Raw genomic sequence first — 72,089 nt, 5'->3', positions numbered from 1 at the left:
TAAAGCTTCAAAAGTTGGTTAAAGAGTGGTTATACATGGGGATTATGGCATGACTAGATTCCAAATGTTCAAACCAACTAGTTACAAGTCCTAAGTAATACTTACACTTTGAAAGAGTGGGCTAAAGGTCCATTAATAAATGTAGGGTGGGCTTGTGAGTCTTATTCAAGAGTCCATTACACTAATTAAAGCCCAAGTTGCAAATAATCCAAATAAGTTCAACTTAAGCCCAAGTAATTAACTAACCATCTTAGTTAATTAAAATGATTAATAAAATTAATCATGAATGTAAATAATACCTTAAAATATTATTCGTGCAAGTTCCGGGTGTCACAAAGACGTTTCGGGCATTTAAAGTTCAAGTATGGGCAATTAAAGCAACATGTAAATGTAATAACATACATTCGTTTAATCAAGCGTATTAATAATAATAATTATTAATAAATAACGTTGGTAAAACCAGGGTCGTTACATTACCCACCTGTTAAAGAAAATTTCGTCCCGAAATTTTAAGCTGAAGTAGATGGAGGAGTCGGGAAAAGATGAGGATATTTCCGCATCATTTGATCTTCTCGTTCCCAAGTAAACTCAGGTCCTCGTTTGGCATTCCATCGTACTCGTACAATCGGAATCTTGTTGCGTTTCAAAGTTTTGATCTCACGATCCATAATCTCAACAGGTTCCTCCACAAAGTGGAGTTTGTCATCGATAGTAAGTTCTTCCAAAGGTATGATGAGTTCGGGTGCAGCAAGACACTTCTTCAAGTTTGACACATGGAAGGTAGGATGAACTGAGCTCAATTGTGCTGGTAGATCCAAACGGTATGCAACTGGTCCAACACGTTCCAAGATCTCGAAAGGACCAATGTATCGTGGGTTCAACTTTCCGCGTTTTCCAAAACGGATCACACCTTTCCAAGGTGCAACCTTCAACATTACACGATCACCAACATTAAATTCAAAGTCTTTCCGTTTAAGATCGGCATAGCTCTTTTGGCGATCACGGGCAGTCTTAAGTCTAGCTTGGATCTGAGCAATCTTCTCTGTGGTTTCGTGAACTACCTCGGGTCCGGTGATTTGCTTTTCGCCTACTTCGGCCCAACAAATAGGAGATCGGCACTTACGACCATACAATGCTTCAAAAGGTGCAGCATTAATGCTTGAGTGATAACTGTTATTGTACGAGAATTCGGCGAGTGGCAAGTGCCTTTCCCAGGCCTTTCCAAAATCAATGACACATGCACGCAGCATGTCCTCCAAGGTCTGAATCGTTCGTTCACTTTGCCCGTCAGTCTGAGGATGATAAGCAGTACTCATGTCAAGACGAGTTCCCATGGCTTCTTGCAAAGAACGCCAAAATCTGGAAGCAAAACGGGGATCGCGATCGGAGATGATTGATAAAGGTACACCATGACGAGATACAACCTCTTTGATGTACAGCTGAGCAAGTCTTTCCATTGTATCAGTTTCCTTCATCGCTAGGAAGTGTGCAGATTTGGTGAGGCGGTCAACAATAACCCAAATAGTATCGCATCCGCCCACCGTCTTCGGCAGCTTAGTAATGAAATCCATTGTGATCCTTTCCCACTTCCATTGTGGGATTTCTGGCTGTTGAAGTAACCCAGAAGGTCTCTGATGCTCGGCTTTAACCTTCGAGCAAGTCAAACACTTACCAACATAAGTCGCAACGTCCTTCTTAAGATTCGGCCACCAATACTGTTCTTTAAGGTCGTGGTACATCTTACCTGCACCGGGGTGAATCGAATATCTCGATTTGTGTGCTTCATCAAGTATCAGGCTTCGTAGATCTCCATAGTAAGGTACCCAAATTCTTCTGGCATAACATCGGAGTCCAGACTCTCTAACCTCGAATCGAGAGACAAGTATGTTCAAATGCTCGTGAGATATGTTCTCCTCCTTGAGAGCCTCAACTTGGGCTACTCTGATCTGGTTGTTGAGGTTCGAATGGATGGTGATGTTCAGAGCCCTAACACGGAGAGGTGCCGTCCTCTCCTTTCGGCTTAAAGCGTCAGCTACAACATTGGCCTTGCCAGGGTGATAACGGAGTTCACAATCGTAGTCGTTGAGCGTCTCGATCCATCGACGCTGTCTCATATTCAATTGCTTCTGATCGAAGATGTGCTGGAGACTCTTGTGATCGGTGAAGATAGTGCTCTTAGTTCCATACAAATAATGTCTCCACAATTTGAGTGCAAAGACAACGGCTCCAAGTTCAAGATCATGTGTAGTGTAGTTCCGCTCGTGAATCTTCAATTGGCGGGAGGCATAGGCAATAACCTTTGATCGTTGCATCAGTACACAACCAAAACCACTCTTCGATGCATCGCAATAAACAACAAAGTCGTCACTGCCTTCAGGAAGTGATAGGATAGGTGCGGAGGTTAACTTCTTCTTCAAAGTTTGAAATGCTGATTCGTGTGTGGGTTCCCAAATGAACTTCTTGCCCTTGTGAGTCAGTGCGGTCAAAGGACGCGCAATCAGAGAAAATCCTTCGATAAACCTTCGATAATAACCGGCGAGACCTAGAAATTGGCGAATATGCGTTGGAGTAGTGGGGGTCTCCCACTTGCTGATGGCTTCAATCTTGGCGGGATCAACTTTGATACCCTGGTCGCTCACAACATGACCCAAAAACTGTACTTCCTTCAACCAAAATTCGCACTTGGAGAATTTGGCGTAAAGTTGCTCTTGTCTTAAGAGTTCAAGCACTAATCGGAGGTGTTGCTCATGTTCTTCTTCGCTCTTAGAGTAGATGAGGATATCATCTATGAAGACGATAACAAACTTATCCAAGTAAGGCTTGCAGACACGATTCATGAGATCCATGAACACGGCGGGGGCATTTGTCAAACCGAATGGCATCACGAGGAACTCATAATGACCATAACGGGTCCTGAATGCAGTTTTCATCACGTCACTTTCCTTCACCCTCAGCTGGTGATATCCGGATCGCAAATCGATCTTTGAATAAACGCTCGATCCTTGTAGTTGATCAAAAAGATCATCAATTCGTGGAAGAGGATATCGATTCTTGATAGTCAATTTGTTGAGTTCACGGTAGTCGATACACATACGGAAGGATCCATCCTTCTTCTTTACAAACAACACAGGTGCGCCCCAAGGCGAGAAGCTTGGTTGGATAAACCCTCGATCTAATAGCTCTTGTAGTTGACTCTGTAATTCTTGCATCTCGGAGGGTGCGAGTCTATAAGGTGCGCGAGCTACAGGTGCAGCTCCTGGCACTAAGTCAATCTGAAACTCTACTGCCCTCGGTGGCGGTAATCCAGGCAGTTCTTCGGGAAAGACATCGGAAAACTCGTTCACAATACGCACATCGTTCACGTTCTTCACCTCAGTTTCTACCGCTTTCACATGTGCTAGGACAGCAAAGCGTCCCTTCTTCATAATCTTTTGTGCTTTCACGCAACTAATGAGGTTCAACTTCGAGGTACATCTCTCTCCATAGATAACCAGTGGTTCGCCATCTCCTTGTGGTATGCGAAGTGCTTTATCTCCACAGATAACATCGGCCTTTATCTTGCTCAACCAATCCATACCGACGATCGCGTCAAAACTTCCCAGTTTGATAGGTATCAAATCAATTTCGAAATCTGCACCAGCTATGTTGATAATAGCTCCACGACTAATATGGTCAACCTTTTCAAGTTTTCCATTGGCGACCTCGACAAGCATACTTTCCTTCAAAGGAACTAACGACCAATCTAACTTATCACAAAAATGTCTACACACATAGCTCCTATCGGCACCAGTATCAAATAGGACAGAAGCTAAAAGATTGTTGATCTTGAATATACCTGTCACCAAGTCGGGGTTGTCGCGAGCGTCCCTTGCATTAACATTGAAGGCTCTAGCACGTGGTGGTCCGCCATCCTTACGCTTGTTAGGACACTCGTTTCTGAAATGGCCCGTCTTTCCACATTCATAACACTTCTTAGGCCCATTGTTGTTGTGGTTTGGCTTCACGTTCAAAGTGGTAACCTTGCAATCCTTGCCAACATGTCCAGATCGTTGGCACTTCTCACAGATAACATTGCAATACCCAGTGTGGTGCTTGTAGCACCTATTGCATTGTGGTAAGGTTCCTTTGTAGTTCGGATTGGTGCGGTTGTTGTTGTTGGGGTTGGTGTTGTTGTTGTGCATGTTGTTGTTTTGCCTGAACCCTTCATGTCGTTTTGCCGGGTTTTGATCATGGTTCCTACCCCTGTTGTTGTTGTGGTTGTTGTCCCATTTCCTCTTTTCACCGCTAACAGTTTCAAATTTAGCCTTCTCCGGCTCGTCAAGGATGATTTGATTCAAGAGAGTATGCGCCATGCGCATTGCTTCGGGAACACTTGGTGGCTTGGATGAGGTAACATTACCCTTGATGGACTTAGGAAGTCCCGAGAAGTATTTCTCTAAACGCTTAAATTCGGGGGTGACCATGGTTGGACACATAAGAGCCAATTCCAAAAACCTACGGTTGTAGCTGTTAAGGTCGTTCCCTACGGTTTTCAATTGCATAAATTCGATCTCCATCTTTTGAATCTCGGTTCTCGGACAGTATTCCTCGATCATAGCACATTTAAATTCTTCCCAAGGCGTAGCATACGCCTCATCAATTCCTTTCGCTTGGGCCATGGTATTCCACCATGTGAGCGCGCCATCAGACAGCGTGCAAGATGCAAATTTCGTTTTGTTAGCCTCAGAACAATTGCTAACCCTGAATACCGATTCCAACTTTTCGAACCATCTGGTGAGACCGACGGGTCCCTCAGTGCCACTGAAGTAGTGTGGCTTGCAGTTTTGGAATTCCTTGTAAGTACACCCATCTCGGACGACAGGTGGATTGACAGGCGGTGGTGGTGGAACTTGGGGTTGTCTTTCAGCTAGTGCAGCAGCGACACGCTCGTTAATCATGTCCTCAATCTGGGCGGCGGTAGGTGTGGTTCTTCCGTTGGCCATGATGTTCTATACAAACATTTTGACTCAAGTCAAAATCCATTATGCAAATAATAATAATATAGTATATAACAACCAACATGAAAACAGCACAACACATGTTGATTAAGTAATGCAAGCATATATAAGTACCACAAAACCATGATATGATAACGTAAATAGAACACTTGCGCACAAAGAAACAACACAAATTCCATTCATTAATGATAATAAGTTCATACATTACAATAAGTCCGTACATTACATAAGTGAAATATGAAATTACAAAAAGAGATTACAATACAGAATCTAGTACAAAGTCCTACGGCGATGGTGGGTACAAGATGTCCAAAACATGAGCCAACTGCTCCTCGAGCTCAGTAACTCGAGTCTGGAGAATCTCAATCTCCCGCCTCATTTCCTCATTAGAGGAAGACGATGGGGCAGGTGGTGCTGGCGGTGCAGGTGGAGCCGGTGGTGCTGAAGTGGATGGTCCGGCTCTAGGTGGAGACGGTAATATCAGTGGGTCGGCGGGGTACGGCACCAGCCGTTTACGAGCAGTGATCCTACGACGCCGACCATAAGCGTCAGTGACAGTACGACCAGGAATTATGCCAGCGAAGCGATACCGCTTCTTCGGCGGGGTAGAAGGTGCCTGAATCGGTCGGTCAGCGGGATCCTCCTCATCACTGGAGTCGTCAGATGAGGTGTCGTCTGAAGAAGCATCGGCGGAAGAACCGTCGTCTGAATCATGCGGTGGTGGCGCGGGTGGTTCAACGTATCCGAAAGCGGCCAACATCTGTCGGTGTCGGCCTGGCGTAATAACGGCTAAGCGGCCGTCGGCAGTGCGTCGGCAAGGTGTGCGAAAGTGATTACGGAAGGGTCCTTCCCCGAACTCCGCGGGGATCTCCATGCCACCAATGCGAGCCAGTTGCCTCAGGGGTCTGGAAGAAGACGCCGGGATAGGCACACTAGAGCTAGCTCCAGAACTAGAGGCGCCGGGGTCGCCAGTGGGTGTCAGGGCCGGAATGTCAGCAGCAGCAGCAGCAGCAACAGGTGCAGCAGTGGGTGGAACAACGGGGCCTGAGCCGCCCGGGATGTCAGTAGGTGGAACGTCCGACATCTGAACAAGGAAAAATAAATTTTCCATGTCAGTATGTCATAAAGCAAGCAAATAATAGGCCAACAGTTTATATCATGTATAACAATAAGTAGCATGGCAATATCAGTAATCGTATGAAACTAGCATGCAATTGAAAGCAAGTAATAGCATGCAGTAGTGAAATCACGTAGTAGCATACGGCATATAGCAGTAACAGTAAGCAGCAGCATGCAGTAAGTTCAGCGGAAACAAGTAAACTAACAAGTTGTAGATTAGCCCTATTAGTGAATCCTACACGGGTCGGTCTTAGACTCACTAATGCATCCTAATTCCCTACAACCAATGCTCTGATACCAAATGTGACGCCCCGTACTAAATCATCATGTACGGACCATCAACAACAGGATCATTACAAGGTTAAGTACTATATGCGTTTTCAAAACAGAGTTTACATTTATAAATAAAAGTGACGTCATAACATACGTCAATTGTTTTACAAATCAAAAGTATGCTTCGCTAAGTAGAAGCATTAAATAAGTATACGTGACCATAATGGTCGTTACATAACATAAGTTCATAAGTAAAAAGTTTGAATGCAACATAAGTAGTCATGCGATAACAACTCTAGGCAGCGGGTTCTACAGCACGACTAGTAAGATAGCGGAAGCGACTTCAAACACCTGAGAAAATACATGCTTAAAAAGGTCAACACAAAGGTTGGTGAGCTATAGTTTAAGTATAACAGTAATGTAAGTAGGCCACGAGATTTCGGTGCTACAACGAGCGATTCAAAAGTATGTAAAAGTATATGCTTAACCGTGGGCACCCGGTAACTAACTTAACGTTTAATGTACCCCCTTAAAGTGCACTTGGCAAGTGCGTATAACCTCGAAGTATTAAACACTCGTTAAATGCTAGCGCTACTAGCCCGAGTGGGGATGTCAAACCCTATGGATCCATATCTAAGATTCGCGTTCACGGTTCAAAAACCAATGATTAAACGTTACCGAGCTAAAGGGAATGTTTCTGCCGTTATATAACCCACACATATATAAAGTTTAAGTACTCGTGCCTAGTATGTAAAACATAAAATCCGCATGCATTCTCAGTTCCCAAAATAAGTTAAAGTAAAAAGGGAATGCTATAACTCACAATGATTAGTAGTAATGGTAAGGTAGTAGTCGGAAAGTGGTGTGCAAGTAACGGTCCAAACGTCCTCAACCTAAGTCAAATAGCACTAAGTCAATAAGTCGTCTCAAAAGGTTTACAAGTACGTAATTAAGGTCATAAGGGTCATCATCAATCATCATTAAACAAAAGGTAACAAGTAAGACTCGTTTATGAAAGTCGTTTAAAACAAAGGCTGACTTCGGTCAGTCACCACGGCCTCTACCCTTACTGAATTAAGGTGAGACCAGTGGTCATGGCTCCGTCTATGAGTCCCTTAAGTGTGGTAAAATTTACAGAAGCAAACTCGTCTTGGTTTGACCGTGGCGACGGTCTAAGTGCGAGTAGGTCAGAAATTTCTGCACAACGTTAAAGGACATGGTAACGATCGGAGGGCCATAAATCCTAAACCGTAACTCGGATTAAGACGAGTCCTATATGAAAAGTTATCTACTCGAAAAGTTCTATCTAAAAATCAAGGTTAGAACAGCCCAGGTCTGATGGTCTGTTCCAGAAGCAGTAGGTCAGAAACTTTTGGACAGAAACAGTGGGTTTTAGGTGAGTTCCGGTGTCTTGGTGCTTGATGCTCATCATGGTTCTCATCCTTGATGCGTATAGCTTCAAGTGTACAACTCGTTGATGTGTTAACATCATTTTGACCAAGGTTTGTCCATCATAACTCAAGTGCAAGTGTTGTAAGTGTTTGATGAACCAAGGTTACATGTAAGTTTATGAACAAGTTCATGAACACTAAGAAAGATCACAACCAAGTGTTGGATCCATGATACTTGCACCAAAGTGTAAGCTCTTGTTGGTTTCATGTCCTTGTTCAAATGTGTAGTAAGCAACTAACAATAAGAAATAAATAAAAAAATGAATGATAAACCTAAACCAACCATGAAGGTGGTATTCTAGTAACATACAACAAACAAGAACACAAGTAACAATTATAAAGATTATAGACTTTAAATCTTTTGAAACAAAATATGTAGAACATAACTAGATAGATTATGTTCTTGAATGTTCTTGTTATAACAAGATAAAGATGAAGAAATCAAACTAGTAAGTTTGTTCTTGAAAGTTAGAAAGTAAGTAACATATAACTAGTAACTACATGTATTCAAACATTAAGTAAGAACAAGTAAACAAACAACAATTGATGATGATGTTTAAGGGTTGTATAAATTCAGTTTTAAGAAGAAAAGAAGAAAAGAAAAAGTCTTCAAGATTACTTACAAGAACAAAGAACTTGAGAGGAAAAGAGAGAAGAAAATTGCAAGTAAAGTGTATGTGTGTTTGAATGAGAGATACAAGGAATGAAGTAATGAATAAATGAAAGCATAAGACCTCTCTAAAGGCCTCCAATTTTCGGCCAGCTGCAGCAAAATAGGGGGAAGAGGTTTGTTTTGTGGTTACTAAGGTGTTAAAGCTTCAAAAGTTGGTTAAAGAGTGGTTATACATGGGGATTATGGCATGACTAGATTCCAAATGTTCAAACCAACTAGTTACAAGTCCTAAGTAATACTTACACTTTGAAAGAGTGGGCTAAAGGTCCATTAATAAATGTAGGGTGGGCTTGTGAGTCTTATTCAAGAGTCCATTACACTAATTAAAGCCCAAGTTGCAAATAATCCAAATAAGTTCAACTTAAGCCCAAGTAATTAACTAACCATCTTAGTTAATTAAAATGATTAATAAAATTAATCATGAATGTAAATAATACCTTAAAATATTATTCGTGCAAGTTCCGGGTGTCACAAAGACGTTTCGGGCATTTAAAGTTCAAGTATGGGCAATTAAAGCAACATGTAAATGTAATAACATACATTCGTTTAATCAAGCGTATTAATAATAATAATTATTAATAAATAACGTTGGTAAAACCAGGGTCGTTACAACTCAATACCTAAAACATAACATTAAACTGTTTCGTTTAAACAAACCCGTGGTTCCACGGGTCATTTCACTAGTATTGGAACAATAAAAAAGTATACTTTTTTTAAAGCTCAATCTACAAAATCGATCAAGGATGATTCTCTTAACAATTTTACTTCAGATTAGTGAATCATAACATCAAACGAAGTTTCGCACATCATCAGAACTGATAATTAACAACAAATCCATAGAGTTTGATTTCGAGTTCATCCTTTACCGAAAATCGTGCCCGATTTGAGCACCGGATCAATCTGAAAGGTTATAGCGAAATGTAAAAATACAGATGTTATCGAAATCTCTTCGTGAAACTATATGTAGATTTACAGCTCTTAAATTGAAGAAATAGATCCGAATTTCGAAGTCAAAGTTTCGGAAAAAAGTCAAACGAACAACCTTATTTATCAGGTCAACAAGTTAAGTTGATTTACATTAACACATTTTTTTTAGAGTTTATGGACTATAATAGTATTTTTTTGGGTATATGGCCTACATCCGGACAAAAAAAGGCATATGACCCTTGAGTAGCCTTAACCCTTTAATATTTTACGATTAGTGATATGTTTTGTATGGCAAAGTTGACGCATCTATTGTTTTATTTAGATGTTCTTAAAAATCTTGCAATAACCTTTGTCTATTGAATTTGAAATTAGCTGAATGATGTCTCTTTTTTTGTCGATGGTGTCTGAAGAAACGATAGAGAGGAATTCAAAATGTCTGAAAAAACGATGGATTTAAAAATGTCGTTCAAATCTTGAACATTTGATGTCATAAGTTACTTTAAAACGTCAAAAAAAAAATTTATATTATTATAGATTTATAACATTAAATGTATAAATGTTACGAATTTTAATAACGATAACTTTTTTACACCTTGTAATTAGTTCTTCATTTTTAGCCGCTTTTCTCCGTGAATAAATTTGTTAACCTAATAACATGTTAAAAAACAAGTTAAATCAATCACGCTATGAAATCTAAACAAACATAAAATAAACTAGTGAAATGACCCGTGAAATCACGGGTTTGTTTTAATAAAATAATTTAATGATATGTTTTAGGTATTAAGTGAACGTAAATGTTAAAGTCATTTAGTTTAATGACTCGTGGAACCACAGATTCCGACTAAGAAACTTGTCATTGTTTTTACAAACATATTGATATACTTAACTTGGTCAGAATAAATGAACTACATTTATTCTCCCACGACCTTCTTCTAATTTTCATCACAATTGCTATTTTCGTTGTCATAAAAGTCTACATTACAACATTTTATTGAGACGTGTATTTTGTATACATGTGTAACGTAATTAATCTGGTAAAAAAACCCATAGTTAAATAATAATAATAAAAAATTTTGCTCTAAAATTGAGTATTTATATTTTTAATAATAATTATTAGTAATAACAAATGTCTCCTTATTTTTATTAAAAAAAATTAAAATTACAATTATTATATGAAGGTGGTATAATATGTTTCAAAGTTTGTACATGTGTTAATGGGGTCTTTTGTAAAAGATTGTATAATTTTTTTAAAGTTTGTACATATGGTCACGTGGATGTTATATCATAATTTTAAAAAGTGATCCGATATTTTGTGTTTAAAAAGTTGACTAATGAATGATATTTTGTCGTGTTTAAGAAATTTTATTTTAAGTATGTTTTAAGAGATTTGATATTTCCACACAAATATATCATACAATATCAGTCACAATCTGACTTGGCATTTTAGCAACATAAATTATTTAGTTGTTATGATTGAAGAAAAGAATAAGATATGATGCAGAAGATAATAACGTTCGTTAAAAGTAATACGGAATAATTATTTAGTTGTTATTATGAAAAGGAAAAACTAATTTATTAATAAAGTAGAAGATAAATAATTACTTCTTTTTAATTAATTTATTTTAATTAGTGTTTATGACATCATCTACATGTCTTCTAATTTTTTCTTTTTTCGTTTGATTTATTTTTATAAAGAATAATTGCTTATTTATGACATCACAAGGATAGAGATTTAATATTAACTATAGATACTATTATTGTTTTTGTTGATTTTTTTAAACTTATATATCAATCATCAACATCTATATTATTATATCATTTAAAAATAATTTTTTTAAATGACTCGTAGTTTCATGAGTCCTTTAACTAGTATACTTTTATATTTGTTCCAATGTAGATTATATATTCATAAAGTGTTTTAATCAAAAGATAAACACTTTTCGGGGGATGTAATTTTTTTCGTTATTTTTTTTTATTTTTTTTTTCAAACATTAAGATCAGATGAAAATATGAACATTAAAAAACACTTTGTGATAAATGTTATATTTTTGGCGGAAAAATGCTCGAAGAAATAAATGATAACATGCATAATGAGTAATGTTTAGAGTTTTTTTAAGGGTTTAGAAATTAGGGTTTAGGGTTTAGATTGAATTTTTAATATGAACGATTTAGAGTTTTGGATTTTGGGTTTAGGGACTAAATTCAAAACAGTAAACCTTAAACCATAAACTCTAAATCGGGCTAAAATTTTAAAAAAAAATTCACATAAGATGAAAAAAAAACGGTGAAAAAAACTCTAATTAAAACATTGCTCATGATGCATGTTATCATTTATTTCTTCGAGCGTTTTTCCACCAAAATAATAACATTCATTGTCTTTTTTAAATATTCATATTTTCATGTGATCTTAATGTTTGAAAAAAATAAAAAATAAAAAATTTACTTCTCATTTTTTCCAAAAAAGTGTTTCCCTCTTGATTAGTCCCCTACTAAAAAACACACTATTGTAGGTCATGTATTTTAAAAAAGTGTGTTAATATAAACCAACTTAACTTGTTAACCTGATAAAAAAAGTATTTGTTAAAAAATAATTCATGATTGGTCCCCAAACTTTTTAATTCATACATGTTTCAGATCTTCATCTTCATCATCATCATTTTAGGAAGAAAAAAAAACCCCAAATTCCATCTTCATCTTCAACTTTTCCTTCGTTATTAATCAATTCATGATTAGTAACAAATATTGCTGAAAATCGAAAACTCATTCGGTTTAACTGTTGCGAACTGGTGAGGTCTACGTCACAACTCAGTTGTGTTTTGAAAAAAGTAAAAATGGTGATGTGTGAACAATGATCTTGTGATACTACTTGCAGAGTTTCATATTCAAACTTCATGATTTGGACTCTAATTTCGAGTCAAAGTTCAAAGCCAAAAAGTCAAACTGTTGTTCTTCGATCGAATTCATGAGCTATATGGTGTTTCAAGCAATGATGATGATCGAAGAGCATTGAGTGATGAGTTTACAACATTTGTTATGAAGGAATCATGACTTAGAAACATCTAAAATTCGAAGTTTGATTTTTAGATCTCAAACCTTCAACCGTCGCTATTCTTCATCGGAGCTCAACTTTAGATGCAATTTTTTTATGAATTGATTACAGTTTCATATTCGTTAATGCTTTATGATTGATTGCTAATGGATTCATTGTCAGAATATCTTCGAATCAAAATCATCGAATATGATTGTTTTGAAGAACAGTTGGTGGTCATCTGATTATCAGACGACGTAAGCATAAGCAGATGCAGATTCATATTTTTATTCTCGGACATGAAATTTGATTGTTACTGGATCAACATCCTTTAACTTTAAGGAGTGCACATGCAAAGTATACAAACCACATGGACTGTAAGTATAATATTTCAATTTAAAAAATGATCATAATCAGTTTAACCGGTCTAACAGGTAACCGGCCACCTTTTAGTTACATTAGTACACTTTTTCAAATAACATAGCCTATAATAGTATTTTTCTGGGTATATATCCAACATTAGAACAAAAATAAAAGTATATATCTACTGAGTAGCTTAAACCCTAATTTTAACTATCGGACCTCGTATATATTTTTAGAATTTATGATTTTTTCAAGTAAACAACCACAAGTAACATTCAGATACAATCAGTACTAGAATTTTTTTTTGAGAGACCATATTGAATTTTGATATGACTAAAACTGACAGTTTTGATTATGCGGTGTCGTTAGGTCGCAAGACGTCGGAATTAGCTATCAGAAGAGGGGCAGTGGTTTTTAATTTATATTTAGCGGGGCTAAATCGTACTACTCCTTATTATGGTGAGTAAGGAAAGTATGACCTAGGGTCGAAGTTTTAAGAAGTCGACAGAATCGAACCTATCAGCTTAGGATATTTCTAAAGTAGAGGAGTAGTTGTAAATTACCTAATTTTGAGTTTTCTAGTTTATAAGATAAAATAAAGTAAATGCGCTAAAATTCGTAATTCGGATAAGGTTAAAGCAAGTGCATACTATGATTTTGTTAGTTATTTTGTCGAGATTATGAGATGTTGGCTCATGAATAGGTATTGACTCTGTAATTATTACACTGGTCCAACTGCCCGTGTCATAAGATATGTCACTGAGTAATGCATTAGGCTTGAAGATTATGAATAGACAGCAAAGTCCCATACCCCCGACGCCCGTGCATCTTGACTACATGCATACACGTTCAAACGGCTCATCCAATTGAGCGACTCGGTTAGGTGATGTATTAACGTTACAAAAAGGTCTAACCTTTCTTAAGCATAATAAAGACAAGGTATTCCATATCCGAGAGACACGATGTGTGTCGATGCTTTCGTTAATGATTGGTTTTAAAAGATAGTTAGGCCTTAAAAAGAGTTTAACCATAAAGAACACCATGGCCAAGTCGGTGTGACTTCCATGAACACGTTCTGTTATCCTAACGGTCCAATCCTATATGAGTTTAAACAAATAGTTCTTTAATTAACTATGAATCCCTCAAGCGGGATGCAATGCTTGACACCGCGTTATGGTAAACTGTACTAATCAGCACTGCCCGGATTGCATGGCCTTACTTAGCAGAGGTACTACTTACAACAACCGTTTTGCTTCAGCGCCACATGCGAAGTTTATACGCTTGGTGACTACACTAGCATGGTCTAGGACTGACAATATATTGTGGGCCTAGTTAGATGTTTCACTACGAAAGAGTCCTCAGTCGGAATCCAAAACTCGGTGGGCTTACTACAACCAGTGTGCCTCAGTCAAGCTTGCGTTGTATCCGGCATAATTCTATTACCAAGGGGTGACACATATAGTGTACTTTGAATCAGGGTTCGCGACTTTCCAATAACAGAGCCAATAACTACGTTCTATTAGTTGGAAAAGTGATTGAGTTTAAAGCATAATCGGAAAAGCAGCTTAACAACATACACAAACCATAATATTATTTCGGCATTATAACTAACTACATCATAGCATACACTAAAGATAACTACTCGCTAATCATGGTAACATTATCATAGATCATAATAATGGAAGACATTATATAAAGATAAATGATAGAAGTATCAGTAGATTAAACGAGTTCTGAAAGTACAAAAGTGACAACTTCAAACTCCAGACCGATCCTAATACAATCTTCGGCGTTCTTCTCCGGGTACTAAATTTCCCGCTCGGAGTCGAAGATCTTTGAAACGACCCAACCCATCGTATTCCGGCCCATATTGTTTTTAACGTAATAATATTTACAGCATTTAGGTCCCAATTATGTTTCCAAAAACATTTTCATTACAATAGTAAGTTTAATCGACTTTAAAACATTGATAAGGCTAAAAAGGAACATATATTTCATAGCATTATCCCCCAAGAAAGACAGGATTTTAGTTGTAATTGTTCCATATTCAAGTAATATTCGTTTATATTTAATAAGTGCGAAGACAAAAGGCGAAAACGAAGAATTGAAGACGGAAAGGTCCAAAATGCTCAAATGTACAAGATACAATTAAAGTGGTTCAAATTATTGATGAAGAACGTCTAAAAATGACAAGAGTACAAGTTGCGGAACGCAAAGTACACGATATAAAATAATACGCGAAGACGTCCGAAAATCCGGAACCGGGACCCGAGCCAAGAAGAAACGCGCGACGCAACGGACCAAAAATATCTAGTCTACTATGCATATAAATATAATATAATATATAAATAATTATTAAAATTATTTATATTTTATTTATATTTAATATTATGTCGACAAGCTATGAGACAAATCAATGTGAGCTGTCCAGGGTGGCCATGCGACTCGCATGGCCAGAAGGCTATTTCCCATGCGAGTCGCATGAGGATCAGAATCAGGCCTGGTTTATAAATTTGCCAGTTTTCGTTCGTTTTTACACACACCCATAAAATAAAATAATAATAATACTCCATAGTATAATATATATATAATATAGATTAGTGTTATATTAGATTAGTTCGGGTTATGTAAAGGTTATTTTACGGGTTTTAAAGTCGAAGCTCTGTCCGTGTAACACTACGCGATAAATAATCAATGTAAGCTATGTTCTCCTTTTTAAATTAATGTCTCGTACTTAAGTTATTATTATGCTTATTTGAGCCGAAGTAATCATGATGTTGAGCTAAATATTAAAGATGGGGTAATTGGGTTTTGTACCATAATTGGGGTTTGGACAAAAGAACGACACTTGTGGAAATTAGACTATGGGCTATTAATGGGCTTTATATTAAATTAACAATACCTCGTTAATTTAATATAAAGGTTATAATTTGACGTATCTATATATAACCACATACGCTTAATCGGACACGATGGGCGGGATATTTATAAGTACGAATTATTGTTCATTTGACCGGACACGGGGATGGATTAATAGTCAATGGACTCATTAAAACAGGGGTGGATTACATTCAAGGGTAATTGGTGTAATTGTTAACAAAGTATTTAAACCTTGGTTTACACACAGTCGATAACCTGGTGTATTCATTAAGCAAAGTATTAAGACCTTGTTACAGTTCGAATCCCTAGTTAGTTGGAATATTTGACTTCGGGTATAAGGTTAAATTTGCCGAGCAGTTTATAATTATGACCGATGAACTATTATGGACAAAAACCAGATAGGTTTCAAATACATCCAGGACAAAGGACAATTAGCTCAGGACAATAAATTAAAATCAAAACGTCAAACATCATGGTTACGGAAGTTTAAATAAGCATAATATATTTTATTTCATTTTTTCTCGTACTTTTATTTATTGTCATTTCAATTATTGTTATTTATTTTATATTGTTATTTAAATATCGTCATTTACTATACGCTTCGCTTAAAATATAAATCGACAAACCGGTCATTAAACGGTAAAACCCCCACTTTTATATATTATTATATATATATTTATATATTTTTGTACAAATATAATTATATAAAAATAAGTGTTTCATAAGCCCGTCTCCCTGTGGAACGAACCGGACTTACTAAAAACTATACTACTCCGCGACTAGGTACACTGCCTATTGTGTTGTAGCAAGGTTTTGGTATATCCATTTTGTAAATATTTAATTAAAACTTGTTAAATTTTGTAGTATTCCGTATTAAAAATATAGTATATTTCGTAACCCCACGCTACGACATCAAGTTTTTGGCGCCGCTGCCGGGGATCGAACCCGGGTCACCCGCGTGACAGGCGGGAATACTTACCACTATAAATAAATAAATAAGTATATCCATTCTATAAATAAATAAATATCTTGTGTAAAATTGTATCGTATTTAATAGTTTTTCCTAGTAAAATATAAAGCTATTTTATATACACCTCGCATAACATCAAGTTTTTGGCGCCGCTGCCGGGGAGTCGGCGAAATATTTATTTACATTTTTAGAAAAACAATATAAAATCTATAAAAAAAAAAATTTAAAAATTTAAAAACCGAAAAAAAAATAATTGCTTTTATATATTTTTAAGATTTTTATTTATGAAAATATAAAATATTTCTATTTTTAGTTTTATAAAAATATAAGTTTTTATTTATTTTATATATATTTTGCTTTAAATATAAAACAAAATAAAAATAAATAATAAATAATAAATAATACGAACTGACCTGTCATTTTTTTTGAACCCTTCTTGAACTGAACCAGCAGGTCATGCGAGTCGCATGACCTTTTCTCTTAGACCCATGCGAGTCGCATGAGGGGTTCTGACAGGCCCACTCACTTGACCTAAAAACGCATTTATTACGTTTTATTTTATTATTATTATTATAACCCTAGTTTTTATTATTATTATTATTATTTTTAGATAATTTAATTTATATTTACTTTTAATTAGTTTTAAATTTATAAACTTAATACTTTTATAATATAAAATATAAAAATAATATTTTTATAAAACTAATAATTTTTATAAACTTTTTATTAACTTTTATATTTTGTATCTTTTATTTATTTTTAGCGTAATTTTTGTATTTTTATCATTCGTGCTTAGTTTTAAGTCTAGTTTTTGCCGTAGTTTCATTTTTATTTCTAGAATTTTTAGGCATTGCCGTAAAATCCCTTAAGTGCTTATTCCTTAGACTAAGATTTAGGTGCTTTAGAATTTTGCGACGCTGTTTTTCACTTTAGTTTTACCTGTAGACCTTTAGGTGCAACTTTTTAGATATAATTTTTAGACTTTTAAGTTCCGACGTTTTTCTTTCTTATTTTTATTTTTCGACACTTTTCGACGCGCAATCTTTTTCTTTCTTATTTCTCGACATTCTAGTTTTTAGGACTTAGAATTTTCTCTACTTCTTATCTAATTCTCCAAACGGAAAGAAAAATTATTTAAGTGGTTAAATTAATGGACGTTGACATTTTTCTGGTTCGTAGTAATAGTTGGATTTGTTAGTGGCTAGTTGTGGGCTTCCGATTTAAAGGGTCCTGACTACCTGCTGCATCTTTTGGCTATTCGAAACGTGGGCAAAATCAGAAAAGTCTATTAATTGGATAACTTATATAAGTTTTTCTAAATTTTATAACTAATAGGATAATTCGTGATTGTACCACATTGTAGCTAAAATTTGGCCATCGCAATAAAATGGAAAATTTTGAAAGCAAGGCCTTGGAAACTCTTTTTGAACTCCAAAATCAATTAAATCAATACTCTCAACCGAGTGTTGATGACAATTCATTCAGTCAATCTTGGATCGCGAACGATGAAACAATAACTGGTTGTGAAATCTGTGGAGATTATCACTCAACATGGGAATGTTACTATTACGTTCCTATGGAAAATTACGCACCCACAGAACCTGCATGGAACGATTATGAAGAACGCAATTCAAACTGGGATTATTCCCAAGAATATATCCAAACTCAACAACCAGAAGACGAGGAAAATTACGTGTCCGAAAATTCTTTAGATCATATGAAAATCAAACTCGAAGAACTCGATGCTCAAAATGAACAAATGAGCGAGTTTGTAAACCGGCAAGCTGAAACTCTATCAGACTACACACCTGTTGATCTGAGGAGTATTGTTCAAGAAAATCTCAAATCATCGAATTTTGATGAATTCGAGAGCTCCGAAATCACCAACTATCCCGATGATACTTTTTATTCAGTTTTACCAATTTCACAACATATCGACACATTAGCCTCTACCGACGAAATCATCGATCCACCAATGGATGAAGAAGAAGTAAGGGTGACAAATTGGTACTCTTGGGAAAACGATAACGTTGAAAATTTTACCCCCGAGACCAAAGTGGTGGGACCGATAAGTACCATTAATGAAGAAGAATCTACTTCGATCCCGAAATTCACCATTCCACAACCTTCCAACCCAATATTCTCAATAGACAAATCATCTACCGAAGATGAACTAAGAACTGTAATAGATAATGACACCTCAAATTTTACCCAAATGGGTAATAGAGGTGAAAACTTTGATCCCGAGAATGAACGGAAGGAAATGTTAGGAATTGACCACCCTATAGGAATATGTATGTCAGTATATAACGATCTATTTGACCAAGAACCAGAAAAGAGACATATCCATTTACTAAAAGCTACACTTAAAAAAGAATTAAGTAGGGACGATCAACGGGTGAGTCTAAACTTTAAACCCATTGATATATTATACACCACCCGAGATATAAATAACTGGCTCACTATTTTAATTCGAGGAACTTATTCCACCGACTTCACATATCGTCAGCTAAAGTGTAGGGAAGTCTAACCCCACTTAACGTTAAATTAGGGGTTCGGGTTAGTGCATAACTCGTTAATAAACATGCATGATAAGTTAGGGTAAAAGACGCATTTTCAAAGATTAGCAAACTGTTCAAAAAAGCAACCATTTTTGAAGAAAAACATGTGTGATAAAATAAGAAGGAATGAACGATGAGGCGCGCCATCTATCATTCGACGAGCTTTGTAAGTACAAACTAGGTATTCTTAATCACTTTTCTACACTAATCACCCTCATGAATTTATAATTATAGTCTGATTTCATGCAAATGAGGGCATTGCATGATCTCAAGTGTGGGGAAGGGTTATAAATTCTCTCGGGTTTACACTTAGTTTATTTGCCAAATTTTGTGAAAATTTGAAAAATTTTCAATTAAATGAAGTCAAAATCATGTTTATATATATTTATGAACGATGAAAACTAGGTGTTAATACCGAAATTATCGTTACCTCGAAAAGGACATAAATTGAGAAACAACCCAAAATGCTTGAATTCATTTAAGAATGGAATAAAGGAGAATAAAAAGGCAAAGAAAGAAACTAAGTGTGGGGAGAATATACCAAGTCATTCAATTAAGAACTATCTATCACATGTTTCTGTAAAGTTATTGCAGGTGTTTTGTTTTGGACTAAATTAACTGTTTTACCTGATTTACTGTAATGAGAGATGGATCTACACGATGAATCAATTCCATCATTAAAAGGAAGTAAAGTCTTCCGAAAAAGACACGCGCTTCTTGATTTAGGTCAAGAAGTTGTCGTCCAGACCAGCTGTAGGTTGACGAAAAATCTAGAAAAGTCATTTCTAAAATCAGCAGGAAATCCACGGACCTCCGCATCAAACAGGGTCGCCAAGTGGTCAGATTTATCCTAACCATGAGAAGGATTTATCTCGTACAATGGGGAGGCACCGTGCAAATTAGCTTGATAAGACTAATGAATCAGATCCCCAGAAAGGATAATCTCCTTAAAAGATTAAAAATCAGCTTTTAAGCCTGATATTACTCAATCCTTGAGATTGACCTTAAAGATTGAGAATTACAAACTCATGGAATTCGATGATATCTAAACTCGAGCTTGAACGAGAAAATATTTTGATCAAAAATACAAACCGATTTGTTTTCTGAAAAACCATTTTCAATGCGTTCATTACCATTGAACGTAAAATCCTAAGAAATTCACCTTGAATTCATTAGGTCACCTGAACCAAAACGGGTGTCAACCGTAAGAACGGTGGTTGCATAGCATGGTCAGAGACAGGACCTTGTGCCAGACCGAAAAATCATAGGATGATCTTTACTATTGCTCCTACCAAGGATAGTTCTAGCATCCGACACGTTTTTAGACCATGAACAAATGCATGTCATTAGACATTGCCTTAACAGTTTCTTGTTCATCGCTTTCCTTTACAACCGGACGGTAGTTTACCGAAAGGTAATATACGGAACAAGTAAACTGGATGTGTGCTTTCCGATACCAGGATAGCAGTGGATTACACGAACCTAAAAGTTTTAAGCCAAAATATTGATCCACAAATATATTTTGCAACACCAAAGAATGGATTAAATCAGAAAACTTGTCTAGGGTAAAATCTAGCTTGAATTTTCAAAAGATCAAATGTTTTCATAAAGATCCAATTTCCTTAAGGATCTACATTTTTATAGTCATGTGGGACTGTAAACCGCCTTTCAAATGTGCACTTTGCTTTGGAAACCGAAAGTAAATCGGCTATTTGATTGTAAGTGTCGTTGACCTAAACCCAAGGCAACTGTGGATGACACACCCACCTTTAACCATGGTTCTATCATTACTATCATTGTTTATACCGATCTATCTAAATCACTGATGTACAAAGTGTGAAGAATAAAGAAGTGATTCGTGTGATGTATTATATTATTTCAAGACTGTATTGCTTGAGGACAAGCAACGTTCAAGTGTGGGGATATTGATAAGGCTAAAAAGGAACGTATATTTCATAGCATTATCCCCCAAGAAAGACAGGATTTTAGTTGTAATTGTTCCATATTCAAGTAATATTCGTTTATATTTAATAAGTGCGAAGACAAAAGGCGAAAACGAAGAATTGAAGACGGAAAGGTCCAAAATGCTCAAATGTACAAGATACAATTAAAGTGGTTCAAATTATTGATGAAGAACGTCTAAAAATGACAAGAGTACAAGTTGCGGAACGCAAAGTACACGATATAAAATAATACGCGAAGACGTCCGAAAATCCGGAACCGGGACCCGAGCCAAGAAGAAACGCGCGACGCAACGGACCAAAAATATCTAGTCTACTATGCATATAAATATAATATAATATATAAATAATTATTAAAATTATTTATATTTTATTTATATTTAATATTATGTCGGCAAGCTATGAGACAAATCAATGTGAGCTGTCCAGGGTGGCCATGCGACTCGCATGGCCAGAAGGCTATTTCCCATGCGAGTCGCATGAGGATCAGAATCAGGCCTGGTCTATAAATTTGCCAGTTTTCGTTCGTTTTTACACACACCCATAAAATAAAATAATAATAATACTCCATAGTATAATATATATATATATATATAATATAGATTAGTGTTATATTAGATTAGTTCGGGTTATGTAAAGGTTATTTTACGGGTTTTAAAGTCGGAGCTCTGTCCGTGTAACACTACGCGATAAATAATCAATGTAAGCTATGTTCTCCTTTTTAAATTAATGTCTCGTACTTAAGTTATTATTATGCTTATTTGAGCCGAAGTAATCATGATGTTGAGCTAAATATTAAAGATGGGGTAATTGGGTTTTGTACCATAATTGGGGTTTGGACAAAAGAACGACACTTGTGGAAATTAGACTATGGGCTATTAATGGGCTTTATATTAAATTAACAATACCTCGTTAATTTAATATAAAGGTTATAATTTGACGTATCTATATATAACCACATACGCTTAATCGGACACGATGGGCGGGATATTTATAAGTACGAATTATTGTTCATTTGACCGGACACGGGGATGGATTAATAGTCAATGGACTCATTAAAACAGGGGTGGATTACATTCAAGGGTAATTGGTGTAATTGTTAACAAAGTATTTAAACCTTGGTTTACACACAGTCGATAACCTGGTGTATTCATTAAGCAAAGTATTAAGACCTTGTTACAGTTCGAATCCCTAGTTAGTTGGAATATTTGACTTCGGGTATAAGGTTAAATTTGCCGAGCAGTTTATAATTATGACCGATGAACTATTATGGACAAAAACCAGATAGGTTTCAAATACATCCAGGACAAAGGACAATTAGCCCAGGACAATAAATTAAAATCAAAACGTCAAACATCATGGTTACGGAAGTTTAAATAAGCATAATATATTTTATTTCATTTTTTCTCGTACTTTTATTTATTGTCATTTCAATTATTGTTATTTATTTTATATTGTTATTTAAATATCGTCATTTACTATACGCTTCGCTTAAAATATAAATCGACAAACCGGTCATTAAACGGTAAAACCCCCACTTTTATATATTATTATATATATATTTATATATTTTTGTACAAATATAATTATATAAAAATAAGTGTTTCATAAGCCCGTCTCCCTGTGGAACGAACCGGACTTACTAAAAACTATACTACTCCGCGACTAGGTACACTGCCTATTGTGTTGTAGCAAGGTTTTGGTATATCCATTTTGTAAATATTTAATTAAAACTTGTTAAATTTTGTAGTATTCTGTATTAAAAATATAGTATATTTCGTAACCCCACGCTACGACATCAAACATACATTACATAAGTTGAAATACAAAACGGGCATACAACCCAAGACCCATTTGACATAACCAAAAAGGTAAACCTTGACCCGACTATTTTACTTTTCAACAAAACCGAGCATGGTGATTGAGAACGCTAGCCAATCCTAATCAAAAGTCTAAAGCACAAACTTCTAAAGCAACCCGCAAAGCACTAGTCCCCATGCTTACCCAAGCCGCCACCTTGCGAACCTATAAAAATTTAAACAACGAGAGGGTAAGCTAATGCTTAGTGAGTGAGAATATACTACACACATACATATGCATAAAATGGACACACCACACAATAATAATCGAATAGCACATACCGGAGTCCGAGCATAAATACAAGCTAATCTAAACACACCGTTCGAACGTAATGCGACAAGCTAACAAATCAACCATGTATGTGCACCACAACCTATATGAACAAAGCCATCAAGCTATACCCGAAGGGTTAGCCACATCACAACAATACGGCAATATATATATATATATATATATATATATATATATATATATATATATATATATATATATATATATATATATATATATATATATATATATATATATATATATATATATATATATAATGCGTAAACCGCCCAAGGTTAACCCCTTATCCCAATACCAAATGAAGATTGGCCGAAACTACACGAGCCTTAGTAAGTCCACACCACACGCGACTACTATCTTCAATACCATTACAACATCGAGGTTGGCTAAACATGCACGAGCGCCAGTGAATCCGTACCACACGTGACCACTACCTCAATAAGATGACCGAATCTACACGCGTCATCGTGAATCCGCACCACATGTAACTCACCTCCCAAATCAAAACCCACGGTCCCGGGATTATAAAAATCCACATCATCGGGGTTAATCAACCGCAAACCAAAAACCAAACCCACGCCGTCGGGATTATATAAATCCACATCATCGGGGTTATCCAAATCACAAGCCCATGTGATAACGTACACACAAAGTGTGCACCTCGCCAAAGGTGGTCAACCAAAATGCACAACTGTGCCAATTGGGCCTATTACACAAGCCCATAAAATCAACCTATTTGTGAAGTGAGCTCTATAGTCGAGGATCACTTCACCCGACCCGCACCCATCCTATTCATACATATACACATAGTATATCGACAATCACCTTGAAATCTTGATGAATGCAATATCACAATCCGTAATCGCCAATGGAAAGTACCTATTCCATTTAACACATAACAAGCAACACGATTAGTGTGACGACCCAGAAATTTCCGACCAAATTTAAACTTTAATCTTTATATTATTCAGACACGATAAGCAAAGTTTGTTAAGTTAAATCTCTAGAATTTTAAACTGTGTTCATACATTCATTATAATCTCGACCAAATTCCGACGATTCACGAACCGTTATATATAAATAGATATGTATATGTATATATATATTATAACTTGAGAATATTAATAAAGTATTAAACGTATAATACTTTACACGAACGTATTTGTTTCAATATGATTTTCGACGAAAAAAATATATTAAATGATTGAATTATCAGAAACATTGAATTATGATTACAAGTCTCTGTTGAGAGGTCCACTATGATTTGAGAAAATCTATTCCTCTTAACGATATTCAGAATAATTTGTAAAGCTATTTATAAATAAAAACAAAAAGTGTCATTTACGAAAGTTAGACAAAAGTTAGTGGAGAATTGGTTTCCATAATATTCTATTAATCTATTTTCAAACATACAAAGACGTTTTCAGTTTAAAAAGAACTTTATTATTAAAACGTATATAACTTTTATAAATATCTAGAATCACTTTTGAAAACTCATTACATAACCAGTATAATAAATATAACGATATTCATATTTTATTTCATTAAATATATATAACGATTTAAATTAATATTATGTCATTTAATTGTTGATCAGCTAGTCGATTTAAAAAAAAAAAAAAAACAACGAGGCCCATGATTTTATTTGGACAGATGGAATACTTGTTGGTTGGGCTTATTAATTGGGTCGTGGTATTTTGTTGTTGAACTTTCAAATTAGGCCAAGTTATAGAGATACGGTTATATAGATATAAGCTGTGGGTTAAAACAGAAATGAAAGGGTAGCAGACTGGTTAGGCGTGATTTGGTTTAAGCGGAAGTTCTTGGGTTCGAGTCCGGTTTATGGCATTTTTTTTTGAAAGCTTGTTCTTCAAAGGTTGTACTCTATTATTATTATTATTATTATTATTATTATTATTATTATTATTATTATTATTATTATTATTATTATTATTATTATTATTATTATTATTATTATTATTATTATTATTATTATTATTATTATTACCACAAATATTAGTATTATTATTGGAAAATCATTATTTTTATAATTATTATTATCAACATTCATTATTATTAAAAATTGACATATTTATTAAAAGTATCATTTTAACTCTATCATCATTATTATTTTTAACATCACTAATATTATTTTAGTATTATTATAATTTTAACAAACAAACAAATGATATATATATACAAAAATATATTTAATACATATAACATAACAAAATCTATATTTTTATTTATATTAAGTATATAAAATGAATATATGAAACATATAGGTTATTAATATAAGAATATTATAATTAATAAATTTATATATATATAAATTTGTTCGATTATGTGACGACCCGGAAATTTCCGACCAAATTTAAACTTTAATCTTTATATTATTCCGACACGATAAGCAAAGTTTGTTAAGTTAAATCTCAAGAATTTTAAACTGTGTTCATACATTCATTATAACCTCGACCAAATTCCAACGATTCACGAACCGTTATATATAAATAGATATGTATATGTATATGTATATATATATATATATATATATATATATATATATTATAACTTGAGAATATTAATAAAGTATTAAACGTATAATACTTTACACGAACGTATTTGTTTCAATATGATTTTCGACGAAATTAAAAAAAATATATTAAATGATTGAATTATCAGAAACATTGAATTATGATTACAAGTCTCTGTTGAGAGGTCCACTATGATTTGAGAAAATCTATTCCTCTTAACTATATTCAGAATAATTTGTAAAACTATTTATAAATAAAAACAAAAAGTGTCATTTACGAAAGTTAGACAAAAGTTAGTGGAGAATTGGTTTCCATAATATTCTATTAATCTATTTTCAAACGTACAAAGACGTTTTCAGTTTAAAAAGAACTTTATTATTAAAACGTATATAACTTTTATAAATATCTAGAATCACTTTTGATAACTCATTACTTAACCAGTATAATAAATATAACGATATTTATATTTTATTTCATTAAATATATATAACGATTTAAATTAATATTATATATATTTATACGCGTATTATACATACATAGTTTTTATACTTTTACTATACTTTAACTTTACCTTTACTTTACTTTTACTTTACTTTAACTTTAATAATTTACTATAATAATTCATACTTTAATAATTCATACTTTAATAATTCACTTTAATAATTCATACTTTAATAATTCACTTTAATAATTCATACTTTAATAATTCACTTTAATAATTCACTTTAATAATTCAAAAATCTATTATAAATAGAATTCAATAGGTTTCATTATTTCATAGAAACTTGAAAATATATTTCTCTAAACTCTCTCAATCGATTTATATATATATATATATATATATATATATATATATATATATATATATATATATATATATATATATATATATATATATATATATATATTTGCTCTGTATTATTTCAAGATATTATTAGTATACATAAAATATTACGACGAAGTGCTGTCCGAGTGATTTCAAAATAGTTTTTTTTGAATGAGTCGAAGCTAAGGAAATTATGGGTTATAGCTATGGAGGTGATGGGTATGGTTCATGGGTATGCTCGTGAGGTCAATCTAGTGTTTATCATCTCCATTGCGTCTACGTACTTTCCTGCAATATTGAATCTCAATATTGATACGTTCGTGAATCCGAGGCCAACCTTGCACTTATTAAATGACGTTATATGTATTTTTACTACGAAATACAGTATTGTGAGTTTCATTTGCTCCCTTTTATATATATTTTTGGGACTGAGAATACATGCGTTGTTTTTATAAATATTTTACGAAAAAGGCACAAGTACTAAAACTAATTCTACGTGGGTTTAAACCAGAAATATACCCTTAGCTTGGTAACATTAAACTACTTGTCTATGTACGGTAGGCCCGAATCCTAAAGATAGATCTATTGGGCCTGACAAACCCCATCCTGACTATGGGATGCTTTAGTACTTCGAGGTTATTTTAAACACACCTGATCTGGTGTACTTCAGAGGGTAAAACATGAACGTTAAGGCTTGTTACCGGGTGCCTACAACTTATAGAATACTTTTATACACTTGCGAGTGTACATATATTTATAAACGGAAATCTTGTGGTCTATTAATATATTGAAATGATTTTTATGATAAACCTGTGAACTCACCAACCTTTTGGTTGACACTTTAAAGCATGTTTATTCTCAGGTATTAAAGAAATCTTCCGCTGTGCATTAGCTCATTTTAAGGATATTACTTGGAGTCATTCATGGCATATTTTGAAAGACGTTGCATTCGAGTCATTGAGTTCATCAAGATTATTATTAAGCCAATTATAGTTGGATGTATTATGAAATGGTGTGCATGCCGTCAACTTTCGTTGTAAAGAAAGTTTGTCTTTTAAAAACGAATGCAATGTTTGTAAAATGTATCATATAGAGGTCAAATACCTCGCGATGTAATCAACTATTGTGAATCGTTTATAATGTATATGAACGGGTCCTTTCAGTTAGTTTCAGAGCGGTGGTCTTAGCGAACCAGGTCTACATTAGTGTGTCTAACTGATAGTCGTTAGGATGCATTAGTGAGTCTGGACTTCGACCGTGTCTGCATTTCAAAAGTTTTGCTCATCATTCTTGTCGGAAATTACCTGCTTATCATTCTTAGTCTAGACACATCTTATTGCATTGATTGCATGAATAGTGTATAGACAAAATTCATATCTTAGCGTATCTGCTAATTCATATCTTAGCGTATCTGTTACTGTAAACTTTGCCTGACATATTCCGTAAATTCCTCCGTAATCTACGAAACCTTTTGCTCTATATAATTAGAATACCACCCGATAGCCGGAAAATCATTTCATATCGAAAAATTCTTTATTCAATCGTACGAAATGGAATTCGTCATTAGTTCAAGTCCCTCGGATTCCGAAATGGAATCCCACTCAAGTTTCGAAAGCAGTGTGACCGGAATGGATCAACCAATTAGTCATCATCTATTTTGGATGAATTGGGGATGGGTTCGTAGCCTCCTTAATCATTGGAGACAAGAAGAAGGTGATCCCTTCCATCCACCACATTGCCCTCTTGGCGAAGAACCTGAAGCACTTACCGGCGAACCTATCCGAAACACCATTTTCTCTCTTATTTCTAGAGTATCTCGTCACGATTACATACTACACCAAATTCTAGATTTTATTTATCCGCTCGTCCGAACCGACAATCACCCCGGTGTAATAGAAGAAGTCAACGAGCTTCACGCTCGGGTAGTGGCTTTGGAGAATATGGTGCAAAGGTTACAAACACCAGCAGCACCAGCAGCATAAATAGTACCACCATCAGCAACACCAACAGTACCATCACCACCACCAACAACAACATCCACATCCCACACCGCAACATCACAATATGTATCTCAAACATGAACGTCATACGCCCTGTAAATATCCAGGAATATCAACAACAACAAACTATGAAGTATTAATTCATAAACTTCATTGAAGAGATATCTCTGCGGCAGCTATATAATCTCCAAAATCTTAGAGATTATTTAATTCTGACCGTAAATCGGATGAGTGAATGGAGATGGTAGAGTAGAAACTTTGATCGAAAATGGTGTACGATTTACAAGCTAGAATTGTTTTACCAACAGCATCAACAGGACCGTAGCATCATCAACACAGTCAGTGCCGTCAGTATCGTCAGAATCAACAGCACCTGTAACATCACAAACTCTGTCAGTTCAAGAATCATTGTGGACATCATTACGAATCAACAACAAATATATTGTATCAACGAGTTATGAAGTATTAACTCATTTCCAATCGAAAGATTTATATGTATATTTTATATGTATAAATTTTTAAACCATAATAAATCTTCCCGTACTAAGCTATTATGTGTGAATCTTAACTACTCAGTTAATTCATATTACAAATATGCAATGATGTACGTCCTTCGTCCGCAACTTAACCATCGTTAATTACAATCTCTGTCTCAATTCAATAAAAAATCCAATTTATAATAAATCAAGTGTATTATTCGAATATATGTTTGATTTTACGCTTTCATCATCGATGTACTCGAAACTTTTCAAATAACATCATTCGTACCTTGCGAAGTTCACAAGAATTTCACGAAAACCAACAAATAACAAAGTAATGATTCATAATTTCAATATTATTGAAGAAATACTTATGCAATTTATAAAGTTTTAGGGATTACTCAATTCTAGTTCCAACCATAAAACAAATGAGTTTAATTTAATATTAACTCATTAAATCTATATTACATCTAAAGAAAATATACACATATATTTTCATAAAGACGGTAATAAAATTCTTTTGTACAAAATATTAATTGTGAAATTTTTTTAACGGGTAGGTAATACCCGAGAGATATATAAATTCACAATTAATATATTACATTTTTCGAAACTGATTCAGCAATCATCAACTATACTCCCTACTTTCACAACAATATCCATTCTTTCATATAAATCAAAACAATCATACTCATTCAAATTCAATTACATATTCTGATTTTGAAATCGCATAATTCAATTCGAAATATAACCAGTATCATCACTCTTAGATTCCTATATCTTTCAAAGCTATACTTTGACTTCAAAACTGTGTTAGAACATCATATGTATTAACGATTACAATATGTGCTCAAACCCTTCGAAATTCCTGAAGACACTTCAACTAAGGAACAATCGAGATGATGATCCAACCACATGTTACCCACAGTTATACACCTGAAAAACTCTCAAAACCCAAGTCATAGTTCGACACGTATCCGTGTTAGACCCTTTGGCATTTACTAGCTAAAATAACTTTTCAATTCCGTTTCAAAATAGACAGTTTTGTCACAGCTCCAGCAAGTCATCTTCGACTTCTCAATCAAAACAGTCTTATTATAACCTCGATAGATACGTTGCCCTTTCGCCAACGTTACCGGGGAATCGTTTATATTCACCACATTAGCAATAAACTTACCAACAACTTCATTGATCTTTGACTTTCCAAAAAAAAAAATCATTATAATTATCGAAACCCTATCATATACTCATTCGTACCTTATAACAAGAATTGCCATACCAATTATTGGTGTATACACCGATCTGTCTGGTGGAAATAGCAAACATCTTTGCCTGTCTAGAAAGATCGATTGGTCGGTCAAATTTGAAGGTAACGCTCTCCCCATATGATCGTAAGATCAAGGTTTGATTGTACACATCAATGACAGTCCTAGCCGTGTTCATGAAAGGTCTTCCTAATACTATTGGTGTATGTAGGTTTTCCTTAATATCAATCACTACGAAATCTGTAGGATACAAGAATTTGTTGACTTTTACCAAGACGTTCTCAACTATGCCTTTAGGATATCCGATTGTGTGCTCAGCAAGTTGGATTGTCATTTTGGTTGGTGTTAAGTCTCCTAGCTCTAATCTCTTGTAAAGAGAAGAGGGTATGAAGTTGATACTTGCTCCTAAATGTGCTAGTGCATGAATGGTTCTAGTTTGGTAGATTGAACATGGGAAAATGAATAGACCCATATCTCCTAGATTTTTGGGTAGAGAGTTTCTGAGCAATTTTGATTATTCTTCACTCAGTGGAATTTTGTTGGAGTATGGTATCCTTTCCTTTGTAGAGAGAAACCTTCGTATATATCTCTTTTGGTAAGGTACCTTAGACATGTTGTGTATGAATCTACTGTCAAGCTTGTAGGTATTAAACTTTGATCGTTCTTCCATTACTCTTCCAGGATAAGATACACGAACTGAATTCTGAGTGGGCAGCTTCTGAGTATTTGTCGATTTGTTCTTAAGCCGGGCTAACCTTCCCCTTGGTTCTTCCTTTAGGATTATGGAATCCATTTGCTTAGCTTCTTCTATGTGGGGATTTTGGATAGTGTTACTAGGTAATCTCCTTTGCGGTCGGGTTTCAAGGTGTTGTGATGACTGTCCGAGATGCGTTTCTAGACTTTTGAGCAGAGCCAATTGGTTTTGCATGAGTATCTCTGTCTGGTCTTGTCTAGACGCGGTTCTATGAATTAGCTATTGTTGTTCTTGAATGAACCGAGTTAAATGATCATCAGTCCCGAGAGCAGGTTGGCTACTTTCGTAATTTGGGTGGTTGGAGAGTTTTCCTCCGCTGGTGGTCCAGTGAGTGGAAGTGGTTGATTGTAGGTCAATTGAGGTTGTTGTGGTGGATAAGGTAGGTAACGATAGCGAAAAGGTTGGTTATTTCTCTGAAATTGATTATCTCTGGATTGTTGATTAAATCCGGGATTTGTTTGACGAGCAGGGTATTGAACATAACAGACTGAACCGTCAGGATTCTCGTACTCAACTTGATATTCTTCTATAGGTTGCGGGTTGGTACAGTTAGTGCAGTACCAAGCCTAGTTAACCTGTTTTGGTTGCGTCTTCAAGTCTCCGAGTTGTTTGGCAAGATACTCCATCTTGTCCGTGAGGGATTTTGTAACAACCCGACTTTTTCCGTTACTATCGTTACTTGTCCGTTAAGTATTTAACGGTGATTACTTACACTTTGTGTGTTTAATGGATTTAAATACATAATTGATCCTAGTGGATTACTTGAGTTAATATGTTTATATTAATTGATGAACTTGTTTCGACTGACGGAATATCTAGAAAACGACACGATTAAGATAATCGCCTAGAAAGCTTTTCAGTTTACGGAACTCAGAAAAACGATAAAATAATTATTTCTAATAATTATTGACTTTATGAAAAACTTATTTAAATTATTATTTATTTAGTAAATTAAACCCGGTGAATTCGTTTCAACGACTAGTTAACGTTCCGGAGACCCGGTACGGTTAACGGCACTCGAAACGGACCACGCGCATACAAGAAAATAACGAAACGAATGGTATTTCACTTTTAATAATTATTTTATGTAATTATTATGTTTTAAGAATACTTTTAATTTATTAGAAGTTTTAAGAATTTAAAACGAGTAGAATTCGCTAGAACGCTCGTTTAACGATCCGATTTGCGTTTTCAGCCAACGACACCTAACGGGCTACGCTATAAATGTGCCAACTAGTTAATATTAGCCTAAATATCTTATTATATGTTCCTAGGGCCGAAATTATCCTTTGCATATCCATTTATTTTAAGTTTTGGGCCTTTTGAGTATTTAATCCAAACATAAACCTAGTTAAGTCCACATTTATCAAATTAGACAAAAACCCTTCTTCCTCCCTCCCATAACCACGACTATGATCAGCCCCCAACACCCTCTACATGTCGACATCTCAATCATCCTTAATCATCCTGAATTTTTGCTTGTTTGATTAAACTTTCTATACGAAAGTGCTTCCTTTGATCGTCTTCTACACGTATCTACTTGCAATTTTTGATTTTAAGGTATAATTGAAAACCCTAATCTTATTAGATCTGATTTTTGTTCAATCACATAGTATAATCAAGGCTAGTGCTCAATTAATGGTGTCTTGTGTTGTTAATTATCGTTTGATTGCTTGATTAACGTTGTTTGCATGAAAAACGAATTTGTTTCTTGTAGATCTGATAAAATTGACATTAGAACTGATCTTGTAATATGTTTAGATGAATATATCTCAAAAATTTATTAATTTTGAACTTTGATTTTGCATGATTTCATTATCGTATGCTCAAGATATGCTTAATCGAAGTTTTCGTTAGGGTTTACATGATATCCGAATTTTCTAACTTGAATGCTTTATGATTTTGTTAAAGAAAAGTGTACTACTGTACTCTTTGTGAAAAATCATGCATGTAGGACTCAAGATTTGCGTCAAACGCTTTTGTAATGCTTCCGTTATGTCAAAACGAAGATTTGGTTTTTAAAGAGAGCTGAATCAGTTTTCAAACTTACATAAAAATTTCTAGAGTGAACTAAGAATTGTTTGAGGCATTAATATTCTGTAATATGTTATTTTACATGTTTCTTGAGATATTTCATTTGTATGTTAACCTCTAAATACGTGAATTGCTATGTGATAAAGGCTCGACCAAATGACGTGTCTGATTAACGTGTAAAACTGGAAGGTCAGTAAAGATTGGGTAAACTGTACAAATTGGCTAAAGAAATGTTTCTGATTATTTTATCATAAAAACTTTGAGATGTTTGGAGATGACTCCAATTGGACGTTCGATAAAATCTATTTTCTATATTTTTTGAGAAATGTTTAAAAAACTGACGCGCGGGCAGAAATTGCTGTAATGAACTATGATTAGACCCTTTCTGATATTGGACTTTTATATATCGTATGAGGCTTTGTCTGGACTTTTTGGAATCTATTTTAAGTATAGTTATGATCTGGAGTTAGTCGTAATTTTATGAGTGATGTGCTATGAGCTATGGTTGTTCCTTTCTACGACGTACATATTTCTAAAGCATGCTTTAAAATGAAAAAGTGCAATTTGCTTTACTATGAGTTGTAAAACGATATTTGACCTAGGTTTGACTGGTTGACCATGATTGCATGACCTACTGTGATGTTGACTGTCATTGAACACTTTGACTGAGTTGACTTTTGAGTTGCCTTTGGTTGACTTGCTTGGATTAGTTGACTTTTACTTGTTCGTTGAGTCAGTCTGAGCACTAGGACTTTGCGTACACTATGGGTTGACATTGTATGACCTATATGTGTATACTTAAGATGACCTATTTGACTAGGTTGCATTATTGGTAGAGATTATTCGACTACAGTACGTTTTGCTAAGATATTTCAGGTGCTTTTGCTAAGGTGAGTCTACAGTCCCTTTTTCAGTAACATTTTTGGGATGAGATACATGCTGCTTTTGAAACTATTTCTTAAACTGTTTTTACAACTATTTTACATATTAGGCATGAGTAACTTACCAAGAATATACATATGAGTTCAGATCAAAAATCCCTTAGCTTAATTATATTAGTTACTTTGTAAGCTCGACTTGTAGGGACGGTACCGTTAGGTTTGACAAACCTCACCGCAACATAAACTGGTGCTTATTTTGTTGTTACTCATACACTTGATCGGTGTATTGCCATGATAGGGTAAACTAAGACGTGTGGTTCGGCTCACGCAAAGGTTAAAGCTTTATAATCAAGTGCTCATGATAAGTGTATATTATTACGAAGCTTTTCAAAAATCTCGTGGCCTAACTTACGAAGAACGTTACTTAAAATTGATGTTTACGAACTTGAAACTAGACATGATAATGTCTACAAACAAATGAAACAAAAAGAACTTTTTGATGTCACTCACAGTTGAAACTTGACATCTTACAAACAGTTTATTACTTAGCATTTGCTATATGCAAACTTTTGAGATTAAACCTTAGCGGTTTATTCAAATAAACAATTTTGAGAAATGATTTTCGACAAACGATTTATGGAAACTTTTTTATGAAACATACGAGAACTATTTACTCAAACCTGTAGATTCACTCAACTTTATGTTGATTCGTTTTGCATGTTTTATCTCAGGTATTAGTTGCTTCCGCTATAGATCATTGCTATTACGTAGAAGTCAAGCCGAGCACTGGACCAGAGTTAATATTCCGTTAATGGATTTTGATGGGGAGTTACAGTTGGTATCAGAGCTTTGGCTATAGGGAACTAGGAAACATTAGTGTGTCTAACCGTAGCGCGCATTAGTGGGTCTAGTCTATAGCCGTGTACTTAGAATAACTGTTATACGCCATGCTTGCACTGTTTGCTCTACTATGCTACACGTAGGGCTACATATTATATATCACATGCATATACGCATCTCTACCCATAATGATATGAACTTGGACTAGATATATGATATCACGAATAATGTACGTACACACGACACGACACTTAAGAGAATTATGTTGACTATGCTATCTTGAACTTATGGAGTAATGTTGAATGGATATGTGAGATAGCTTAATGTAATGACCGGGATTACATTACGGTAACTCATATAGAAGTTCCAACATCACAAAATAAGGAATTGGTAGCGAGTCAAGTAGATTACTAGGATAAACACCGTTTAGAACATGAACCGTATAATCTCAAATATGAGTAGAAATTTACACTGTGCGCATTCATTGTTATTATAACCTATAAGAAACGTATAATCACATCACAACTCGTCACTACTCGACACTGTCCTCCACCACCGATCACTACTTGGAGCTACGAAGACACTGCTAGGACATATTCATCATCTCCTACCACTACTTATCGTTGCTTACTACTACATAACGCCGCCTCTCACTGCTAGTCTCGACCGATCACCTACCTCTCACTACTTGTCATCACTAGTTACTACTTGATGACACCCATTGCTACTTACCATTACTAAATACTACTCATACTACTAGCACCTCCACGATTTACTACTAGATACTATGCATCACGACTCATTTCTGATGTATCTTTAGAGAATGAATTCCTTGTAACAGCCTGCGAAATCCATTGTAGATATTGTCTACTTGACTTCCGACTTTCCTATCATTCAGCCACCCGTGGCTTCACGATTTTGCTTTCCAATACTAGTCTACCGGAAGAGGTATTCACGCCTTCCCTCATAAAGGGTATTCCGTTCTTCTTCCCCACCGATGTGGACAAGTCTGATAACTCACCCTGCTTTCAACATAAACTTCAATAAAGTTCATCAAGAATAAGTTCTTACACAACAATCATAATGCTTATGTCCTACTGACATCAGTGCCGATAGAAACTTTATCGCTAGAGAATTCTGTCACAACATTTGGAATCCAATATCTATCTTAGGCAACGTGAACCCTATCATTGCTTTAAAAATTTGATCGTACCATCCCATCGTAAATGTCTCTCACCCGAAACTCACGTCAAGCTTTAATCGACGATTGCTCCTAAACCTTTGCAAATTAGAAGCTAAGACCCATACCGTTAAGCTCATGACAACTTTCTGAACCGAACAGTACTTTTTTTGACGATTGGCGAGCCATTACAATAGAAATCTACTTGAGTGATGTTTGGAGTTAAATTATTTTACTTGGACTACCATATTTCTTTTATTTGACCTTGTGGTTGGAATGGACCGGTTACCTAATGACACAACCGAGGCTGTTGCGACCAGAAGGCCATTCGAATTCCTTTTACCGAAGATGAATCAATGATGGTGTACGTGGAGAATATCAGTACACCGTTGCGTTACGTTAATTGCTCGAAGGCCCAGAAGTACATGAGATAAGGATGTCTCGCAATTCTGGCACACGTGAGCAAAGTTGAATCAGCAGTTAAGAGACCTGAATATTTCCCAACCGTTAGAAATTTTCCTTAAGGTCCTTTAGAGAGAATTTCCTGTCCTCCACCGTATAGAGACGTAAGAATTGCAGATTGACTTAATGCCGGGAGTGGCGCCTGTAGCACGTGCACTGAATAGGCTTGCACCTTCAGGATTGAAAGAGCTATCTAGTCAGTTATGAGAGCTTTTAGACAAGGATTCATTCGATCGGGTTCTTCGCCATGGGGAGCTCCAGTTCTTTTTGTAAAGAAGAAAGAAGGATCTATGAGACTCTGTATCGATTAAAGAGAATCGAATAAGCTGACTATCAAGAATAGATATCTGTTACCGAGGATTGATGATTTGTTTGATCAATTGCAAGGATCAACATGTTACTCTAAGATCGATCTATGGTCAGGTTATCATCAGATGAGAATAAAGGAGACATATATACCGAAGACAGCGTTCAGGACACGCTATGGACATCATGAGTTCACAATAATGCTGTTTGTTTTGTCGAACACACCGGCTGTGTTCATGGATCTCATGAACCGTGTGTGTAAGTAATATCTAGACAAGTTTGTTATTTTGTTTTTCGATGATATTCTTGTATACTCTAAGGATGAGGAAGAACATGAACAACATCTCCGTTTGTTACTAGAGATGCTCAGGAAGGAGCAGATGTATGCAAAATATTCAAAGTGTGACTTTTGGTTACAAGAAGTTTAATTTTTGGGTCATATCGTAGGTGTCAATTGTATTCAAGTTGATACTGCGAAGATAGAAACGGTCAAGAAGTGGGAGACTCCTAAGACGCCAACGAAGATACGACAATTCTTAGGTTACGCCGGCTATTATAGAAGATTCATTGAGGGATTTTCAACTATTGCACGACCGTTAACAGCTTTGACACACAAGGGTAAGAAGTATGAATGGACTGAGCTGCATGAGTCCGCATTTCAGTTGTTAAAAGAGAAATTAACTACTGTCCCTATTTTGTCTTTACCGAAAGGAGTGAAGATTTCGTGCCTTACTGTGATGTTTTACGACAGGGTTTTGATTGCGTGTTGATGCAACGAAAGAAAGTGATTAACTATGGATCACGACAAATGAAGGTACATGAACGGAATTATACGACTCATGATTTGGAACTTGGTGCTATGGTCTTTGCTTTGAAGATGTGGAGACACTACTTGTATGGTACTAAGTTTAATGTTTTCACGGATCACAAGAGTTTGCAACATATTTTCGACTAGACACAGCTTAATACGAGGTTGAGACGTTGGATGGAGATATTGAATGACTACGACTGCGAGAATTACTATTATCCTGGCAAGGCTAATGCAGTTGCAGATGCTTTGAGTAGGAAGGAAAAGGCTAAATCTCTCCGAGTTAGAGCATTGAACATGACTGTCCGAACGAATCTTACTCCTCAGATACGCGATGCACAGCTAGAGGCATTAAAAGAAGAGAATGTTGCTATTAAGTCACTCAGAGGAATGGATAAGAAATTCAATGTTCGAGAAGATGGAACTCGATATTTCATAGATAGAATTAGGGCACCGAAGTTTGGCGGATTAAGGGAACTAGTGCTAGATGAAGCACACAAGACGAGGTATTCTATTCACCTTAGATCCGACCAGATGTACCAAGAACTTAAGGCACTGTACTGGTGGCCTAATATGAAAGCAGATATAGCAACCTATGTTAGTAAGTGCTTAACGTGTGCTTAAGTAAAAGCAGAGCATCAGAAACTGTCAGGCCTGCTGACACAGCTGAAGATTCCTCAGTGGAAATGGGAATGTATTGCAATGGACTTCATTACTAAGTTACCCAAGATTTTGGTGGGAGGTTACGATTCGAATTGGGTTATCATTGACCATCTCACAAAGTCTGCTCATTTCCTAACGATTAAGGAAACGGATAAGATGGAGAAGTTGGCAAAAATCTGTATAAAGGAAGTAGTTTCCCGACATGGAGTGCTGATATCCATTATTTCTGACAGAGACAGCATATTTACATCTAGATTCTGGCAAGCATTGCAAGAGGCAATGGGAACTCGTTTAAATATGAGTACATCTTATGTAACGACCTGACTTTTTTGACTTACTTTTGTGCTTGTTACTTTCACGAGACTACGTATTTGTGCGTACTTAGCGAGTTTATGCTCTGGGATCTTATTTCATGATAATTACTTTGGTTAATATCTTACAATGTGCTATTAAGTGTGTAATCACTTAACTTGATCCCCGAATGCTTTTACGACCGTTAGCGTCACTTGTCGTTTGAAACGAGCTATGTACTTGATACACGTTTAACTTTTGTCATAATCGGAATATTATGACTACATAATACTAATTGTTATTTCCTAATAACAATTACTTGGGTTTTTGGATGCTTAATTATGCTTAGTAATTTACTAGAACACACTAGTTAGTCTTGTTGGACTTTCTACCTTGTTGGACTTTAGCCCACCCTACTCTAGCTAGTGGACTATTTAATTAGCGTAATTATTAATGGATTATGACCCATTTATATGTAAGACAAATACCCATTTATAAGAGCCAACATACTAGCATTTTTGTTAACCATTATCACTAATGTTGCGTGGGATCCCAACATAAGCATCAACTTTAGACCACCATTAACCAAAAAGTAAAAGTTGTCCCCCACTTATCCCCCTTGGAACCTACGGCCTCCGCTCCCATATTTCACTATATATACCATGCTATCCTACCATTTCACACTTGATCTCATTCACAATTTACACACACTTACTCTCTTATTTTCTCTTTAGTCTTTCTCACTCTAAAAATTGTAAGTTTTAAGTTTTATTCTCTTCTTTTCTTCTTCTTATACATGACATCATCATCATTCTTGTAAGATCAAGCTCTTTAGCTTTTTGATCTTGTTATATCTTGTAGATTCAAACTTGGGTTTGAATCATTCAAGAACATGGAAGATTCAAGCTTTCTAGCTTTGAATCTTCACTTATTTTATTAGATCTAAATCTTTTAGCTTATAATCTCTTTATTTTGTTGTAAAGATCAAAACTTGTATTTATGATCTTCATGTAACTTGAAGATCTAGCTTCACGCTTCAAGGATCTTCAAGAACAATCAAGATTCAAGCTTTCTAGCTTTGAATCTTCGTTACTTTTGTTAGATCTAAGCTTTCTAGCTTATGGTCTCTTTATTTTGTTATAAAGATCTAAACTTGTGTTTATAGTCTTCATGAAACTTGAAGATCTAGCTTTATGCTTTCAAGATCTTCAAGAACATAAAAGATTCAAGCTTTCTAGCTTTGTAATCTCATAACTTTTGTGAAAAGGATCCAAGCTCTCTAGCTTAGGGTTCCATTACTTTGTTTGATCAAATTTATGTCTTGTTTGTTTGATTGAATGAAAGTTTGTAGCTTTTGTTGTAGAGAGAATTTGTGTTTGTGTTAAAGACTAAGAATATGATGTAACATTGGTTCATCATCCTTCTAAAACTCTTAAGTGAGTTGAATTCTTACTTAGTCTTGACATTTTATGTGTTGATGGTTGAATCTTGGTCAAAGTTGTAGAGACCCGTCCTAATCTATAAGGACGAATACAATAACATATGGTTACATTGCGAGGTACTTGACCTCTATATGATACATTTTACAAACATTGCATTCGTTTTTAAAAGTCAAACTTTCATTTCATCGAAAGTTGACGGCATGCATACCATTTTCATAATATATATCCAACTATAATTGACTTATTAATAATCTTGATGAACTCAACGACTCGAATGCAACGTCTTTTGAAATATGTCATGAATGACTCCAAATAATATCTCTAAAATGAGCAAATGCACAGCGGAAGATTTCTTTAATACCTGAGAAAAAACATGCTTTCAAGTATCAACCAAAAGGTTGGTGAGTTCATTGATTTATCATAATCAATTATTTCCATAATTTTAATAGACCACAAGATTTTCATTTTATAAACATAATCCCCAAGCAGAATCCTCTCGTCTGCATTAAGGTAAAATCATTCATACGGCGAACACCTGGTAACCGACATTAACAAGATGCATATAGAATATCCCCAAAACAGAATCCTCTCGTCTGTATAATAATAAGTCGAAGTACTAAAGCATCCGTACCTCGGATAGGGTTTGTTAGGCCCATAGATCTATCTTTAGGATTCGCGTCAATTAGGGATACTGTTCCCTAATTCTTAGGTTACCAAGCTAAAAAGGGGCATATTCGATTCGATAATCCAACCATAGAATGTAGTTTCGATTACTTGTGTCTATTTTGTAAAACATTTATAAAAGCAACGCATGTATTCTCAGTCCCAAAAATATATATTGCAAAAGCATTTAAAAAGGGAGCAAATGAAACTCACTATATAATATTTTGTAGTAAAAATATTCATACGACGATACTGAACAATGCAGGGTTGGCCTCGGATTCACGAACCTATAACAGTTATATATATATTAAAACATATAATAACACTAACAAGTTGATATATTAATAATTTACATATCATATTACTAGTTAAGTTATATTTATCCTATGTATTTTAGGTAGTTAATATTTATTTCTATATTACATTTATTAATATTAATATAGTAAATACTTATTAAAGTAGTTTAATAATATCTATCATTTATCATAATATATTACAAATAGAAATTTATTTCAATGTTTATATATCATAAGAATATATATTTATATTAATTAATATATTTTATATATAGCTTACTTAATGTCATAAAAATTTAGTAATATATAATATTAATATATTTGTAATGTATTTTTGTAAAATAATATTTATTTGTAATAATAACAATAATATTGATAATAAAAATGATACTTTTGGTAATGATAATTTTTTATATAAATGGTATTAATAATAATTTCAATAATGATACTAATAGTAATAACCTAAATGATAATAATAATGTTAATTCTAATATCAATGTTAGTAATAATAATAATAACAATAATTTTATTAATCATTTTAATACTAAGGATAATAATTTTACTAGAAATGATAATAATAATAATAATAATAATAATAATGATATTACTAGTACTAATAATAATGATAATAATATTAATTGTATTAACAATACTAATAACTATGTTCTTCATATATATTAGTAATAACCTAATAACAATAATAACTAATAATAATAATAACAATAATAATAATAATAATAATAATAATAATAATAATAATAATAATAATAATAATAATAATAATAATAATAATAATAATAATAATAATAATAATAATAATGATGAGTAATAAGTAAACTACCTCAATGAAGTAGCCCTAAAAAAAATGCCCAAGCCCGGGTTTGAACCCGCGACGTCCCGCTAACCCGATAACAACCTAACCACTTCGTTGTTACTTCATATCTGATTTAATAACCAAACTAATTATCTTAACCCGTTCTCTTATTCCATCTTCTTCTTCATCATGAACACAAACAAAAATCATCTAGATTTTCCATTGTTATTGTTGATATCAGTTTCATTATCGTCATCATTTTACATAATCAATATCATTACCTTTTCCTAATCCTAATCTAATCATCCTCTTCTTTAAACATCTCGGTTAACAACATTGTTATCATCATGATCTTATTCTGCTCATCATGATTCTACTCTTAAATCATTATCAACCTCGTTCTCGTTTTCACAGGATCCATCATCATCATCTCTTGTTACTGTCGTTATTTATCAAAGCATCATCTATCTCGTTTTTGTTTAATTATTAACGATATCATGTATATAATCATCATAAACCTTGTTGTTTAACGTCATCTTCGTAGAAAACTATAACATCTACATGAGTGGAATCTTGGGCCACTCTAAAATTAATTTAGATTAAATGACACGTTTAGCATTTGGATCTCGGCCCACTCATACACAAAATCCCTCGGCCCAAAAAGAAAAAAAACAGAAGTATGGTGGCCCAATCTACAAATATATGTGGTATGCTCTCTACCAAATTTAGAAACGACAATAGGTAACAAGCAATAGCAGCCGAAATATTACTCACCAATTTGTACAAGTGGGATTTATTTATTTAAGAAATTTGTCGGCCAATAAGAATGAAAAGGAACGTGCCATAACTTTAAACTATCATCGTTCGTAATCACTTTTTCATCATGCTCGATATCTATCACAGCTCACCATTACTTTCTTTACTTCCTTCGATCACAATTAAAATAGAAATGAAACATGCAGTTGGTGGTTATTGTGAAGGTAGTTATTTGGTTATCGATTCAAAACAGAAAACCGAAGCATTTGGTGGGTGTTAGTGAGGTTCTCTAATGGAGGTTTGGTTTACGGTGAACGATCAATAAACATATGGGTTTTGTTTGATGAAGATCGATGGTGGTTAACTAGGTGGTGACTTGGGTTTCCGGTCGACAAACAGTGTCACCTCAATAGTAATGGGTGTTGGAACAAGTTGGTGTTCGTTTCCATTAATGGTGATGAAGTGGGTTTGGTTTTGATTTCCAACTTTGGCAAACCATGACTCAACCCCTCTAACAAAATGTATGCTTTACACCATTTCTATTTCCAATCGTATGAAATAAGACACATTCCAAATAGACGCCGATCAAGCGTGCTCCGACAAAAGAATTCACTTGAGTGCAAAGAGTAAAAGTGCAAAGAGTAAAGAATCAATATGTGTGGTTTAGATTGTCTTGGGTTGCAACTTGGTCTGATCGAAATGGTAACAAAAACTGCTTGTATTCAATTAGCAATATGCAGTTCCATGATGAAAGTGATGATGGTTATGTTTGTTTAAAGATAAGAAACATAAGTATCGATTAGTTCGATGGCGTTTTATTGTATTAGAATAAGGAAATGGCGGGGTGTGATGGTAATCCGATAGGACAGAAAAATGGTGAGGTGCTGATTTATATACGGGTTTAGTGATGGTTAACCGTGGTTCTCGTTGTTGGCTCGTCAAAAGAAGTAGATAGATGGTCATGGTGATCATGGGTTTGAAGTGGGTTGTAATACTTGACAAAGAAGAGTGATTGAAGATGGCACAAGTGATTTTCAATATATGCAGTTTACTCATTGTATAAATATATATATATATATATATATATATATATATATATATATATATATATATATATATATATATATATATATATATATATATATATATATATATATATATAGAGAATATTAGATATAGGTAAGAATTAATAATAATATATGGAAATCATACTTTGTATGGAGTCAGTGAATGATTTGAAAAGAGCAAAAGCGCACAGTGATCACACAGTAATCTTCAATCAATATCTAAAATTTAATCACGGGAAAGGAATAGAAAGAGGAAAAGTGATAGTGATGTATAACCATTTGTAATATTGGATGTTATTGGTGATCGAAACGTGTAACGGAAAGGAAAGAATACAAACTAGTGGGGTTTGATATGTTTTTAAATATCTTCCTGTATGTATGTTATAAAATCTCCCGATCTCACATGTATAAGAGCATATAGGTATATAGATAATAAATATAGATATATAATAACATAACGTAGAATATAATAATAAATCACTTGTTAATGTGAATTGAAAAGAACACTAAATCTAATCTGTAATATGGAAGAAATATCTATCAATCAAGCATAGTAATCAATTAATTATTTAAAATTATTAAATAGAAATCACATTAATTATTAGCGCTCAATTTCAGGTAAAATATGCGAAGTGTTAAAATTTAACAAATAGCTCCTTAATATATTTCTAATAAGCCTATAATTGATATAGCTCAATTTCGGATCACCGTTTATTTTAAAATCATAAGTTTGAATTTAACTTGCTTAATATCAATCGGAACATCAAACGAGTATTACAATCATTTAATATTTATTTTTAATATACTTTATATATATAGATATATTTTAAATAATAATTATTATAATATCTTATTTTTATTTTATTAATTTTTAATAACAACAACATATAATACTTCAAATTATATTTCGAATTATTATTTATATATATACATACACACATATCTATTTACAATTAATTATTCGTGAATCGTCGGCCACAGTCCAAAGATAAATGATTACATGAAAATAGTTTACACATTTTAATATTCAACATTACAGACTTTGCTTATCGTGTCAAAAATCAAATAAGAATTAAGTTTAAATTTGGTCAGAAATTTCCAAGTCGTCACAGTACCTACCCGTTAAAGAAATTTCGTCTCAAAATTTGATTGGGATGATCATGGCTGACAATAAGTATGTTTTCATGACTCATATGAGTTGATAAATAGAGTTTTATCCCCAGTGAGTAATATAGATAAAACGATATGATTTTTGTGAAGAGTACGAGTGAAGCTATCACAAAAGATTGTAGATTCGTCATATCTTTTGACGTAGACAGGATTGATTTCCAGAGTTCAAGGGATTTGGAGAAAATTCTTGTAATAAGATTTGATTCATTGGTAATTAGAGAATTTAGGATCCTCTTTGGTTAAATGCGATGATCTGTCTTGATTGTTTTGTCGGATTTTTCGCTATAAATCCACCCTCTTTGTTTCCTTTATATTTTGGAGCTTCATAAATTTTGTTTTCTCTTCCTGACTTTAAGTCAAGCGATTAATGGTCCAGAATTCATAGGTATGAAGTTTTGAATGAACATGACTAATGTTCTAAGAGAGAAATTGTAATAGTACGATCTTGATTGGTTAAATTAGTAGATTTCAAGAGAAAAGATAGAACTATCAGGAAGATATATTCTTGATATATTTGGAGATTAGTTAGAATGTAAGAGTCATGTAACATGGCACATGATGACGTTATAGTCTGTGAATCATCACGTTCCATTAGAAACTCAGCATGACTTACTGTAATATAATCATGGTGATCATGTGTCATTATATTATACTAACTCATGATTCAGTTCCCAACACTACTTCAAAAACATTCATACTTTAAAATTCGATTTTTTTTCCAGAATTTAGAAACTAAAATAGTTTCTTTTCTGATGTAACGCTGATATCGCGAAGCGATGAATGATTTCAGATAAGAATAGTTATGAAAATATCTTCAGAAATATCGAGGATATTTATAATGAAAGATACGATGATATCTTAGGATTTCTAATATCAAAGGATGATGAAGAGGATTTGTCCGCAAAGGTTTAGAGTCAGGAGCAAGATATTCATTAATGACTTCAGCAGACACTGAAACATTTGGATTCTTTGAAGGCAAGTTTAGTCTTTGTGATTTTTCCACCGCCTCCTTCATGGTTTGCTCAATCCATTTTTCAGTATCAACTTTTCTGAGCTTTGCCAACATACTATTCTTTATCACCAGACTTTCGACGGTTAGGTCGTTTACAGTTTTTGCTGCTTCATCAGTATTTTCAAAATTCAGAGTATTGATTCATAGACTGGGTGCTTTTCAGAATTTTAAAATGGAAGATTTTATTTCTAAGGGATAAATGTTATATGTATACATATAACTATTGATGTAGACATGCTGCGAGTTTCCAAAGTACTGATCGCTGATTCCCAGTAATTGGTATGACAGTTCTCGTTACAAGATGCGGATGATTATATGATAGGATTTTAATGAACAAATATAATGGTTATTCAGAAAGACTTAAGCCAATGAGTAATGAAGTTGCTGGTAAGCTTACTGCTAATGCGGTGGAATATAAACAGTTCCCTGGTAACGATGACGAAAGGCAAATTATATATCAAAGTTATAATAAGGTTTATTCGAATGAAAAGTTGAAGTTAATTTGTTAACGTGGATTTTGTTAGCGTGGATTCTTAACAAAATTTCTCATAGTTAATTTGTTTGTTTCTAACAAATTTTATTTTTTTCCAATGTTTTCTTCATTATGCCACTTGTTGGATTCTGATAGGTCAAAATCCAAATATGAAATTGAATGAAAATGGTTATTCTGCGGTGAACGGATACGTATATATGTGAATGTAAGCAGAATAGTAAATGGCCGTTGAATCAGATTCGAAGAATGTACAGTGTAATTTATTAGTGTGAAATCTAAATATTCCTCGGGTATTACCTACCTGTTAAAATATTTTCACCATCAACAGTTTGTGCAAATGAATTTTTAATTTCAATCTTTATGAAAACATATATACATATATATTTTTTTTCAGATGTAATCGTGGATTTAATGAGTTAATATGATACTAATCTCATTTGCTTTTCAGTTTGAGCTAGAATAAATAATCTCTAAGACTTTAGAGATTACATAATCGCCATGAAGAACAAAGATAATTGATGTAGAACGATACGTAGAATGATGATTATACTCAAGGTACAGAATGAGATGTTGAGGCATGGATTGTTGATGGTAGTGGTGCTGTTACTGGTGGTACTGTTGGTGCCGATGATGTTGTTGAAGCTGGTAAATTTTGCACCATATTCTACAAATTGATTACTCGAGCATGAAGTTCGTTGACTTCTTCTATTATTCCGGGAAGATTGTCGGTCGAAAAGAACGGATGAATAAGGTTTAGAATCTTAGATAGAATATAATCGTGGTGAGATATTCGGGAAATGAGGGTGAAAATGGTGTTTTGGACTGGTTTGCCGGTAAGTGCTTCAGGTTCATCGCCAAGAGGGGAATTCAGTTGGTGGAAAGGATCGCCTTCTTCTCGTCTCCATTGATTAAGTCGACTACGAACCCATCCCCAATTCATCCAGAATTTGATGATGACTAATTGGTTGATCCATTTCATTTACGCTGCTTTCGGAGCTTAGGTGAATATCCATATCAGAATAGCTGTCGGAATCCGAGGAACTTGAACTAGTTGCGAGTTCCGTCTTGTACGGTTAGATAAAGGGTTTTTTGATATGAAATGATTTTCAGATATTGGATGATATTCTAATTACATAGAATACCTATATATAGTACAGGAGTTCCCGTAGATTACGGAGGAATTTTCGAAAGCTGTCAGGCAAAGTTTACAGTAACAGATACGCTAAATTCGAATTTATCTATACACTATCTATGCAATAGAGGTAGTAAGACGTGTCTAGACTTTAAGGATGATAAGCAAGTAATTTTTGACACAAAATGATAAGCAAAACTTTTTACATGCAGACACGGTCAAAGTCCAGACCCACTAATGCATGTAAACAACTATCAGTTAGACACACTAATGTAAGACCTGGTTCGCTAAGACCACCGCTCTGATACCACCTGTTGATAGTGGGGACGCATCCCACTCAGTGCCTTCCCAGTTAACCACCTGGTGACCACTTAGCGTACCTCAGACACTGATTTTACGGCCCTGCCTCTCAGCAAAACCAACCATATTCGGACCGCGAGGGGTAAGAGCCAATGCTTCGTCAAAGGTAACAGTGTGAGAACCCCCTCTACGATTAAGCCGACGACACAGCTTAAATCAGCTCTGATACCACCTCTAGAGACCCGTCCTAATCCATAAGGATGAATACAATAACATATGTGTAACACCCTGATTTTTTTTTTTAAAACACAGCGGAAGACTGAATTTACATAAATACCCTTAGATGATGTTTACAAACCATAGTTATCAAATCATCTTAGTTAACATTATTATAACATTCTAAAACGTCGGTGTTACTTAAAAATGTTACAAAATAGAAAACATCAGAGTTCAGCTTGTAGTCAAACATGTCTTCAACCCGTCCGCAACACCCATCCTAATCAGCAGTACCTAAACCTGCAAGGGTGGAAAATGTGGGGGAATTAGCACAACAGCTAAGTGAATGAGTACTATCTAACAGACCAAGCATAAGCAACTGTGCGAGTGAAGAATCACTCATGCGAGTGAAGGCTCACTCATGTGAGTGACAAGGAACATCAATAGCAACATGTAATGACATATTCCAACCTATATTCATCATATATTCTTTCATTCATAAGCCTATATCAAGAATTCAACCCATAATAACCTATTAACGCATGCTCACTAGACACACACGCTAATACCTCTATTTATGGCCCAAATAAATTTTGATATAGCTTTTAAAAAGTTTACCATTGGAAAGTATTTTTCATTACGATTCCAACGATACTAGATTCATCAAAAACGGAGTTACGATTTGAAAGTTATGACCAAAACAAGTTTCCACAAATCTGACCCTGTGCTCACACGAGTGACTGAGGTCTCACTCGTGCGAGTGAGTCCTCACATGCGCGGTTGACCCTCACAAGTGTGGTCACTCATGCGGGTGACATGTCACTCTTGTGGGAGCTGAAGAACAGCTCCTGCACGCTGATTTTCATCAAAAAACCCATTTTACACCCAAACCCATTTCTTTAAGAATTAAAGCAAGAATTCAAATACACAAACCTGGATTGATGATCACAAGGATGAAAGAAATCAGATTCTAAAGCTTCTAAATCCAATATCTTACTTGGATTCAATTAGGGTTTGAGAGTGATAAAAGTTAGGTACGGGTTTTCTTGAGAAATATCTAGAAATGAGAAGGAATAAGCAGTTTACACTCTTAAGTGGGTATTAAAACCCATACCCCACAATATACGGGTATTTATCAGTTATCTAAAATCTTTCGTACTTCATTAGGAGGCCCTAACGAAGTCCAAATTAAACAAATAAACCATTTCTGTGACCCTTATCACAAACTGGTCTTAACCACATAATCAATTAATAATAAACATATTATTAAAATAAAAGCATATTTTTACCACAATTATAAACCTAAGGGTAATTAAGTAATCTTACATCTAACCCCGGTTTCAGTCTGTTACAAATCCACCCCCCTTAAAGAGATTCCGTCCTCGGAATCTGGTCTTGGTCAAACAGATGAGGGTAACGGGTCTTCAATAACTCTTCTGTCTCCCACGTCAAGTTAGACCCTAAGCTGTGTTTCCATTCTACTAAAACCATCAGGATCTCTTTCTTTCTTAACTTAATAACTTTTCTATCGACCACTTGAATTGGTTCCTCAACCAACTTGTTACTCAAATCAACTTTCAAATCTACCAGCGGTACAATCTGTACCTCGTCATCGACTTTACACTTACGCAAATAACACACGTTGAAGGTATTATGAATACTAGCTAACTCAGGAGGAAGATCTAACACAACTGTCTGATAATTCAGAATCTCACTAATTGGAAATGGCCCAATGTACCTTGGTGCAAGCTTACCACGTTTATCAAATCTGATAACCCCTTTCCACGGTGAAACCTTAAGATACACACGATCACCCACATTAAAAGTTACCGGACGTCTATGTGGATCTGTATACATCTTTTGTCTATCTCTTGTAGTGACCCGAACTTTTCCATGTTTATATATATTAATTGAGATTGATATTTACATGGTTAAATGTTTCCAACATGTTAAGCAATCAAACTTGTTAAGACTTGATTAATTGAAATATGTTTCATATCGACAATTGACCACCCAAGTTGACCGGTGATTCACGAACGTTAAAACTTGTAAAAACTATATGATGACATATATATGGATATATATATAGTTAACATGATACTATGATAAGTAAACATATCATTAAGTATATTAACAATGAACTACATATGTAAAAACAAGACTACTAACTTAATGATTTTTAAACGAGACATATATGTAACGATTATCGTTGTAAAGACATTTAATGTATATATATCATATTAAGAGATATTCATACATGATAATATCATGATAATATAATAATTTAAAATCTCATTTGATATTATAAACATTGGGTTAACAACATTTAACAAGATCGTTAACCTAAAGGTTTCAAAACAACACTTACATGTAACGACTAACGATGACTTAACGACTCAGTTAAAATGTATATACATGTAGTGTTTTAATATGTATTTATACACTTTTGAAAGACTTCAATACACTTATCAAAATACTTCTACTTAACAAAAATGCTTACAATTACATCCTCATTCAGTTTCATCAACAATTCTACTCGTATGCACCCGTATTCGTACTCGTACAATACACAGCTTTTAGATGTATGTACTATTGGTATATACACTCCAATGATCAGCTCTTAGCAGCCCATGTGAGTCACCTAACACATGTGGGAACCATCATTTGGCAACTAGCATGAAATATCTCATAAAATTACAAAAATATGAGTAATCATTCATGACTTATTTACATGAAAATAAAATTACATATCCTTTATATCTAATCCATACACCAACGACCAAAAACACCTACAAACACTTTCATTCTTCAATTTTATTCTTCTAATTGATCTCTCTCAAGTTCTATCTTCAAGTTCTAAGTGTTCTTCATATATTCTACAAGTTCTAGTTACATAAAATCAAGAATACTTTCAAGTTTGCTAGCTCACTTCCAATCTTGTAAGGTGATCATCCAACCTCAAGAAATCTTTGTTTCTTACAGTAGGTTATCATTCTAATACAAGGTAATAATTATATTCAAACTTTGGTTCAATTTCTATAACTATAACAATCTTATTTCAAGTGATGATCTTACTTGAACTTGTTTTCGTGTCTTGATTCTGCTTCAAGAACTTCGAGCCATCCAAGGATCCGTTGAAGCTAGATCCATTTTTCTCTTTTCCAGTAGGTTTACCCAAGGAACTTAAGGTAGTAATAATGTTCATAACATCATTCGATTCATATATATAAAGCTATCTTATTCGAAGGTTTAAACTTGTAATCACCAGAACATAGTTTAGTTAATTCTAAACTTGTTCGCAAACAAAAGTTAATCCTTCTAACTTGACTTTTAAAATCAACTAAACACATGTTATATATCTATATTATATGCTAACTTAATGATTTAAAACCTGGAAACACGAAAAACACCGTAAAACCGGATTTACGCCGTCGTAGTAGCACCGCGGGCTATTTTGGGTTAGTTAATTAAAAACTATGATAAACTTTGATTTAAAAGTTGTTATTCTGAGAAAATGATTTTTATTATGAACATGAAACTATATCCAAAAATTATGGTTAAACTCAAAGTGGAAGTATGTTTTCTGAAATGGTCATCTAGACGTCGTTCTTTCGACTGAAATGACTACCTTTACAAAAACGACTTGTAACTTATTTTCCCAACTATAAACCTATACTTTTTCTGTTTGGATTCATAAAATAGAGTTCAATATGAAACCATAGCAATTTGATTCACTCAAAACGGATTTAAAGTGAAGAAGTTATGGGTAAAACAAGATTGGATAATTTTTCTCATTTTAGCTACGTGAAAATTGGTAACAAATTTATTCCAACCATAACTTAATCAACTTGTATTGTATATTATGTAATCTTGAGATACCATAGACACGTATACAATGTTTCGACCTATCATGTCGACACATCTATATATATTTCGGAACAACCATAGACACTCTATATGTGAATGTTGGAGTTAGCTATACAGGGTTGAGGTTGATTCCAAAATATATATAGTTTGAGTTGTGATCAATACTGAGATACGTATACACTGGGTAGTGGATTGATTCAAGATAATATTTATCGATTTATTTCTGTACATCTAACTGTGGACAACTAGTTGTAGGTTACTAACGAGGACAGCTGACTTAATAAACTTAAAACATCAAAATATATTAAAAGTGTTGTAAATATATTTTGAACATACTTTGATATATATGTGAAATGTCCCGTTCTTATTGATTAAAAACGTTCCATATTAATTGATTTCGTTGCGAGGTTTTGACCTCTATATGAGACGTTTTTCAAAGATTGCATTCATTTTTAAAACAAACCATAACCTTTATTTTATAAATGAAGGTTTAAAAAGTTTTACGTAGATTATCAAATAATGATAATCTAAAATATCCTGTTTACACACGACCATTACATAATGGTTTACAATACAAATATGTTATATCGAAATCAGTTTCTTGAATGCAGTTTTTACACAATATCATACAAACATGGACTCCAAATCTTGTCCTTATTTTAGTATGCAACAGCGGAAGCTCTTAATATTCACCTGAGAATAAACATGCTTTAAACGTCAACAAAAATGTTGGTGAGTTATAGGTTTAACCTATATATATCAAATCGTAACAATAGACCACAAGATTTCATATTTCAATACACATCCCATACATAGAGATAAAAATCATTCATATGGTGAACACCTGGTAACCGACATTAACAAGATGCATATATAAGAATATCCCCATCATTTCGGGACACCCTTCGGATATGATATAAATTTCGAAGTACTAAAGCATCCGGTACTTTGGATGGGGTTTGTTAGGCCCAATAGATCTATCTTTAGGATTCGCGTCAATTAGGGTGTCTGTTCCCTAATTCTTAGATTACCAGACTTAATAAAAAGGGGCATATTCGATTTCGATAATTCAACCATAGAATGTAGTTTCACGTACTTGTGTCTATTTTGTAAATCATTTATAAAACCTGCATGTATTCTTATCCCAAAAATATTAGATTTTAAAAGTGGGACTATAACTCACTTTCACATATTTTTACTTCGTCGGGAAGTAAGACTTGGTCACTGGATGATTCACGAACCTATAACAATATATACATATATATCAAAGTATGTTCAAAATATATTTACAACACTTTTAATATATTTTGATGTTTTAAGTTTATTAAGTCGGCTGTCCTCGTTAGTAACCTACAACTAGTTGTCCACAGTTAGATGTACAGAAATAAATCGATAAATATTATCTTGAATCAATCCACGACCCAGAGAATGATGAGTGGTAATTGGTGAGTGGTGAGTGGGGTTAAAAGGAGTTCTAGTTAGTTGACTAGCTCATGGTAGAAGTTAAAATTGATTAGTCATACATGAAATAATCAAGAGTGGAATCCCATGCTAGTTCCTATTGGTATATACCCATAGTAAGTACGTTTTGAAGCTGTGTATAATACGGGTAAGAATACGACTAGAATTCTTGATGAAAGAAAAGAATGGGAAAGTAACTGTAACCATTTTCGTTAAGTATGAGTGTTTTGATATATGTCTTGAAGTCTTCCAAAAGTATTTTAATACATCTAAATACCCTACATGTATATACATTTTAACTGAGTCGTTAAGTCATCGTTAGTCGTTACATTAAGTGTTGTTTTGAAACCTTTAAGTTAACGATCTCAATTAATGTTGTTAACCCATTGTTTATTATATCTAATGAGATGTTAAATTATTATATTATCATGATATTATGATATATTAATATATCTTAATATGATATATATACATTTAAATATCGTTACAACTATAATCGTTACATATATGTCTCGTTTCGAAATCCTTAAGTTAGTAGTCTTGTTTATATGTATATAACTCATTGTTAATATACTTATGGAGATACTTACTTATCATAATCTCATGTTAACCATATGTATATCCATATATATATCGTCATATCGTTTTTACAAGTTTTAACGTTCGTGAATCGCCGGTCAACTTGGGTGGTCAATTGTCTATAAGAAACATATTTCAATTAATCAAGTCTTAACAAGTTTGATTGGTTAACATGTTGGAAACATTTAATCATGTAAATATCAATCTCAATTAATATATATAAACATGGAAAAGTTCGGGTCACTACAGTACCTACCCGTTAAATAAATTTCGTCCCGAAATTTTAAGCTGTTGAAGGTGTTGACGAATCTTCTGGAAATAGATGTGGGTATTTCTTCTTCATCTGATCTTCACGCTCCCAGGTGAACTCGGGTCCTCTACGAGCATTCCATCGAACCTTAACAATTGGTATCTTGTTTTGCTTAAGTCTTTTAACCTCACGATCCATTATTTCGACGGGTTCTTCGATGAATTGAAGTTTTTCGTTGATTTGGATTTCATCTAACGGAATAGTGAGATCTTCTTTAGCAAAACATTTCTTCAAATTCGAGACGTGGAAAGTGCTATGTACAGCCGCGAGTTGTTGAGGTAACTCTAGTCGGTAAGCTACTGGTCCGACACGATCAATAATCTTGAATGGTCCAATATACCTTGGATTTAATTTCCCTCGTTTACCAAATCGAACAACGCCTTTCCAAGGTGCAACTTTAAGCATGACCATCTCTCCAATTTCAAATTCTATATCTTTTCTTTTAATGTCAGCGTAGCTCTTTTGTCGACTTTGGGCGGTTTTCAACCGTTGTTGAATTTGGATGATCTTCTCGGTAGTTTCTTGTATAATCTCCGGACCCGTAATCTGTCTATCCCCCACTTCACTCCAACAAATCGAAGACCTGCACTTTCTACCATAAAGTGCTTCAAACGGCGCCATCTCATTGCTTGAATGGTAGCTGTTGTTGTAGGAAAATTCTGCTAACGGTAGATGTCGATCCCAACTGTTTCCGAAATCAATAACACATGCTCATAGCATGTCTTCAAGCGTTTGTATCGTCCTTTCGCTCTGCCCATCAGTTTGTGGATGATAGGCAGTACTCATGTCTAGACGAGTTCCTAATGCTTGCTGTAATGTCTGCCAGAATCTTGAAATAAATCTGCCATCCCTATCAGAGATAATAGAGATTGGTATTCCATGTCTGGAGATGACTTCCTTCAAATACAGTCGTGTTACTTCTCCATCTTGTCATCTTCTCTTATTGGCAGGAAGTGTGCTGATTTGGTGAGACGATCAACTATTACCCAAATAGTATCAAAACCACTTGCAGTCCTTGGCAATTTAGTGATGAAATCCATGGTAATGTTTTCCCATTTCCATTCTGGGATTTCGGGTTGTTGAAGTAGACCTGATGGTTTCTGATGCTCAGCTTTGACATTAGAACACGTCAAACATTCTCCTACGTATTTAGCAACATCGGCTTTCATACCCGGCCACCAAAAATGTTTCTTGAGATCCTTGTACATCTTCCCCATTCCAGGATGTATTGAGTATCTGGTTTTATGAGCTTCTCTAAGTACCATTTCTCTCATATCTCCAAATTTTGGTACCCAGATCCTTTCAGCCCTATACCGGGTTCCGTCTTCCCGAATATTAAGATGCTTCTCCGATCCTTTGGGTATTTCATCCTTTAAATTTCCTTCTTTTAAAACTCCTTGTTGCGCCTCCTTTATTTGAGTAGTAAGGTTATTATGAATCATTATATTCATAGATTTTACTCGAATGGGTTCTCTGTCCTTCCTGTTCAAGGCATCGGCTACCACATTTGCCTTCCCCGGGTGGTAACGAATCTCAAAGTCGTAATCATTCAACAATTCAATCCACCTACGCTGCCTCTTATTCAGTTGTTTCTGATTAAATATGTGTTGAAGACTTTTGTGGTCGGTATATATAATACTTTTGACCCCATATAAGTAGTGCCTCCAAGTCTTTAATGCAAAAACAACCGCGCCTAATTCCAAATCATGCGTCGTATAATTTTGCTCGTGAATCTTCAATTGTCTAGACGCATAAGCAATCACCTTCGTTCGTTGCATTAATGCACAACCGAGACCTTGCTTTGATGCATCACAATAAATCACAAAATCATCATTCCCTTCAGGCAATGACAATATAGGTGCCGTAGTTAGCTTTTTCTTCAATAACTGAAACGCTTTCTCTTGTTCATCATTCCATTCAAATTTCTTCCCTTTATGCGTTAATGCAGTCAAGGGTATTGCTATTCTGGAAAAGTCTTGGATGAACCTTCTGTAGTAACCAGCTAGTCCTAAAAATTGGCGTATGTGTTTCGGAGTTTTCGGGGTTTCCCACTTTTCAACAGTTTCTATCTTTGCCGGATCCACCTTAATACCTTCTTTGTTCACTATGTGACCGAGGAATTGAACTTCTTCCAACCAAAATGCACACTTTGAAAACTTAGTGTACAATTCTTCCTTCCTCAATACTTCTAACACCTTTCTCAAATGTTCACCGTGTTCTTGGTCATTCTTTGAGTAAATAAGTATGTCATCAATGAAAACAGTGACAAACTTGTCAAGGTATGGTCCACACACTCGGTTCATAAGGTCTATGAACACAGCTGGTGCATTAGTTAAACCAAACGGCATGACCATAAACTCGTAATGACTGTAACGTGTTCTGAAAGTAGTCTTTGGAATATCATCTTCTTTCACCCGCATTTGATGATACCCGAAACGTAAGTTAATCTTTGAATAAACATACGAGCCTTGTAGTTGATCAAATAAGTCGTCGATTCTCGGTAGTGGGTAGCGGTTCTTGATGGTAAGTTTGTTCAACTCTCGGTAGTCGATACACAACCTGAATGTACCATCTTTCTTCTTAACAAACAAAACAGGAGCTCCCCACGGTGATGTGCTTGGTCGAATGAAACCACGCTCTAAAAGTTCTTGTAATTGGCTTTGCAGTTCTTTCATCTCGCTGGGTGCGAGTCTGTAAGGAGCACGAGCTATTGGTGCAGCTCCTGGTACAAGATCTATTTGAAATTCAACGGATCGATGTGGGGGTAATCCCGGTAATTCTTTCGGAAATACATCGGGAAATTCTTTTGCAATGGGAACATCATTGATGCTCTTTTCTTCAGTTTGTACTTTTTCGACGTGTGCTAGAACAGCATAGCAACCTTTTCTTATTAGTTTTTGTGCCTTCAAATTACTAATAAGATGTAACTTCGTGTTGCCCTTTTCTCCGTACACCATTAAGGGTTTTCCTTTTTCTCGTATAATGCGAATTGCATTTTTGTAACAAACGATCTCTGCTTTCACTTCTTTCAACCAGTCCATACCGATTATCACATCAAAACTCCCTAACTCTACTGGTATCAAATCAATCTTAAATGTTTCGCTAACCAGTTTAATTTCTCGATTCCGACATATATTATCTGCTGAAATTAATTTACCATTTGCTAATTCGAGTAAAAATTTACTATCCAAAGGCGTCAATGGACAACTTAATTTAGCACAAAAATCTCTACTCATATAGCTTCTATCCGCACCCGAATCAAATAAAACGTAAGCAGATTTATTGTCAATAAGAAACGTACCCGTAACAAGCTCCGGGTCTTCCTGTGCCTCTGCCGCATTAATATTGAAAACTCTTCCGCGGCCTTGTCCATTCGTGTTCTCCTGGTTCGGGCAATTTCTAATGATGTGGCCTGGTTTTCCACATTTATAACAAACTACATTGGCATAACTTGCTCCGACACTACTTGCTCCGCAATTACTCGTTCCGACACCATTTGTTCCTTTCGTTCTATTAACCCCTGGTCCGTAGACCTCACACTTCACCGTGCTATGACCATTTCTTTTACACTTGTTGCAAAATTTGGTGCAGAACCCCGAGTGATACTTTTCACACCTTTGGCATAGCTGCTTCTGATTGTTGTTGTTGTTGTTGCGGTTATTATTGTTGTTGGAATGATTGTTGTAGTTGCTGTTGTTGTTGTTGTTGTTGGGCCGTTTGTTGTAGTTGCGATTGATGTTGCGATTGTTGGGATAATTGTTGCGATTATTGTTATAATTGCTGTTGTTGTATTGGTGATTCTTATCACCGTTTTCCACCCACTTTCTTTTGACTTGCTTCACATTGGCCTCTTCAGTAGTCTGTTTTTTAATTCTTTCTTCAATCTGGTTCACTAGTTTGTGAGCCATTCTACATGACTGTTGTTTGGAGGCGGGCTCGTGTGAACTTATATCTTCTTGGATTCTTTCCGGTAATCCTTTCACAAACGCGTCGATCTTCTCTTCCTCATCTTCGAATGCTCCCGGACACAATAGGCACAATTCTGTGAATCGTCTTTCGTACGTGGTAATATCAAATCCTTGGGTTCGTAACCCTCTAAGTTCTGTCTTGAGCTTATTGACCTCCGTTCTGGGACGGTACTTCTCGTTCATCAAGTGCTTGAATGCTGACCACGATAGTGCGTACGCATCATCTTGTCCCACTTGCTCTAGATAGGTATTCCACCATGTTAACGCAGAACCTGTGAAGGTATGCGTAGCGTACTTCACTTTGTCCTCTTCAGTACACTTACTTATGGCAAACACCGATTCGACCTTCTCGGTCCACCGTTTCAATTCGATCGGTCCTTCGGTTCCATCAAATTCCAAAGATTTGCAGGCAGTGAATTCTTTGTAGGTGCATCTTACACGATTTCCTGTACTGCTAGATCCAAGGTTATTGTTGGTATGTAGCGCAGCCTGTACTGCGGCTATGTTTGAAGCTAGAAAAGTACGGAATTCCTCTTCATTCATATTCACGGTGTGTCGAGTAGTCGGTGCCATTTCCTTCAAAATAGTCAAATGGAACAAGTTAATCATACAGAATATTAAGAGTAGTTAATAGTATTTCGTAGCATAATATGAACTCACTTATAAAAGCTTTTTCTTCATATTAGCGTTTTATAAGTTTAAATTCGGGTAGTACCTACCCGTTAAGTTCATACTTAGTAGCTAATATACAATTCAACTACTACAATTCTATATGAAAAATTGATTATAATAATATTTCGCGTTCAAACTTTTACACAATATTTTACAAACTTACAATACCGCTTATTTTACATATAGCATGAAATATAGCACACAATAAATTTGATACAAGATGGTTGTGAAGATAATTCTAGCTAGTACACAAGTCGTTCAGCAAAGGCAATAAAGACACGTAATTCATACGTCCAGAAACAAGTCATGCATTCTGGTTTTACTAGGATTACTTCCCATCCTTGGTCTTGTGGAACATAACCGTTATGGCCGTTGATAAGACAGCGTGTTGTAACGTCATCAAAGGGACGAGGGTTACGTAATGTCCAACAGTCCCGTAACAATCTAAAAACCTCATTTCTTACCCCAATTACCGACTCCGTCACTTGTGGGAACGTTTTGTTTAATAGTTGTAGGCCGATGTTCTTGTTCTCACTTTGGTGAGAAGCGAACATTACTAATCCGTAAGCATAACATGTTTCTTTATGTTGCATGTTAGCCGCTTTTTCTAAATCACGAAGTCCAATATTCGGATATATTGAGTCAAAATAATTTCTTAACCCATTTCGTAAAATAGCATTTGGGTTCCCCGCATTATATGCGTCAAAGTAAACACATCGTAACTTATGGATTTCCCAATGTGATATCCCCCATCTTTCGAACGAAAGCCTTTTATAAACCAAGGCATTCTTGGAACGTTCTTCGAATGTCTTACAAACTGATCTCGCCTTAAATAGTTGTGCCGAAGAATTCTGACCGACTCTAGACAAGATTTCATCAATCATGTCTCCGGGTAGGTCTCTTAAAATATTGGGTTGTCTATCCATTTTGTGTTTTTATACTGTAAAATAGACAAGAGTTAGATTCATAAAAAAATACTTATTAATACAAGCAATTTTTACATATATCATAAAGCATAAGCACACTATATTACATATATTACACCACACGAATACAACTATCTTATTCCGACTCGCTTGTTTCTTCTTCTTCGGTTTTGGTTCGTTTTTTCAAGTTTCTAGGGATATATGATGTTTCCCTAATACGAGCCGTCATTTTCCACATTGGTTTAGAAAAACCTGGTGGTTTAGAAGTTCCCGGGTCATTGTTACAACTTAAGGACTTCGGGGGTTGACGATACCTATAAAGTTCATCGGGGTTGGAATTAGATTTCTCTATTTTTATGCCCTTTCCCTTGATATATATGTGAAATGTCCCGTTCTTATTGATTAAAAACGTTCCATATTAATTGATTTCGTTGCGAGGTTTTGACCTCTATATGAGACGTTTTTCAAAGATTGCATTCATTTTTAAAACAAACCATAACCTTTATTTTATAAATGAAGGTTTAAAAAGTTTTACGTAGATTATCAAATAATGATAATCTAAAATATCCTGTTTACACACGACCATTACATAATGGTTTACAATACAAATATTCACCACAAGATATATATAGGTTAAACCTATAATTCACCAACATTTTTGTTGACGTTTGAAGCATGTTTATTCTCAGGTGAATACTGAGAGCTTCCGCTGTTGCATACTAAAATAAGGACAAGATTTGGAGTCCATGTTTGTATGATATTGTGTAAAAACTGCATTCAAGAAACTGATTTCGATGTAACATATTTGTATTGTAAACCATTATGTAATGGTCGTGTGTAAACAGGATATTTTAGATTATCATTATTTGATAATCTACATAAAGCTTTTTAAACCTTTATTTATGAAATAAAGGTTATGGTTTGTTTTAAAATGAATGCATTCTTTGAAAAACGTCTCATATAGAGGTCAAAACCTCGCAACGAAATCAATTAATATGGAACGTTTTTAATCAATAAGAACGGGACATTTCAGTTGGTATCAGAGCGTTGGTCTTAGAGAACCAGAATTTTGCATTAGTGTGTCTTATCGAGTTTGTTAGGATGCATTAGTGAGTCTGGACTTCGACCGTGTTTACTTGAAAAATGATTGCTTAACAAATTTTGTTGGAAACTATATATTTTTAACATGTGAATATTATGTGATATATTAATATCTTAACGCGTTTGATATTATGTGATAGATGTCTACCTCTAGAACAAGTCCCATTGACTCACCTAATAATAATGAAGAGTCAAATGTAAATTGGAATGATTCGTGGACTGATTCACAAGTTCCCGAAGAGGAACCGGAAGAAGAGTCGGAACCGGAAGAAGAATCGGAACCGGAAGAAGAATCGGAACCGGATGAAGAAATAGAACCGGTGGGGGAAATAATAAAACGGTTAAGTAAAAGAAAATCATCAACCAACCAACCAAGGTTAATTATGGTCAATGGTGTTTCCGCCAAGGAAGCAAAATATTGGGAGGATTACCAATTCTCCGATGAATCGGATTCCGACGAGAATTCCAATGATGTTATAGAAATTACCCCAACTGAATTTAAAAAGGCAAAAGAAAATAATAAGGGAAAGGGCATAAAAATAGAGAAATCTAATTCTAACCCCGATGAACTTTATATGTATCGTCAACCCCCGAAGTCCTTAAGTTGTAACAATGACCCGGGAACCTCTAAACCACCAGGTTTTTCTAAACCAATGTGGAAAACGACGGCTCGTATTAGGGGAACATCATATATCCCTAGAAACTTGGCAAAACGAACCAAAACCGAAGAAGAAGAAACAAGCGAGTCGGAATAAGATAGGTGTATTCGTGTGGTGTAATATATGTAATATAGTGTGCTTATGCTTTATGATATATGTAAAAATTGCTTGTATTAATAAGTATTTTTTTATGAATCTAACTCTTGTCTATTTTACAGTATAAAAACACAAAATGGATAGACAACCCAATATTTTAAGAGACCTACCCGGAGACATGATTGATGAAATCTTGTCTAGAGTCGGTCAGAATTCTTCGGCACAACTATTTAAGGCGAGATCAGTTTGTAAGACATTCGAAGAACGTTCCAAGAATGCCTTGGTTTATAAAAGACTTTCGTTCGAAAGATGGGGGATATCACATTGGGAAATCCATAAGTTACGATGTGTTTACTTTGACGCATATATTGCGGGAAACCCAAATGCTATTTTACGCAATGGGTTAAGAAATTATTTTGACTCAATATATCCGAATATTGGACTTCGTGATTTAGAAAAAGCTGCTAACATGCAACATAAAGAAGCATGTTATGCTTACGGATTAGTAATGTTCGCTTCTCACCAAAGTGAGAACAAGAACATCGGGCTACAACTATTAAACAAAACGTTCCCACAAGTGACGGAGTCGGTAATTGGGGTAAGAAATGAGGTTTTTAGATTGTTACGGGATTGTTGGACATTACGTAACCCTCGTCCCTTTGACGACGTTACAACACGCTGTCTTATCAACGGCCATAACGGTTATGTTCCACAAGACCAAGGATGGGAAGTAATCCTAGTAAAACCAGAATGCATGACTTGTTTCTGGACGTATGAATTACGTGTCTTTATTGCCTTTGCTGAACGACTTGTGTACTAGCTAGAATTATCTTCACAACCATCTTGTATCAAATTTATTGTGTGCTATATTTCATGCTATATGTAAAATAAGCGGTATTGTAAGTTTGTAAAATATTGTGTAAAAGTTTGAACGCAAAATATTATTATAATAAGTTTTTCATATAGAATTTTAGTAGTTGAATTGTATATTAGCTACTAAGTATGAACTTAACGGGTAGGTACTACCCGAATTTAAACTTATGAAATGCTAATATGAAGAAAAAGCTTTTATAAATGAGTTCATATTATGCTACGAAATACTATTAACTACTCTTAATATTCTGTATGATTAACTTGTTCCATTTGACTATTTTGAAGGAAATGGCACCGACTACTCGACACACCGTGAATATGAATGAAGAGGAATTCCGTAATTTTCTAGCTTCAAACATAGCCGCAGTACAGGCTGCGCTACATACCAACAATAACCTTGGATCTAGCAGTACATGAAATCGTGTAGGATGCACCTACAAAGAATTCACTGCCTGCAAACCTTTGGAATTTGATGGAACCGAAGGACCGATCGGATTGAAACGGTGGACCGAGAAGGTCGAATCGGTGTTTGCCATAAGTAAGTGTAATGAAGAGGACAAAGTGAAGTACGCTACGCATACCTTCACAGGTTCTGCATTAACATGGTGGAATACCTATCTAGAGCAAGTGGGACAAGACGATGCGTACGCACTATCGTGGTCAGCATTCAAGCACTTGATGAACGAGAAGTACCATCCCAGAACAGAGGTCAATAAGCTCAAGACAGAACTTAGAGGGTTACGAACCCAAGGATTTGATATTACCACGTACGAAAGACGATTCACAGAATTGTGCCTATTGTGTCCGGGAGCATTCGAAGATGAGGAAGAGAAGATCGACGCGTTTGTGAAAGGATTACCGGAAAGAATCCAAGAAGATATAAGTTCACACGAGCCCACCTCCATACAACAGGCATGTAGAATGGCTCATAAACTAGTGAACCAGATTGAAGAAAGAATTAAAGAACAGACTGCTGAAGAGGCCAATGTGAAGCAAGTCAAAAGAAAGTGGGAGGAAAATGGTGATAAGAATCACCAATACAATAACAACAGCAATTACAACAATAATCACAACAATTATCCCAACAATCGCAACATCAATCGCAACTACAACAAACGGCCCAACAACAACAACAACAACAACAACAACTACAACAATCATCCCAACAACAATAATAACCGCAACAACAACAACAATCAGAAGCAGCTATGCCAAAGGTGTGAAAAGTATCACTCGGGGTTCTGCACCAAATTTTGCAACAAGTGTAAAAGAAATGGTCATAGCGCGGCAAAGTGTGAGGTCTACGGACCAGGGGTTAATAGAACGAAAGGAACAAATGGTGTCGGAACGAGTAATGCCGGAGCAAGTAGTGTCAGAGCAAGTTATGCCAATGTAGTTTGTTATAAATGTGGAAAACCGGGCCACATTATTAGAAATTGCCCGAACCAGGAGAACACGAATGGACAAGGCCGCAGAAGAGTTTTCAATATTAATGCGGCAGAGGTACAGGAAGACCCGGAGCTTGTTACGGGTACGTTTCTTATTGACAATAAATCTGCTTACGTTTTATTTGATTCGGGTGCGGATAGAAGCTATATGAGTAGAGATTTTTGTGCTAAATTAAGTTGTCCATTGACGCCTTTGGATAGTAAATTTTTACTCAAATTAGCAAATGGTAAATTAATTTCAGCAGATAATATATGTCGGAATCGAGAAATTAAACTGGTTAGCGAAACATTTAAGATTGATTTGATACCAGTAGAGTTAGGGAGTTTTGATGTGATAATCGGTATGGACTGGTTGAAAGAAGTGAAAGCAGAGATCGTTTGTTACAAAAATGCAATTCGCATTATACGAGAAAAAGGAAAACCCTTAATGGTGTACGGAGAAAAGGGCAACACGAAGCTACATCTTATTAGTAATTTGAAGGCACAAAAACTAATAAGAAAAGGTTGCTATGCTATTCTAGCACACGTCGAGAAAGTACAAACTGAAGAAAAGAGCATCAATGATGTTCCCATTGCAAAAGAATTTCCCGATGTATTTCCGAAAGAATTACCGGGATTACCCCCACATCGATCCGTTGAATTTCGAATAGATCTTGTACCAGGAGCTGCACCAATAGCTCGTGCTCCTTACAGACTCGCACCCAGCGAGATGAAAGAACTGCAAAGCCAATTACAAGAACTTTTAGAGCGTGGTTTCATTCGACCAAGCACATCACCGTGGGGAGCTCCTGTTTTGTTTGTCAAGAAGAAAGATGGTACATTCAGGTTGTGTATCGACTACCGAGAGTTGAACAAACTTACCATCAAGAACCGCTACCCACTACCGAGAATCGACGACTTATTTGATCAACTACAAGGCTCGTCTGTTTATTCAAAGATTGACTTACGTTCCGGGTATCATCAAATGCGGGTGAAAGAAGATGATATTCCAAAGACTGCTTTCAGAACACGTTACGGTCATTACGAGTTTATGGTCATGCCGTTTGGTTTAACTAATGCACCAGCTGTGTTCATGGACCTTATGAACCGAGTGTGTGGACCATACCTTGACAAGTTTGTCATTGTTTTCATTGATGACATACTTATTTACTCAAAGAATGACCAAGAACATGGTGAACATTTGAGAAAGGTGTTAGAAGTATTGAGGAAGGAAGAATTGTATGCCAAGTTTTCAAAGTGTGCATTTTGGTTGGAAGAAGTTCAATTCCTCGGTCACATAGTGAACACAGAAGGTATTAAGGTGGATCCGGCAAAGATAGAAACTGTTGAAAAGTGGGAAACCCCGAAAACTCCGAAACACATACGCCAGTTTTTAGGACTAGCTGGTTACTACAGAAGGTTCATCCAAGACTTTTCCAGAATAGCAAAACCCTTGACTGCATTAACGCATAAAGGGAAGAAATTTGAATGGAATGATGAACAAGAGAAAGCGTTTCAGTTATTGAAGAAAAAGCTAACTACGGCACCTATATTGTCATTGCCTGAAGGGAATGATGATTTTGTGATTTATTGTGACGCATCAAAGCAAGGTCTCGGTTGTGTATTAATGCAACGAACGAAGGTGATTGCTTATGCGTCTAGACAATTGAAGATTCACGAACAAAATTATACGACGCATGATTTGGAATTAGGCGCGGTTGTTTTTGCATTAAAGACTTGGAGGCACTACTTATATGGGGTCAAAAGTATTATATATACCGACCACAAAAGTCTTCAACACATATTTAATCAGAAACAACTGAATATGAGGCAGCGTAGGTGGATTGAATTATTGAATGATTACGACTTTGAGATTCATTACCACCCGGGGAAGGCAAATGTGGTAGCCGATGCCTTGAGCAGGAAGGACAGAGAACCCATTCGAGTAAAATCTATGAATATAATGATTCATAATAACATTACTACTCAAATAAAGGAGGCACAACAAGGAGTTTTAAAAGAGAGAAATTTAAAGGATGAAATACCCAAAGGATCGGAGAAGCATCTTAATATTCGGGAAGACGGAACCCGGTATAGGGCTGAAAGGATTTGGGTACCAAAATTTGGAGATATGAGAGAAATGGTACTTAGAGAAGCTCATAAAACCAGATACTCAATACATCCTGGAACGGGGAAGATGTACAAGGATCTCAAGAAACATTTTTGGTGGCCGGGTATGAAAGACGATGTTGCTAAATACGTAGGAGAATGTTTGACGTGTTCTAAGGTCAAAGCTGAGCATCAGAAACCATCAGGTCTACTTCAAAAACCCGAAATCCCGGAATGGAAATGGGAAAACATTACCATGGATTTCATCACTAAATTGCCAAGGACTGCAAGTGGTTTTGATACAATTTGGGTAATAGTTGATCGTCTCACCAAATCAGCACACTTCCTGCCAATAAGAGAAGATGACAAGATGGAGAAGTTAGCACGACTGTATTTGAAGGAAGTCGTCTCCAGACATGGAATACCAATCTCTATTATCTCTGATAGGGATGGCAGATTTATTTCAAGATTCTGGCAGACATTACAGCAAGCATTAGGAACTCGTCTAGACATGAGTACTACCTATCATCCATAAACTGATGGGCAGAGCGAAAGGACGATACAAATGCTTGAAGACATGCTACGAGCATGTGTTATTGATTTCGAAAACAGTTGGGATCGACATCTACCGTTAGCAGAATTTTCCTACAACAACAGCTACCATTCAAGCATTGAGATGGCGCCGTTTGAAGCACTTTATGGTAGAAAGTGCAGGTCTCCGATTTGTTGGAGTGAAGTAGGGGATAGACAAATTACGGGTCCGGAGATTATACAAGAAACTACCGAGAAGATCATCCAAATTCAACAACGGTTGAAAACTGCCCAAAGTCGACAAAAGAGCTACGCTGACATTAAAAGAAAAGATATAGAATTTAAAATTGGAGAGATGGTCATGCTTAAAGTTGCACCTTGGAAAGGCGTTGTTCGATTTGGTAAACGAGGGAAATTAAATCCAAGGTATATTGGACCATTCAAGATTATTGATCGTGTCGGACCAGTAGCTTACCGACTTGAGTTACCTCAACAACTCGCGGCTGTACATAACACTTTCCACGTCTCGAATTTGAAGAAATGTTTTGCTAAAGAAGATCTCACTATTCCGTTAGATGAAATCCAAATCAACGAAAAACTTGAATTCATCGAAGAACCCGTCGAAATAACGGATCGTGAGGTTAAAAGACTTAAGCAAAACAAGATACCAATTGTTAAGGTTCGATGGAATGCTCGTAGAGGACCCGAGTTCACCTGGGAGCGTGAAGATCAGATGAAGAAGAAATACCCGCATCTATTTCCAGAAGATTCGTCAACACCTTCAACAGCTTAAAATTTAGGGACGAAATTTATTTAATGGGTAGGTACTGTAGTGACCCGAACTTTTCCATGTTTATATATATTAATTGAGATTGATATTTACATGATTAAATGTTTCCAACATGTTAAGCAACCAAACTTGTTAAGACTTGATTAATTGAAATATGTTTCATATAGACAATTGACCACCCAAGTTGACCGGTGATTCACGAACGTTAAAACTTGTAAAAACTATATGATGACATATATATGGATATATATATAGTTAACATGATACTATGATAAGTAAACATATCATTAAGTATATTAACAATGAACTACATATGTAAAAACAAGACTACTAACTTAATGATTTTTAAACGAGACATATATGTAACGATTATCGTTGTAAAGACATTTAATGTATATATATCATATTAAGAGATATTCATACATGATAATATCATGATAATATAATAATTTAAAATCTCATTTAATATTATAAACATTGGGTTAACAACATTTAACAAGATCGTTAACCTAAAGGTTTCAAAACAACACTTACATGTAACGACTAACGATGACTTAACGACTCAGTTAAAATGTATATACATGTAGTGTTTTAATATGTATTTATACACTTTTGAAAGACTTCAATACACTTATCAAAATACTTCTACTTAACAAAACTGCTTACAATTACATCCTCGTTCAGTTTCATCAACAATTCTACTCGTATGCACCCGTATTCGTACTCGTACAATACACATCTTTTAGATGTATGTAATATTGGTATATACACTCCAATGATCAGCTCTTAGCAGCCCATTTGAGTAACCTAACACATGTGGGAACCATCATTTGGCAACTAGCATGAAATATCTCATAAAATTACAAAAATATGAGTAATCATTCATGACTTATTTACATGAAAATAAAATTACATATCCTTTATATCTAATCCATACACCAACGACCAAAACCACCTACGAACACTTTAATTCTTCAATTTTCTTCTTCTAATTGATCTCTCTCAAGTTCTATCTTCAAGTTCTAAGTGTTCTTCATATATTCTACAAGTTCTAGTTACATAAAATCAAGAATACTTTCAAGTTTGCTAGCTCACTTCCAATCTTGTAAGGTGATCATCCAACCTCAAGAAATCTTTGTTTCTTACAGTAGGTTATCATTCTAATACAAGGTAATAATCATATTCAAACTTTATTTCAATTTCTATAACTATAACAATATTATTTCAAGTGATGATCTTACTTGAACTTGTTTTCGTGTCATGATTCTGCTTTAAGAACTTCGAGCCATCCAAGGATCCGTTGAAGCTAGATCCATTTTTCACTTTTCCAGTAGGTTTATCCAAGGAACTTAAGGTAGTAATGATGTTCATAACATCATTCGATTCATATATATAAAGCTATCTTATTCGAAGGTTTAAACTTGTAATCACTAGAACATAGTTTAGTTAATTCTAAACTTGTTCGCAAACAAAAGTTAATCCTTCTAACTTGACTTTTAAAATCAACTAAACACATGTTATATATCTATATGATATGCTAACTTAATGATTTAAAACCTGGAAACACGAAAAACACCGTAAAACCGGATTTACGCCGTCGTAGTAACACCGCGGGCTGTTTTGGGTTAGTTAATTAAAAACTATGATAAACTTTGATTTAAAATTTGTTATTCTGAGAAAATGATTTTTATTATGAACATGAAACTATATCCAAAAATTATGGTTAAACTCAAAGTGGAAGTATGTTTTCTGAAATGGTCATCTAGACGTCGTTCTTTCGACTGAAATGACTACCTTTACAAAAACGACTTGTAACTTATTTTCCCAACTATAAACCTATACTTTTTCTGTTTAGATTCATAAAATAGAGTTCAATATGAAACCATAGCAATTTGATTCACTCAAAACGGATTTAAAATGAAGAAGTTATGGGTAAAACAAGATTGGATAATTTTTCTCATTTTAGCTACGTGAAAATTGGTAACAAATCTATTCCAACCATAACTTAATCAACTTGTATTGTATATTATGTAATCTTGAGATACCATAGACACGTATACAATGTTTCGACCTATCATGTCGACACATCTATATATATTTCGGAACAACCATAGACACTCTATATGTGAATGTTGGAGTTAGCTATACAGGGTTGAGGTTGATTCCAAAATATATATAGTTTGAGTTGTGATCAATACTGAGATACGTATACACTGGGTCGTGGATTGATTCAAGATAATATTTATCGATTTATTTCTGTACATCTAACTGTGGACAACTAGTTGTAGGTTACTAACGAGGACAGCTGACTTAATAAACTTAAAACATCAAAATATATTAAAAGTATTGTAAATATATTTTGAACATACTTTGATATATATGTATATATTGTTATAGGTTCGTAAATCAACCAGTGGCCAAGTCTTACTTCCCGACGAAGTAAAAATCTGTGAAAGTGAGTTATAGTCCCACTTTTAAAATCTAATATTTTTGGGATGAGAATACATGCAGGTTTTATAAATGATTTACAAAATAGACACAAGTACGTGAAACTACATTCTATGGTTGAATTATCGAAATCGAATATGCCCTTTTATAAAGTCTGGTAATCTAAGAATTAGGGAACAGACACCCTAATTGACGCGAATCCTAAAGATAGATCTATTGGGCCTAACAAACCCCATCCAAAGTACCGGATGCTTTAGTACTTCGAAATTTATATCATATCCGAAGGGTGTCCCGGAATGATGGGGATATTCTTATATATGCATCTTGTTAATGTCGGTTACCATGTGTTCACCATATGAATGATTTTTATCTCTATGTATGGGATGTGTATTGAAATATGAAATCTTGTGGTCTATTGTTACGATTTGATATATATAGGTTAAACCTATAACTCACCAACATTTTTGTTGACGTTTAAAGCATGTTTATTCTCAGGTGAATACTAAGAGCTTCCGCTGTTGCATACTAAAATAAGGACAAGATTTGGAGTCCATGTTTGTATGATATTGTGTAAAAACTGCATTCAAGAAACTGATTTCGATGTAACATATTTGTATTGTAAACCATTATGTAATGGTCGTGTGTAAACAGGATATTTTAGATTATCATTATTTGATAATCTACATAAAGCTTTTTAAACCTTTATTTATGAAATAAAGGTTATGGTTTGTTTTAAAATGAATGCAGTCTTTGAAAAATGTCTCATATAGAGGTCAAAACCTCGCAACGAAATCAATTAATATGGAACGTTTTTAATCAATAAGAACGGGACATTTCATCTCTGGCAGCTTTCAACTTTTCTCGCGCGATAGCAACTTTTTCGGCTGTCGTTTGAACAATTTCGGGACCAGCAAACTGTTTCTCTCCAGCTTCTAACCAACAAGTCGGAGTTCTACAATGACGGCCGTACAACATTTCGTAAGGCAGCATTCCTATGCTCGAATGATAAGAATTGTTATACGCGAATTCAACCAACGGCAAATGTGTATCCCACGAACCACCATATTCTAATACCCATGCTCTTAACATATCCTCTAGTGTCTGTATCGTTCATTCACTCTGACCATCTGTCTGAGGATGATATGTTGTACTCAGATTCACACGTGTACCCAGATTCTGTTGTAGACTGTTCCAGAAGTTCGATACAAATCTAGAATCCCTATCTGACACAATCAATAATGGCACACCATGCCGACTAATTATCTCTTTCACATATAAATCGGCAAGTTCGCTTAATGACGCTGTCTCACGAGTAGCAAGAAAATGAGCACTCTTGGTCAAACGATCAACTATTACCCAAATCATATCGTGTTTTCTCTGAGTTCTAGGTAATTTTGTCGCAAAATCCATCGTGATATGCTCCCATTTCCACTCTGGAATCTTTAACTGACGCAACGAACCATACGGTTTCTGGTGTTCTGCCTTCACTTGTGCGCAAATATGACACTTTTCAACAAAACAAGCGATGTCTGACTTCATGGTCGGCCACCAATACATAAGGTCATGATACATCTTATTACTGCCTGGATGTACTGTCAATCTGGATTTGTGAGCTTCAGTCATGATCAAATCCCTCAAGTCTCCAAGCATAGGCACCCAAATGCAGTTATTTAAAGTTTTGAGTCCACGAGAATCATCAATTAGGTCAAATTTTCGTTTAGTCATAAGTTCAGATTTAATATGTTCATCCTCCAAAGCACAGGCTTGAACAGTTCGTAATTGGTCAATCAAATCTGAAGTTATACTCAAACGCAGAAATTTCACATTCTCATCAAACTTTTTACGACTTAGTGCATCTGCTACGACATTTGCTTTACCCGGATGGTACCTGATTTCACAATCATAGTCTTTGATAAGTTCTATCCACAGTCTCTGTTGCATATTCAGTTCTTTCTGCGTGAAAATATGCTGGAGGCTCTTATGGTCTGTACATATTACACACTTTGTACCATATAAGTAATGTCTCCAAAGCTTCAACGCAAATACCACTGCAGCCATTTCTAAATCATGGACCGGATAGTTACGTTCATGTGTCTTTAACTGATGAGAAGCGTACGCAATAACTTTATCTCACTGCATCAGTACACATCCCAACCCGGCAAATGACGCATCACAATAAACCACAAAGTCATCTGAACCCTCTGGCAATGCTAACACTGGAGCTTGACACAATA

The sequence above is a fragment of the Rutidosis leptorrhynchoides genome, chromosome 3, assembly GCF_046630445.1.
Source record: "Rutidosis leptorrhynchoides isolate AG116_Rl617_1_P2 chromosome 3, CSIRO_AGI_Rlap_v1, whole genome shotgun sequence".
NCBI classification, from domain to species: domain Eukaryota; kingdom Viridiplantae; phylum Streptophyta; class Magnoliopsida; order Asterales; family Asteraceae; genus Rutidosis; species Rutidosis leptorrhynchoides.
This window is presented reverse-complemented; position numbering follows the sequence as displayed.